Source organism: Acipenser ruthenus, chromosome 3, assembly GCF_902713425.1.
Source record: "Acipenser ruthenus chromosome 3, fAciRut3.2 maternal haplotype, whole genome shotgun sequence".
Classification (NCBI taxonomy): Eukaryota; Metazoa; Chordata; class Actinopteri; order Acipenseriformes; family Acipenseridae; genus Acipenser; species Acipenser ruthenus.
In genome coordinates, this window is record NC_081191.1 from 37601218 (window position 1) to 37673306 (window position 72089).

Genomic DNA, 72089 nt, shown 5'->3' on the forward strand with positions numbered 1-72089 from the left:
CTCTTTGGTTTCTCTGACACAATACCAGGGCTCATGTTTAAAACTGTTACTAATATTATAAAACATGTAACTCAGGAATCTAAAGATCAGGCCCATTCTAGTTTTGTTACCTACTTTTTCCAACAATGGTGACATGCTAACAATAAACTAGATGTTGTGTGTGGCCGCAGTGTTTGGTCAATCAGTTTTATCCTTTCTTAGCTTGTGTTCTTAAGGATAGTAACCTGACAGTTACATGATAGCAATAGCACTTTATCTGGTCAGTGAAGTTGCATTACCTGTGATCTGAGCTAGTCACACCTTGAGAATCACTGTTTACTGGTTTCCAAAAGTCATATATGTTTAGCATGATCCAAGGGGACAGTTGTAAAATATGTTTTTCTGTTTATATAATAGCTGATTGAGCTTTACAGAGCTAATTAAAATAGCTGTTTCTAGAACTCATAAAATAAAAATGGACATCCCCTTATCACTTTCTTATCCACTGCGAGGAAATAGGCCCTGATAAGAAATGAGTTCAGTAAAGCAAGGTGGACATGACCTTGTATTCTTGTACCCATTAGTTCCTTCACCGGTAACATTCCGATAAATGTGTTATTGAGGGAGGAGGAAGAGTGTTCATCCTCTTTCAGCACATTAGCAGAACATTCATTGATGCCAGATATAAACAGCCAAGAATAATGTTTTATCATCAACTTTAACAAACTCTTTTGACTGTCAATGTTTGCAACAACAGTAAAATTTATTTAGCAGACAAAAAATGTACTTTAATAAATGCACTACATCAAAGTGTACTCCCATTCAGAAAAGCATTCAGTATGGCCAGAGCATTTATTTTAGGCTTGTGCCAGTTCTGAATGGAACCCACAGCCTCCAATTCCATAATCCATCTCAGAACACCACTATGCCAACATGCAGTTTTTGACTTCCATTTAGCTAGTCATAGCAGTTTCATTCAGTTTCTTAACATGTGGTACCACTGAACAGTAAATGAATACTCCCCATTCTGAAAAAAAAGCTAAGAATAATATCTAGAGACTCCTCTGACCTCCCACGTTAAGCCTTGGATATTGTTCATGTTCTTGCAACTGCCAGTTGAAATGTTGTGTAATTTAAGTTAAAGCGTTTCACTGTTACCTTGACACACTCCTGCTTGTGCACTGAACTCGACCATTCTGACCCTTTCATATTTACTCAGCGATTACAAATGTGCAAGAGAGTTGATTTAACCCGTTTGTAACCTTAGGGGTCCCAGTTTTGACCACGCTTGGGTCATGTTTATCCACATGACTAATAATATTGGAAACTTGACACACTGAAGAGACTTTAAATTGAAAAAACAACTTCCAGATCCTAGCCCACACCCAAAACTGACTAATTAAATGTGACAGGTTTAGATTTGTTAGAGACAAGGAAGTGGGGGAAAAAGTTACAAGCTTGACATTTCAAATATAAAGCTCCCTATGGATGTCGTGTTTTTGTTTTTCTTTTAATGGAGGTGCATTCTTGTGAAGAGGTAGACAGTGAAGCTGTTTCAATTATATCAGCATGCTCAGATAGCTTGCATGTCATTGTTCTTGAGTGGCAGACTCAGATAAAGTATGGAAACGGATTAAGTTATTTGAACGCAGCTTTTAAAAAAAAAATCCTATTCCAACGCCTTAGTAAAGCTTGTTATCAAAGCATTTAAAATAACAATACACCTCCCAAGTGTAATAATAATAATAATATTAATCTCTGGTCCCAGTTGATGGTCTTTTTAAGAAAAACAAAAAAGCAGCACATGTAAAGGACTTTTTTTTTTTACCCAAGTTCCATGGAAAACATTCTTTAAATCTAAACTCAAAGCAATTTAAGTGTGTTCAGTGAGGTTTAGTTTAGACAAATTAATATAATTTAATTAAGCCAGTGCACCAGATTCATTTTTTAAAAAATCCAGTGCAAAGTATGCACTTGTTTTTAACAGAAAAGGCTGAAAAAATATAAGTGCTGTAAACTTTACACTGGATCCAGTGGCAGAATATGTATTGTTTTAGCAGTGGTACTGTTTTTACAGTTCTATTCAAATACATTTTTTTTTTTCTGTCATTCCAATTCATAACATTATGGCACCATACTATGCTATTTTTTTTTTTTTTTTAAAGAACTGGCGTGCAACACAGCTTTTTTAAAATAATAATTAAACAAAAGTGTGCATAGATTGGGCTATTTAGAATGAGGTTCAAAGCAGATGGATTTGTTCACAAACAGGTTTATTAGTTCTGTGCTCGTGTTCTAGTTCTTAGCAGTGTTAGCCAATACTTAATGTCTCTAATGGTATTTGTTTTTCTCCATTAATAGTCATATATGTATATAAATGCAATACAAATTGTTATTGTTTAGAGCTCTTGTTTGTTTTTTCTTTAATCTATCATTTTGTTTTTCAATGTTAATATCTTTAGCCAATCATCACTTCACTGGTGTTACAAATGCTCAGTATTTCCCAGATTCGTGGGTGTTCCTACACACCCAGTCAGCTGTGTAACAATGGTTCTTGCTACAGTCTTCTCTGTAGTCACTTGTTGCTCTGTTTAATGTACAATCTGTTTTGTGTTTATAGACATTCTGCTATGTTTTCTGTACAAGTTACAAGGGTCCTATTGAACTCTTTCAATATACCATTGTGCCACATTATTGAAAAATAAATAAATAAATAAATAAATAAATCAGCATTGTTTCAGATGTACTTGTGAGATGATTGATGCACTTGTAGGTTATCATAAACACACCCAATATACCATTTGCTTTAATGCTGTGCAGGCTTTGTTTTGGTGCACTGGGGGTTGAGTCGAATAATAATTGATAAAGCTCACAGAATGCTGGAGAACTAGGTGTCAGCCTTTTCCCTTTGGACATCTTGGTTTGAATCCAACTTAGGCCTGAATGAAATCAAAATGATGGCAGCACCATATCCATTGTATAGTATAGATAAGGTGCCCTAAATTTGATTTAATATGGGTTTGTTTTACTTTGTGTTCTATCTGGCTAAATTCCCTCCAGTCCTCAGCTGCATTCTAGAAGCCTCCAGACATTGGGGGAAGCAGTCACTGGAGTATTGGTGGTATAATTACATATGATTTTTACAAATATTCACTGGGAAGGCACGGGCATTGAAGACAAGTTTCCCCCTATACTAGTTGTTCTGTGTGAGAAACGGCTTATCGTAGGTTGCACAATTGTTCCAACAGGGGTTCCCTTTGGCACCATCTAGTGACAAATTGTCAAATTGAACTACTGAAAATAGTGTTGCAAATTACAGCTTTTTAAATGTATTTATTTACTTATTTTTGCAGTGGAGATAGTGTAATTCCACACAAGATGAAAGACTGTTACCTGTGGATGGATAAGGATGCAGTTACTTTATTGTAGCATATATATATATATATATATATATATATATATATATATATATATATATATATATATATATATATATATATATTTAAATGTAGAGGTAATAAAAACGGTGTGCTGTGTAAAAATCACAAATAATTCACTTGTTTTAAACATAGTTCTATGCGTTTTGTTTATTTGTATGAATATGACTATGGTATGCATGTCCATATGCTTCATAAAATACAATTTGTTGAAACTTGGAGTGTTCTTTTGTACCTATTTTGTTTTATATTACACCTTCATATATATATATATATATATATATATATATATATATATATATATATATGCCTACATTTAATCCCCCACTGTAGTATTAACATGTATCAACCAAATTCGTTTTATTTGGTGCCTTGTTTTTAAACTTAAATTTCAATACATTTGGGTTTCAACAGAAGTCAGGCAGAAACTTAAAAGTTCACTTTAAGGTCAAAATACCAGCATATGGTTATGAGATAAACTGTGTTAAAAAAAATCTAAACTGAAATCGTGTGCCTGGTACGCCCATTCTATTTATTTCATTCGAATATTCAGGAGAGCGACGTGGACTTCATGGCAATGAAAGAAAGCTGTAACTCTTGGTTTCGCCTGTAATTGATGTTGTCAATCTGATATATTATGTTTAAAGACTGGATACGTTGTAACCACAGTTCTGCTAAATAATATCGGATTATGTTTGGTCGCGCATATAATCACACCGACAGCCTACCTGTATCTTATTTGATATGAAAACAACCCATCGCTTCATTGTATACAGTATATTTTAATATATATGTATTTGCTCTTTCCAGTCAATACGCACCTGTCTTGGTATAATTTATTTATTCAAATGGTGTTGAAATATATATATATATATATATATATATATATATATATATATATATATATATATATATATATATATATCCACTATATTGTCATCTTAAATACTCAAAGTTTTAGTGTAAAGCCACTTGAAACTTGTGTTATGGTTTAGGTCTTGTTAGTGGTGTAATGAGATACAACAAAAATGAGTAGGTGGGTCTCCCTTGATAAGTGGTTGGAGTTTTCTCCAATGGTCTCGTTAAATATCCAAAGGAAGGTGAGGCAGCAGTTTGCAGGACGCCAAATTTATTGGGTTATTAATCTGGCGGCAGATACTTAAATAACGAGGGCTGGTCTCTATAGCTTTGTAGGTGGATCCCCGCCGTATGGTGAATGTTTAACTGTAGCCGTTTCGTTTTTTTTTTTTTTTTTTGTTGTTGTAGTTTAAAAGGAGGAGAGAGTTGCTCGGTGCGTGGTGCTACAATTCTAAAGCGAGCAGAGGGTTCACAGTGCGCGTCCAGACAGTTGCCTCAAGCTAGTCTCTCTATGCAGACACTGAGCATCATCCCTGTGATCTGGAACGGAGGAGTAAGAACAGAACAGTAGAACAGCCCGTTGAACATTTGTTGGCATCATTCTCCCGTCTGCGTAATGGCATTAGCGAATATTTTAAAACAGACATAGGCTGTAAATGGTGATTTTTAAACATTGAGCTGACGTTTTGGAAGCGCACAATATCATTTTTAGTGCATTTTATTAATTTGTTTAAAAGTGCCCCCGTTTTGAAGACTACAGTGCGCTATTTATTTTTATTTTTTTATTTTTTGCGATATATTGGATTTCTTTATCCATCACTACTCCAAAACCCCCACCCCCCATGAGCACTTTGCGGTACCATCATCTCCGTTACAATGTTTTGGATATATGTCTGGTTGAGCAACACAGCTGGGACGAGGATAGCAGGTTGCTGTTAAATTCTCTCTCTTACTTCATATGATGGTAATCTGGAAATGTCGACTGGCTGACTACAGGAAAAAGAGCCAAGAACGCTTTACACCTGATTTGGGAAATGGGATGTTACAGATAGGCTGGCAGCAGCAACGAGGTTAAGACGTGTCTGCGCGATCCAGCCACCAGTAATAATTATTTATGTATTTATTCTGATACGTTTTTCTCCAAAAAGTCAACTTTGTGCATTTATACTGGACCAAAGGAGGATGCTTTATCAGCGCGGTGTTAAAGCTATGCGGCGGAACTTCTACGGGGTCTCAGCGAGATTCACCTGGAGCTTCTTCCTATTCTTCCTGTTATCTCAGATGCGGCCGTCTACAGCGTTTCTTACAGGTAAGAATGGGCTTTGAACATTGATACCTCGCCTGTTGTGAAGCATCAACTAAGCATGTTCAATATATATATATATATATATATATATATATATATATATATATATATATATATATATATATATATATATATATATATATATATTCTAATTACTCGGGCGTAAATTGCCAACATTAAAAAATAAATACAAATAGGGCAGCAGTTTGGAGTAGTGGTTAGGGCTCTGGACTCCTGACCGGAGGGTTGTGGGTTCAATCCCCAGTGGGGGACACTGATGTTGTACCCTTGAGCAAGGTACTTTACCTAGATTGCTCCAGTAAAAACCCAGCTGTATAAATGGGTAATTGTATGTAAAATAATGTGATATCTGTATAATGTATATAAAATAATGTGAATCTGTATAATGTGAAATAATGTAAAATGTGATATCTTGTAACAATTGTAAGTCGCCCTGGATAAGGGCGTCTGCTAAGAAATAAATAATAATAATAACAAATAACTCCTATAAAAATATTTAACACAGATAACAGCGAGTCTTCTACTCAATATAATTCAGCTAGCAAAGACATGGGAGGCTAACTATTGAATTAATATATGCAAGATACAACCTTTTGATGACAAATGAACACTTAATATCAAACCTTTATTTGACATTAAACCACCACAAATATTCAATTTTACGTGTATGTATGACATTATTTTTTTGTAATGACAATGTGCGTTAATGCACTTGGTATTTTAAAAAGTTAACTATTTGGTATCCGGTTTTGTTTTTTGTAAGTGGGTTTCACATATGATAGTTTTTCGGTTTTGTTTTTTATTATTGAAAATAATAAGTTAAAAAGGAAATTTCTCTGTAATAATAATAATAATAATAATAATAATAATAATAATAATAATAATAATAATAATTAGGTCAGGCAGATGACGACCTTAGCTATTCCTAGAATATATTTTAACAACTACTGGTACATAAAACAAAACAAAAGTATTTGTGTTATCTGAAGCAGAAATATTAAGTTACAAAAAAAGGGTTTTGTGGTTCACCAGGGGCTACTTAGACTGAGTAATCAGTCTGATTGCAACTGAGTTGGATATCTATCCGATTGTATGCTTTTCGCGGGTGGTTAGGCCTATACTTTCGTATACCGTGCTATACAAGTGACAGTACTGTTAGTCCGTGCTATGAACCCCAAAGTAACATTTTGCTGTATAGTGTTTATTTCCCCGCATGATCTGTGTCATTTATTGTACAGTTAGCCTAAATCGAGGAAACAAAAACATGTGAATTGCATGAAAACGTAAAACTATAGGCTATATCAATGCTTCATTGAGCCTACATTGTTATTTACAAACACAACAGGTGCCACAGACGAACTCTGTCAATATTGTGGTGCACTTAAATATTTAGCCTATATACCGGTACATCGTGCGTGTTCTTCAATCGAATCTGGCCCAGTACATGTGTATTTTCTAATCTCGACGAGATAGTTTCAACCAATGAATATGTATATCCAATTGTCCCATCCGAATTTCTATTCGTTAAGACTTTAACCCTCTGTTAAACAGTTAGGATTTAGTTTGAACTGCAATGTATGAAAAACACGAATTTTATTAAATATAATCTACAACCGGTACATAGTCGGCAAATTATGTAAAATTAATCGCTATATATATACACACCTTCATATTAGTAAAATGATTTACTCATCGCTCAACCCGTTGTTTAAATAAATAAACTACCATGATATAGGTCAATAGTTTCAATATTTGGGTCACGGGTATTCATAACGTCGTTCATAATATTATTTGAAACAATATTAGGCCTATTTGTTTTCAGTTTTTCATAATTAATTACAACATGTCAGTCTTGGGGTTAGCTTCACCTTGTATGCAGTCCGAAATTGTATCTTGGAGGCGTTTAAATATAGTTTTGATTAACAAGTCTAGCCGTTGTTTAAAGATCTCGAATTCTGTTTTCAGCCCTTAATTATGCTGAGCTCGATGTCTGTAGATTTTAGGAACCAGTGCAGTGCTCTATTTATCTTGCAGTACCGTGGCGGGTGAGTTGTTTCTTTTAGCGCTTATGTGATGGTTGGGAAGATGTTTAAGATAACATTTATAAGAAACTAAACAATATATACAAGCGTTTCGTAGTGCGTTAATACACCCACGAAGGCGCTATAGTGGAAACATAGGCTTTGAAATGTGTTTGTGTATGTTTAAAAAAATACGTCAAGCAGCAGACGAAACGGTAGTTGAAACTGTGGGTTATAGCAAGGTGCCTCAGGGGCACGTTTGGAGAGCGACAACATAGTACAGCTTTAAATTTGCATCTTTAGGGAGCCACAGGTGTAAACGGTACCTTAAATGCTCGTTTAACATTGTAAGAGATGCCATTTACACCTGGCCCCTTAGTTTTCTTTAGACTTGCCAAACCTGTATTAACGTCACAGTGCTTCATGAATAAACGAACAATAAGTACGAACGTGGTTGAAAGTACAGTAGGCTACAATATAGCCGTATAACACTTTAAGACCAAACTTTAAAGAGCTAAATATAAAATCCTGTGCTACAGGTTTAAGCAAATGTTTAGTGGGAATTGTGTTTTGGTTGAGAAAAAATAACAACAACAACAACAACAAACAAAAAACACCAAATAAACATTACAGTTTAAAGTATATATATATTAAAATGTGTAAACTCTGTTGAATAATATTTTAGTTTCATTGTGAAACACGTTGTTTACAGTGTATATAAAAACACAATTCCATATGCTAAATTGGTTGAAGGTATTTTAATCCATGTCATAAAATAACATAGGTTCATAGATGAATTGGTGGTTCTCCGCCTGCTCTATGATACATTCATTTATCAGAGCATGCTTCCACTATGCTTCAAGAATGATTGAAAGTGATGGATGATCCAGTGCAGAATGCACAACATTGTCAAGCCCCCTGTTATTTTGAGGGTTTCCCTATAGTTTGATGAGCTTTTAGACAACTGAAACTTTTTGGTAGCAACCCCTCTACCTCTTGAAGGTGTTATTGCTTAACTTTGAATCTAATAGAATTATTATTTAGCACATAGCTCTACCTAGTGGCGGGATGTTGTAATTGTATTATTATCGTTATTTATTTCTTAGCAGACGCCCTTATCCAGGGCGACTTACAATTGTGACAAGATATCACATTATTTCACATTATTTTACATACAATTACCCATTTATACAGTTGGGTTTTTACTGGAGCAATCTAGGTAAAGTACCTTGCTCAAGGGTACAACAGCAGTGTCCCCCACTGGGGATTGAACCCACAACCCTCCGGTCAAGAGTCCAGAGCCCTAACCACTACTCCACACTGCTGCCCTAATTATAATAAAAACACACTTAATTTATTTAAAGGAAAAGGACTCACTCCAAGTTTAAAAGCTCTACACGACCAACAAATTATACCTATATCTAAACAGCTACAATTTATTTAGAAGGTTTACGATTTACTAATTTATTTAATTGTGGACCATATTGTTTAGCCGACAGCTTCAAATACAAACGCTATATACGTGTTTTAAAACTCTCCGATCGCCCAAAAGTAATGTACTTCAGCAGTGGTAGTTTGACACTGGATCACAGGTCTGTTCACTGATCACAATGACATACTCTGACGTGTTCATTTTTGCTTGTGCAGGTTCTGTGGCTAGTTGTGAAAATGAAGGCGACGTGTTGCAGATCCCAACCATCACAGACAACCCCTGCATCAGCTGTGTTTGTTTGGTAAGAAGGAAACTGACCTGGAAAGATCTGCATCCCATTGATTGTAGGGCGTCACTGTGTGGTGTAAATCACTGCCATGTCTTTAATTCTAGATGTCAATCATCTTGATGTGAGCTGCTGCTGGTACGTTAATGCCAGTGTTTATAAACGAAGCCGACTGCCAATAGAATAGAAGAGTACAAAGGCCAGCATTTGCTTTACATGTAATCCAATTTATTTTAACATTTTGTTTCTGTCAATACGTCCTGCTTGATGTTAGCTTTCTAGCTTTAAGAGATTTCATGACTAATTGGTTTGCTGGTTTTTTTTGCCTTTAGTACAAAATAATAAAAAAGCAGCACAATTAACCATTTATTGACTGTTAACAACTCACTTATTAAAGGGTACATAAGGACCTTTTTATTTTATTGTGTTACATGTTCCCATGTGTTGCTGCAACTGTTTACGTAAGGTGTGTGTATTGTTTTAAATTTCATTTTTCTTTACATTTTGACCACTTTTTTAAAACTTTTAAATTGCATTCCCTGCCTCAAGATGGCTTCCCATGTACCCGCATGGACCTCTCAGAACTACATTTCCCATCATCCTCCTGCTCACTGGTAAAGCCATCTCAGTTACATATGTGAGCAGGAGGATGATGGGGTTAAAGTTAGTTCTGAGAGGTCCATGCAGGGAATGCAATTTAAAAGTTTAAAAAAGTGGTCAAAATGTAAAAAAATAAATAAAAAAAATTAAAACAATACACACACCTTACGTAAACAGTTGTAGCAACACATGGGAACATGTAACACAATAAAATAAAAAGGTCCTTATGTACCCTTTAACATATAAACACATTGTTATATTTGTTTTAGTTAATGGTTAGTGTGTGTGTGTATATATGTATATATATATATATATATATATATATATAACTTATTTACAAACTAAGAAAAAAATATCAGCTAAAAATGCTTAGCAAATTATCAGGTCCCCATTGATGGATTAACAACTCCAAATTGATTTATATGATTGAAATGGACTAGGTGTTAATTGTTTTTTTAAAAAAAGTGACCTCCTTTACTAACATGCTAAGTAGATGCATTTGATATAGATCTGCAGCAGAGTATGTATGAGTTGGGGGCTGGGGTGGGGGTGGACCTGTATACAGAGAGAGGTGCTCCACTGTTATACTTTATGAATACATTTTCCTGGTTGTGCCATGTATCATCCAAATAGGAATTTGGTGCAGTCCCAGCTGTGAACTCCAGTTTTTATAGTCTGTAGTTGGATTAGTTATACCAGATATCAAAAAAATACTAGGAAGGAACATGTACAGGATTAGGCTGGAAGCTGAAACATTTCAAAAATAGTCTGTGGATTCCATTGGCTAATATGTTTTATTCATTTTAGCTTTACAACAACAACTGATTTACTTGTTAAGCTTTGTTTTACAAGAAAACAAATGGATTGCCACAGAGCACTCCACAGAGTCAACAAAATAAGGCAGAAGAGTTCAGCAATGTAAAATACAAATGTCTTTAAAGCATTTGTCTTATGGTTTCAATCACACTTTTTTTTGGTCATTCCTTTTTTAGCTAGCAGTGTAGAGCTTTTTATAAGGGAAGTGGACTTTGTAAAGAACCCTTGGAATCCTGTGCATGACGGATCCTCTAGAAATCAAATTGAACTGGGATGGTATCACCACATTTTCTTTTTAATACTACTACACTATTATATAATATATATGTTTTAAATATTATACATACAAATCTTTACAAGCATTCTCCTTATCAACAGGGCAGAACTGTGAAACTTGGTTTACATCGTAAGCAATTAACTACAGTAAGTGCTACTAAATACATCAAATACAGAGGTTTTTTTTTTGTTGTTGTAAAAAAAAAAATGTAAAAGCAAAATGTGTGAACGGGCATCCCAGTAATTCTGCAGTTTTGTTCTATGAATTTACTATTCTTTCACCATGGTACACCACAGTAAGCTTTTAAAGGGTTAAAAAAAAACAAAAAAAAACACAAGTGTTGAACCAGTGCTGTAATAATCCAATGCTTTGAGAATCCTAAAAGAAATTAAATAATGAGGGAATTATATACAATACCCATAAAGATTTTTATGTCGAATTCTGCTTTTGAGTTGTGATTCTATCTTGTGGAATAAAAACATCTAAAAAACAAAACTGCACACACCTAGTTGTAAATTCACCTAGTAAATTTAGAATCTGGTGGGAGTAACTGAATTTGTGTAGGTGCAAGTGCTTGGCTGTTGTGGGTTAAAATGTTTTTTAATGCCTTGGCCGGATTAAACTATTGCTTTTAGTTGCTGGAACTAGGATCTTAAGGATTCAGCTTTTGTTTAACGTGCTGACCCCAGGTCTTTACAGATTATGATGATGTCTGGTCCTTACGACCCAATAAAAATCTTTGTTTCTGTTGTAGACACTTTGCACCAGGGCATGAAGGATTTTCTTATAAAGTTACAAGCCTGATAGCACCAGGACCACTTAAGATTAGGGTTCACTGTGCTTGCAGGGATGCTGTGTTGGGACCTAGAAGGGTTAACTTAATATTTCAGAGTTAGAATGGCTAAGGATTAAGTAAGGTTTATTTTAGAGGATCGAATACATTTCTATCTTGCATCTGAAAGAAAGTCTATGACATTACCCTTACACAAGTTTACAAAACTCAAAGTCTCGCTAATTTAATAAAGCATAGTGAAAGCATGGTAAAGTATAGGAAAAGCCTGGAGCAGTACTGTAAAGCACATTATAAACTGTGCAATTTACCATGCTAACCTTTATAAGGGTACAGTTCTCTTGACCACATTATCATTTTAGACAAGCATGGAGGTTTATTAAATGCAAGCCTCCTGCATATGATAATATTAAACAATTGTGATTAAACCATTGTAAAAATGCAGTAAATTATGTACAGCAGGCTGAGGTTAAGCTGCAGTTTAATAGCACAGTGTACCGCACTTCTGCTGCAGGTGGTGATGACTATTCATTCTAAATACACAGTGCATTTACTCAAACGTCTTGTTTTCTTTTATGGTGCTCAACTGCAGTTTTTTTTTCACATGATGGAGGTGTATTGGTACCTTTTAAAAATCCTCCTCTACATATATAATATCTACAAGATAGTCTACTTTGTGACAGATTTATCAAGGACTTTGCTAGTGCAGAAAAGGAACAAGAAGCATATTTACAATTGCCTTAAGATAGTGCTACAATAAATACACTGGGAATACCAGCTGCTCCATATTTTCAGTTTGTGTGACAAATATATTTTCTAAGTTAATTTACTTTAATATGAATTTGCTGCAGTGTCAGGTGCCAGCTTTCCCTAAACAATCCAATGAGGAACAACTGCGGCCCCATCTAGTGTTACTTTAGAGTAATGTTCACAGGAAGTTGTCCTCTTGGCATTGAAGTAGTTTCAACACTGAGGAAATGAATTACCAGGATCCCACTATCAGAGCAAGAGGGAAGTGGTTACGCACAGTCCTCATTCAAACTATTAAATGTTAGGATAGGTTCTAACCTTCCCTCTAAAATGCTACAATGTATCTCATCCCAAAGCAAACATACTGCAGTTCAGTGTCTTTTTAGCTTGAGGCCATGAGTTAGATTTAGGTCATTGATGGAGGGAGCTACTGTACATCTGAAATTAGGGTTATTGCTAAAAATAAATTCATACATCTGAATTAACTTTATCATTGTCGCTGGGGGGCAACAACAGGAACAGGGGCTTTGACAAGAGCAGATTAGCTATATATGTTTCCACTTTTTCAGCATTTAATACCAGATCATTTAAAGACACTCTAAAAAGTTGAAGGGAATGAGCTGAGATTCAGTAGTTGTTATTGCTGTTTCAAGCTAAACTCCACAGTACAAACTCACAAACACACGTGAAACACAGAGAGAGACAGGTATGATGTATATGACTTTCTACAAACAACCTTTTATTCACATAACCGTAACTATATCCTAAAATTGTGTCAACATGTGCATGTATTTAGTTTGTTAAGAAAGCTAATTGATAAGGGCCACGGTATAAAATTAAATTTCTAATAGACAAAAATAGAGGTACTCAGCATGATGGTCATCTTGCCCAGCAGTGTGTTCTGGAGAGCAGGATTCTAATCCTTTCCCTGGTGTTTCTCCACTGCAGAATAAAGAAGTCACCTGCAAGCGTGAGATGTGCCCTCAGATCCCCAAAGACTGCGCTCTGCTGGTGAAACAGAGGGGAGCCTGCTGTGAAAAATGCAAAGGTATAGTCTCCTCATTAAGAACAGAAGAACATAGGAATAGGAAAAGTTAATAACTGTCTGATTCCTAGAAGCTGATTGATCTCAAACTTTTGTCAAGTCGGGTCTTAAATTATCCCCATCATTCAGCATCGACTACATCGCTATGTAACAAATTCCATACCCTCACCACACTGTGTGAAGAAGTGTCTCCAACCCTCTGTCCTAAGTCTCTACTTAATTTCCTTTGGTTCTGGTTTCTGTGCTTAAAGTAATGGTTGGGGTTTTCGACTCCTTTAAAGAGTTGTGGGCTAAATAAATCCAGTCCCTTCAACTTATATTCATAGGGATACTTTATTACTGATACCTACGTGGTGTGGCAGAAAATTGAATCTATGCTATCATTTTAAAACAGACTATTTAATCTACTGATTTGCTAACATATGTTTAAGAGGTAAACCATAAAGGACAGCTGTTCTTCAAATATCTTACAATATAGTGTTCACTCAACGAAGACCAGAAAAGACACCTACTTTAGTAAGAACTGCTACACAGCTGCCAACAGAGAATTGTTTGTTCATACTGCAATCAGTGGGCTATTATAATTCCATTCTAGACCTAATTACAGTAAGAGTGAAATAGGGGATGTGTTTGTTGTGGACAGCTACTGTAGGCTATCCCTTTTAACACACTGGAACCTAAGTTTAGGCAAGGGCAATGGACAATGAAAATAGAGGAATAAAAACAATGTAAATGGTATAAGAGTAGCAAGAAATAAGGCGCAGTTAATGTATAATTCCAAGTAGCTTCTTGCTGGTTTTATAATATGGCCCACTGACTGGTGTGATACACCAACAACAAGCTTGGACTTACATAGCACCTTTTACAGCCAAAGCCATCCCAAACCTCTTTCAAATAAAAATAAAAAGAAAAGGCCAACTTAAAAGAATGCCTTTTAAAAAAGTGTGTATTTAGTTTAGATTTAAAAAACGGTGAACCAGAGTCCCTGATAGAGAGGGACAGGGAATTCCATAGTCTAAGTTACCATGGGCCAACATAGCACTCAGCGTATTAAAACAATGTTGGTATTTCTTAAAATAAAATGGTAAACCTGACCATTCTCCCAACACTTATTAAAACCCTTCATTCAAACAACCTTAATGTGACCTTACAACATATGGCTGCTTTATTGGCCAGTTACTTTTATATCCAATAAGGCTCAGCTAAAACTAACAAAAGTGATGTTCATTGAGATGGCCATCTTTACTGCAAATCCAATAAGACATTTTTTCAAGACAGAATGTACAGGTTTTATGTAGGCTTTTGAAAGCTGGAGAAAGCAGCTCAACACTTTTCCTGTTTGGTATAGGTTGCCAGTTTGAAGGGAAGTCTTACAACAGCTCCATGAAGTGGCAGATACCGTCCAAACCGTGCATAACAAGCACATGTCAGGTAAACAGAATCTTGCCCTGCCCTGCAACTATATTTGTTTTATTTAAAAATGTCCTTTTTCTTGCATGTAAATAGCTGTTGATGAGAGCATGGGTATACCATTCGCTTCATATTATGGTTGAACTGAATCCTGAGTTGAAAGACCGTAATCATTTTTTTTTTATTATTATTATTTACTTATTGCCTGAATAGGCTGTCAAAGGTAGCTTCTCAATAATACAAGCACAAATACAAAGTGAGACCTTTAAAGCATAAACTAAAATAAATTCTTGTTCACAACTAATGTATGACAAAGGTAATGAACAATAACAAGTCAAAATACTACTACCAGAACTACTCAACGAAGACGAAGAAGAAGATGATGGCGATGTTTTTCCTGTTACAAGCATGGCTGTTGAAATGACTTGCGCATTTCCTATAATGAATGAGGAGCACATCGTTTCTGAGCGCAGATGCTTGTTTAAAGATTTGGAACAAAAGTTTACAAACGAGAGGAGGCCATTCGGCCCATCTTGCTCATTTGGTTGTTAGTAGCTTATTGATCCCAGAATCTCACTTATTGATCCCAGAATCTCATCAAGCAGCTTCTTGAAGGATCTCAGGGTGTCAGCTTCAACATTGCTGGGGAGTTGGTTCCAGACTCCCACAATTTTCTGTGTAAAAAAAGTGCCTCCTATTTTCTGTTCTGAATGCCCCTTTATCTAATCTCCATTTGTGACCCCTGGTCCTTGTTTCTTTTTTCAGGTCAAAAAAGTCCCTTAGGTCGACATTGTCAATACCTTTTAGAATTTTGAATGCTTGAATCAGATCTCCGCATAGTCTTCTTTGTTCAAGAATGAATAGATTCAATTCTTTTAGCCTGTCTGCATATGACATCTTTTTTAAACCAGGAATAATTCTGGTCACACTTCTTTGCACTCTCTAGAGCAGCAATATCCTTTTGTAGCAAGGTGACCAGAACTGAACACAGTATTCTAGATGAGTTATACTTCCCTTGATTTAAATTCAACACTTTAAATTATATATCCAAGCATTTTGTTGGCCTTTTTAATAGCTTCCCCACATTGTCTAGATGAAGACATTTCTGAGTCAACATAAACTCAGATCTTCTTCATAGATTCCTTCTTCAATTTCAGTATCTCCCATATCTTCCCATATGGTATTTATAGTGAACATTTTTTATTGCCTGCATGCAGTACCTTGCACCTTTCTATAAAATGTCATTATTTGAATGCTGTCTAGATAATTTTGAATGACCTTTGCTGCTGCAACTGTGTTTGCCACTCCTCCTATTTTTGTGTTGTCTGCAAATTTAACAAGTTTGCTTACTATACCAGAATCTAAGTTATTAATATAGATTAGGAAGAGCAGAGGACCTAATACTGATCCCTGTGGTACTCCACTGGTTACCTAGCTCCATTTTGAGGTTTCTCCTCTAATCAGTACTTTCTACATGTTAACCACTCCCTAATCCATGTGCATGTGCATGCATGGATTTCCTTGAATCCCTACTGCATTCAGTTTTAGAAGTAATCTTTTATGTGGGACTTGGTCAAAAGCTTTCTGGAAATCTAAATAAACCATGTCATTATCTATGGTTGATGTTGCATCCTCAAAATAAATCAAGCAGGTTAGTTAGACACAATCTCCCTTTCCTAAAACCATGCTGACTGTCTCCCAGGATACTGTTACCATATAGGTAATTTTCCATTTTGGATCAACCCCTGTGTCAAGAGACTGTTGCATGATCTTGGTTAGCGGTTTGTAAATAACTTCTTTCATTTCTTTGCATTCTGTTGGGAGGATCTCATCCAACCCAGGGGATTTGTTTATTTGAAGAGCTCCTAGTCCCTTTAACACTTCTGCCTCTGTTATGATAAAGTTATTTAAAACTGGATAGGAACAGGTCGACATGTCGGGCATGTTGTCCGTGTCCTCCTTTGTAAAAACCTGTGAAAAGTAATCATTTAATATATTTGCTATTTTTTTTTCTTCATTTATGATTTTGCCATTTGTATCTCTTAGACATTTTACTTCCTCCTTGAATGTTATTTTTCTGTTATCATATTGGAAACACTTTTTGGAATTGGTTTTAGCCCCCTTGGCAATGTTCATGTCTATCTCTCTCTTGGCCTTTCTAACTTTTTTGCATTTGGAGTTCCAAGTACTCTTTCTGTGTACTTTGTTCTTGGTCCCTTTTAAACACTGTTTAAAGTGCATTTTTTCTCTGTCACATTTGGCCATTTTGTTTTAGATTTTGAGAACAATAAATGTCTGCCTCGGGGTCCGTGGCTGAGAGAGAGCCAGCTGTGATTTATTATGGTCTGTTATTGGGAGGACTGCCAGGTAAACTTGGCAGCACTGTCCACCCATCTGCCTGGATTAATTCTTTCCTCCTGCTCCTTTGGTCAGAATGAAGGCACTCTCCTTTCAAGATTATATATTACAAGAGCTGTTTTCTTCTGTTCTTGGATGCATTTGGACTCACGTAGGTGGCAGATGGAAGGAGGGAACAGACGAGGTACCGCGGTTGTGTATTACGAAGCGATAACAGACATTTTACAGCCTCCATCTTGCTTCAACCTCAATACTAGGACCCACAAGTTGAGCTTTTATGCACTGCATATGGAATCACTCTGGAGGGGATATCTTATAGGGGTGGATAACTGTTTCTCTCTGAAGACCTTTGCTTTGTACAGTCAAAGCTTAGAATTAATGAAACACCCCTCTCCTGTTTGAGAGAATGGGCTTGTTCACAGAAAGTTTCAGCATTTTCAAAATTGATCTGACTAACTAGCCAGGTCAATATGCAGGGGGGAAAGCACATTTTCTTTATGATAGCACCCATGTTGTGGAAGCTGGAAGCATACAATCCTATGGAGCATCTGTGAAATGTGCTCGCTCATGGGACAGGCGGAGACTCGTATGAACATTGGTTTGAAGGTGCTCCATCTTGATTTTGGGATTATCTCCCCTTCAATTTTAAACACATTGGATTGACTATGCTTAGTCTTTTACAATATTTGTGAAATGCAGGTCTATAAATGTTTTGACACTGTAGTGTTTAAAATGAATGTGTAAAACAGTGTAAATGCATAAAACATGCATTTCTGTTCCAGGCTCCTGTGTGTTCGGGTTGGAGAGGTCATGTCCAGCCGCAGCTGGACGGGGTTGGACTGTCTGGTGTCTGTCTTGATTGCTCTCCTGAGACTGGCAGTCACACTGTCTTTCTCTGTCTGTCTTTTTTTGGCTGCTCAAGTCCATTCTGAAAGGATTCCAGGTCTGGTTGCCTGCAAACTTTGTGTGTGTCCTGGACTAGGGGGCTGCAGCTGCACCTCCCCTAATAAGACTTGGTCCTTAGAGTCTGAAGTTGAATAAAAAGGGACAGAATAGGCTGTTTTCTAATTAAATATAGAGTTCTAGTCAGCAATAATCAGGTGGTCTGATTTTAGCACTTCATACTATACTTTAGATACAGTTTGATAATGGGGTATGATTGAGCTACACATGAACTCAGATATTGTATGTCATTAAAGTGATTATTTATCACTCCCTGCTTCTTTTACGGTTCAATATCCCTTTATAAATATTCTGTCTGCTTTGGATAATCAAGCTTGTGTTATTTGGATAGTCCCTCACCACACAAATGGTTGGCTTGCTATTTGTGTGATACCGATGGGTTATCAGAGTAACAAACCATTTCCATCTTGTTAGCTTTGCATGTCATTCGCACAAATTGCGGTTGTCAGATTCACTTTAATAGGAACTGTTTTTCACAGACCCAATTTATAATGTAATATTATATAAATGCATAAACTGGTGACAATTTATGAGGTTCTTCCACCGTCTCTGATGAAATTGATCAGTTTGTGAACTTCTGACTGACTCAATTTGAGCAGCTGCACAAACAAATAATTGAAGTATGATTCTCACCGCAGAGCAAGTCAGAACTGCCATTACAGAACTGCAATTACTGAACTGAAATGCATGCAATTACAGAAGTGAAAATAAGACAGCGCCACTTTACAAGTCTCTTAAAACAAAAAGGAATAACAAAGTTTAATGTTGTTGGGCACTTTGTTTTAGTTGCGTCAGTAGCTATCTTTTAATCCCAGGGGAAAAGAAAGAAAAACTGAACGCAGGAAACAATAATTATTTGGAATGGAAATCAAAGATAAGAGGGCTGTACAATGAAGGCGTTTTATCGGCTGTATATGCTGCTCGCCGTGAGAACAGGTAGAGCATGTCTGGTAACTGGCTCATTTCCAGAGATACAATGTATCTGATTCGCCAAAACAAGTTTCTTGTGTTTTGTGCTTGTGCATTTGGCTGATTCCAGATAAAGTTAATGGCCTGTTTGCTTATCAGTTTGTGTGAGAGTATGGATTTCAATCTGTCAAGTCATCCTCCCTGTTAGTCTAACGCGAGGGCATACCACAGATTGCACGGTGAGCTCTTATTGAAAGCCCCAGTCTGTGTGGGCCATGGTGACGGAATGGGTCAAAGGCACATTTTGAATTGGGCATCGTAAAATCAGATGCTGCGGAATGTTTTTAGGTTTTCTTTGATGTGACGATGTAAAATGTTTTTTTTCCTTGTGTGCAGACACTAATATCTTTACTGTAATGCTGTAGCAATACTAAACACTGGAACATATACATGTTAGCATGTTATATGGCTTTGGAAGCCCTGACACTGGCTGCCCACTCAGTTGTTAGAAAGCTTCCAAGTTCCATCACCACGCTCTTTGGCGCCTTAATATCTCCTGATAACGGTTTCCACAGCTTAGATACTCCCTCTTATGATCTTCAGTTTCTAAAATCTCTTGATAGCATTGACATGGTTCCCAAACTAATGCTTAGCATAAATATGCTGTTTATACCCTTCATAGGCTGCAATAAGCGTGAAATAATTATTAATTTCTTAGCAGATGCCCTTATCCAGGGCGACTTACAATTATTACAAGATATCATATTATTTTTACATACAATTACCCATTTATACAGTTGGTTTTTTTTTATTGGAGCAGTCTAGGTAAAGTACCTTGCTCAAGGGTACAGCAGCAGCAGTGTCCCCCACCAGGGACTGAACCCACAACCCTCCGGTCAGAGTCCCGAGCCCTAACTACTACTCCACACTGTAGACTCATGTCAGTTTGGCTTGCAGAGATATGTACAGCTATGGACAAAAGTTTTGCATCACCTAGACGTTTAGGATTGAGATAATAATACATAAATAAATAAATAAAACCTATATGAACATAATTTAGATATTTTATTTAACATCATGTAATAAAAAAAACAACCCTAAAATGATATTGCAAAAGTCTACTGGAACCATAATAGTAGTACAATATTTCATGTTAGATTTTGTTAAATGTAATTTGACTATGAAGCAAAATTAGTTAATTCTATAGGGTGATGTAAAACTTTTGGCCATAGCTGTAGCTTGTGTTATTACAGCTAAAACTACCTTCAGGGAATGTTAACAACCTGGGCTTCCACTAACTGTCTGCCTTCTGATTTAGTAGAGATCTGTATTAAGAATGTAGTAAACGGACAGCAAGAGATTTTATTCTAGTGTACAACTTGGACACTGCAGCTTTAAGTTCTTGACTAACATGTCCATAGGAGTAATATCCCCCCAAAAAAACAATGTAAAATAAAACATTGCATCCATTATTACTGAGAAACTGCAGTCTAGTCTGTGCTGGCTGTGGTATTAGCTAATATAAACAGACGAACTGAGAGATCAAATCTTGACAGCCAGCCTTTGCTGCAGTTTTCCAGCTTCATCCAGGAGGTGTAAACTTGGCTGGAGAGTCCTGAGGGCTGGGCTGAGATCGTCGGGTTACAGACATGGTTTTAACTTTCAGTACTGGTACCTCCCTACTCAAAGCACGTACAACCCTGCTGCTAATACCAGAGACTCTGATACAGGATTTATAAATAGACTGGGCACAACTTTACTTGTAATAAGTGCTGTTGAATATTTATCTGCAATTTCTATCTTTATTTTATTTGATGAAATATATTGCATGCCCTATACATTAACTTTGTTTCACATACAGAGCGATGTCTTCATTGAAAATTACTTCTAGTTGAAACATTTGTCATTGAATTTAAGTTTCTTTTAGTATTTCTAAATACATGATACATTATTTTGTATCCCTTTTGATATATAACTGTTAACAAGAATGTAGATATAAGTAGCTGGGTAGATACATACAGACGTGCTCAAATTTGTTGGCACCCTTACAGCTCATTGAAATAATGCTTCATTCCTCCTGAAAAGTGATGAAATTAAAAGCTATTTTATTATGTATACTTGCATGCCTTTGGTATGTCATAGAATAAAGCAAAGAAGCTGTGAAAAGAGATGAATTAATGTTTATTTTACAAAGATATTCTAAAATGGCCTGGACACATTTGTTGGTACCCCTTAGAAAAGATAATAAATAATTGGATTATAGTGATATTTCAAACTAATTAGTTTCTTTAATTAGTATCACACATGTCTCCAATCTTGTAATCAGTCATTCAGCCTATTTAAATGGAGAAAAGTAGTCACTATGCTGTTTGGTATCATTGTGTGCACCACACTGAACATGGACCAGAGAAAGCAAAGGAGAGAGTTGTCTGAGGAGATCAGAATGAAAATAATAGACAAGCATGGTAAAGGTAAAGGCTACAAGACCATCTCCAAGCAGCTTGATGTTCCTGTGACAACAGTTGCAAATATTATTAAGAAGTTTAAGGTCCATGGAACTGTAGCCAACCTCCCTGGGCGCGGCCGCAAGAGGAAAATCGACCCCAGAGTGAACAGAAGGATAGTGCGAATGGTAGAAAAAGAACCAAGAATAACTGCCAAAGAGATACAAGCTGAACTCCAAGGTGAAGGTACGTCAGTTTCTGATCGCACCATCCGTCGCTTTTTGAGCGAAAGTGGGCTCCATGGAAGAAGACCCAGGAGGACTCCACTTTTGAAAGAAAAACATAAAAAAGCCAGACCGGAATTTGCTAAAATGCATATTGACAAGCCACAATCCTTCTGGGAGAATGTCCTTTGGACAGATGAGTCAAAACTGGAGCTTTTCGGCAAGTCACATCAGCTCTATGTTCACAGACGAAAAAAATGAAGCTTTCAAAGAAAAGAACACCATACCTACAGTGAAACATGGAGGAGGCTTGGTTATGTTTTGGGGCTGCTTTGCTGCGCCTGGCACAGTGTGCCTTGAATCTGTGCAGGGCACAATGAAATCTCAAGACTATCAAAGCATTCTGGAGCGAAACGTACTGCCCAGTGTCAGAAAGCTCTGTCTCAGTCGCAGGTCATGGGTCCTCCAACAGGATAATGACCCAAAACACACAGCTAAAAGCACCCAAGAATGGATAAGAACAAAACATTGGACTATTCTGAAGTGGCCTTCTATGAGTCCTGATCTGAATCCTATCGCACATCTATGGAAAGAGCTGAAACTTGCAGTCTGGAGAAGGCACCCATCAAACCTGAGACAGCTGGAGCAGTTTGCTCAGGAAGAGTGGGCCAAACTACCTAGTGCAGAAGTCTCATTGAGAACTACAGAAAATGTTTGATTGCAATGATTGCCTCTAAAGGTTGTGCAACAAAATATTAGGTTAGCGGTCCCATCATTTTTGTCCATGCCATTTTCATTTGTTTTCTTATTTACAATATTATGTTGAATAAAAAATCAAAAGCAAAGTCTGATTTCTATTAAATATGGAATAAACAATGGTGGATGCCAATTACTTTTGTCAGTTTCAAGTTATTTCAGAGAAAATTGTGCATTCTTCGTTTTTTGTGGAGGGGTACCAACAAATTTGAGCACGTCTGTATACATACAAGTAAATCAATTTAAAATAAAACCTGACACTGCTTCTGGATTGATTTTATAGTACACATACTTCAAATCATTTTGTAAAACTTTATCAAAACATGTGTTACTAGAATGCTGCAATAAAATGATCTCAAGAATTACAGTAATACTGTCAATAGCTACGAGTGTCAGAGATACTGCAATTGAAACACTGAATTTTCAATTTCAATACTTTTTGGTTTGTAACAAATGTTATGAATACTTTTTATACTTGTGAGTTTTCAAAATTATCCTGAAGGATTGTGCTTGTAGTTAAACAGTGTAGCCTTTAATGAAGGAACTACGAATGCTACATGCTACAGAGAGTGACTCAGTTGAATTGTGTGCCAAAAAATGCCTTGTTACATCACATTTAGATAATAACTGATAGTTTTGGCTTCCCGATTTCTAAACACACTTGTCTTTGATGTGTTCTTTAACAGGAGGGCGTAGTGACGGAGTCTGAGCAGAGGTGTGTGGTGCACTGTAGGAATCCTACAATACAGAGAGGAAGATGCTGCCCAACATGCCCAGGTACCACTGCATCTTCTAAACTAGACTTTACTGATAGGGCTGTATTGGAATTCATTCTGGGATTTCCTGTAACTGATTCATTTGACCTCATTTCTGTATATCATTTAATTGCAAGAACCAGTTTTACCTTCAGTCATTCCTGCCCTTTTCATTTTGAAAAATAAGGGGTAAATTCAATAAAAAAGTTAGTTAATATGCAATTAATTGAGCACTCTATGTTGTTTAAAACAAGCTTACTTGAAGCCCTATCCAGAGCTCATATCAAACAGGAATTATACAGTTTAATGTGTGATTAAGGATAGTTCTTCAAGCATTTAGGCTTGTTTTGAAGACTCCTCATATTGGAGGTGTTTTTTCTGAGAGGATCCCAGTCTGACTGAGCCTCTGTTTCTGCAGGGTGTATCTTTGCAGGCAGCGAGTATCGTGAGGGGGAGGACTTCCGTCCTGAAGGGAACAGATGTGTGAAATGCTCCTGCGCTGTAAGTAAAGCACACTCCTCATCATTGGTCACAGACTATTTTAAGGCAGTCCAATCAATAACAGTTATAATAAATCACTAGTTCCCTTACTGTCAATCAAATAGTCTGATTCCAGAAGATTCCATTGCATCTTATTTTGAACAATCCTAAAACAAAAATTCTCCTGCTCACATTGAGTTTACCAGTGATAGTCAAAGGTGAAGTAGTACCCCTACATGGTTAAAAAAAAAAAAAAACATGTCTACTTACTCTTTAATTGTTTTCCCCCAAAATCCACTGCTGAAATTAAAATAGTAGATATTTTCTGTAAAATGTTATCAAAATAACAAAAATGAACCTTGACCATTGTATTTATATCCTCTAGGCATGTTAGCTATCTTGTGACATACCGTACTGTAAGGCAGATCTGACTTCAAAGCAGCATTTGCAATTTGTTTTCTCAGAAAGGGGAAAAAAAAACACACCCTCAAAAGTTATCAAACCAGAAAAAAATAACTCAGTAGCCAAACCAGAAATAAACAACCTTGTATATAGTCTTTGTTTCATATTCAGTTATTTCATATTTGTTTTCCAAATATTAACACGTTTTTATTCCTTTCAGAAGAAAATGGGTTAATACCAATTCTGAATAATTGGTTTGAGAATCTAGCCCTCTATGTGCAGTGTACAACTGAACAGGACTGGGGGGCTCTGCAGCTTTAAAACATAACCAGTGACTCAGGAGTTCTGGGTATTAAGTAGCAGGTGGTAGCAGTCTGTGTTTTCATTTTTATTGATGATTGATATGGAACCTGTTGTTTGGGTGCTGGTATGTTAATTCCTAGCTAGTGTTGAGCAGCTAGCAGTCTGTTGATGGATCCTGCCTGTAATTGCAGGAACTGTCCTCCTGAGCAGTAATCAGTAAAGCAGAGCTCAGCTCTAACTGCCAGCTCTAACCGCCATGTCTGCTTCTTTTGTTAAATAAAATTCTCAACTTTTAAGAAGCTAATCTTCAGCCCCAAACTATTGTTTTGGGATTCTCCTTTAGGACAGGAAGTCTAGAGTGGCGTATCTACCGCTGCTGAAAGCCTTCCTGGGTTTCAGTGCTGCACTCTAGTTTAGTGTTTAATTATAAGGACTCCATTGACTTTATTTTCAAACTAAATGATTTTTCTACAGCTTTAATTCTGCTCCTGATGGGCCTCACAACTACAAGTCATTAAAGCAGTAAAACCCTGTAGATAGTTTGGCTATCCCCCCACCCCCAGTCCCAGTATATACAGTATAACAACCTAAAATAATCGGAACCTTTGGGTGATTTGGAAGATGCATCATCCAGTCAGAACTTCCCACGCTCCCTGGCATGTGATGTGGTATGCAGGGAATGCGGAGGTACAGCGGGTTGTGGAGGGTCAGGACGCCTCCTGCTGAGAGAGTGGGTGTAGTGATATTGAGCTCTGGCAGACTGTCGCGCTGCTGACGCCAACCCTCCCCCCAACCGATGTTTGAGGACAAGATCTAAGGGTTATCTCAGGAAACTGAGCTAATGCATTGCTGGAATTTTTAGGCCAGCTCTTCGTCGCTGTGCTGTCCCATCGTAGGGGGTAGCCTTCAGGTTAAGGATTTCTTTCACTCTTGACAGTTAAGTAAACCTCTTTTGGGGGGTCAATCACAATGGGCCCTATGGACTTTTAAGGATTTTATTATTTTTTTTAAGCCTATTAAGTTTAATCAAGTTTTCAGTTCACAAAACTCTCATTCATCTGCTTTAGAGGGTGTTATTCACGGTTTTCTCAGTTTTCAAAGAACTGTTAAACTCTTCAAAAAACATTCCTTTTTGTATTTAGCACTACATATTGCAGCGTCTCTTTCAGTTTTAAACTAAAATCAAATTCCCTGATGTCCTTTTACCGCTTAATCAGAAAACAGACTCCTAGACGGCCCACTCACCATGTGTGCCAAACAGGCATGCTCCAGATTCTGCCTGCAGCAGCTGGATAATAATGACCTTGTCAAGCTCTGTTAAAACTGGAAGCAAAACAGAACATTTCTAAATGCTTGTACGTGTTATTTTTACAGATTAAAACATTTTTTTTAAATGCAAGGGGCGCTACAGCTATTTCAACTTTAAAGTGTCTAATGTGTTCTGTAACAACTTACATTTGATACATATGTATTTATTTCAAGAAGGCTCCTCTCACTATTGAGCTAACAAAATACATTTCCTGTAGAAAATGTGGTTTTCCTTGGAAGTCACCCATCCAAGTAATAACCAGGCCAAGCCTTACTTAGCTTCTAGCATCTGATGAGCCCAGATGCCAAGGAGGCATGGCAACAGGCCGATGAAGTGTATGAAATAATAATTGGTTCAAGGGCTTAAAAAAAAAAATCCCAGCGTATAGTTTGGGAGGGGAAGGGGGAGGGGGGGTGTAGGGCATGCTATAACCTAATGATATGATACATTTAATTAAGATAGAGGAGCTAAAAACAAAATGTCAGTAATTCTGATCTAATTAAATTACTGTAGTGCACTCTTGTTATTTCACGGTTAGAGCATGTTGATAGCAAATTGTACTATACTGTATAAGGGCCCTTCCAATAATGAACTGTTTTCAATATTTCTGTCTATTTTTTATGTTTAAGATAGATAGCAAGATTGAGGTAGCACTGTATTAACCTTAAAAGCCGTGCTTGCTACAGATATTTTATAGTACTTCCTAAATTATGCGAGAAAGAGCACTGTGTCTCGCCATCTACTCTCAGTGTTTTTCACATCAGGTAAGAGTTAGCTATCAACCAGCCATTTCTCCCCCAGGTACCATACAGTATAAAAATGCATAAAGAAAACCACAAGCCGCAGAACTCCACTTTCATTTTAAGGCTGTTTACTCATGCTGCCTTAGAAATTGGACCAATAACCAGCATCTTGCCAAAGGGCCAGCATTATAAATGTGCTGATGTAGTGTTTATACAATAACACACCTCCACATTAAGGTGTAAATGAATTGGGAAAACAGGAACTGAGCACATCTCCAAACAAGTTTTGTCAAAAGGGGTAGTGTGGCAGGATAGCGGCAGGAAAGACACTCAGACTTATGACTGCAGTGAAAAGCGCTAGATGTGTACTTTAATAAACAAAATAACATAAATAACAAACAAAAGGGCACAAGGGCCAACATAAAGGTTTAACAAAACACCACCAAACTTGTCCAGGGTGGGCAGAGCCTTCACTGATATTTTACAATACAGCAACACACAGATAACAAAAAACACTCATCTACTCCCTCTCCACAACCACAGGCTTTCGGCCTGCTCTTATGCAGGTGGCCACTCCCCAATTAGCACCAATCTGCACTAACTGGAGAATGGCCACACATATGGTTGCTGACAGACATTAACCCTGTCTTTGCGACAGGTAGTAGTTTGCAAAGTTTGCTCGCATGAAGGGTATGAACAGTATTCTACCGTCTGTGCTCTCAAAGATACATTGTAGGAACTGTAGTGTGTAACTTGCTGTGCTTCCTTCCAGGGAGGTCGGACTCAGTGTGTGAAGGAAGTGTGTCCCGTCCTTTCCTGTCCCCAGCACCTTAGCCACACACCTCCAGGGCAGTGTTGCCCCAAATGTTTAGGTAATTATCAAGAATTTTATTTTTGTTTTGTTGAAAAACTTTTCAGCTTTCTGCCTTCTTCAGGGTCCCTGCTCTAATAATGTAATTACAGGTAACTGTGTATTTTCATGGAAATTACCTTGTGAACAATATTTTACAAGTTGTAAATACATGGTAACATGTCACAGGCTGTTTCTATGAAACTACACGTTTACTCCACCAGTAGTTACAACATACAATAAGTGCAAGAAACATTGGTAGTTACCCAGTTATTAATGTGTTATTACATGGTTATGTTTGCCCTGTAATCAAAATTGCAACCAATGTATTTTCGACAAAACTGTGAAGCTGGTTGTATATGTAACAGGGCTGAGGCTGGGCGTGAACCGGCGACCCCGTGCAGCGCAAGTGAGGGTCTTAACCAAAATGCAAAAGAGCATGGCTTGTCTGCATTCGTGGTTTCAGAGCTTTTAACCTCACCTCATCTCATCTCACTGACGGGACAGAACAGAACCCATAAGGGCAGTGCGCAACACTGCCTGTTACACACACACACACACACACACATAATTAAATTCATTTTTTTTTTTTTCTATTTTAGGTCAAAGGAGAGTGTTTGATCTGTTGCTCGGAAGCTGCTTGTTTCACAGTGAGGTGTATGAGAATGGGACCTCCTTCACATACGACAACTGCACTTTTTGTGTCTGCACGGTGAGCTGCTGCTTGGATAATCCACAGGATTTGCCTGAATCTTCTTCATCTTCGTTGCCAAATGAAGAGCTTTTTATTTCAACGAGAGGATTTGTTTCCCTTGTAAGGGGAATTGGGCTTTTTCAGGAGTAACACAAATCTTTCTTTTTAAACCACTGGAGCATAGATCAAATTACAATTTCTGGGTTCCTGCTACCACTGGTGGTGGATATTGGACACGTGGATAACAGAAGTATAGTTTAACGGAGAATACCTGTGTGTTTATTTGTTCAGCAGGGCGCTTTGACAAATAGCACACTGCGTCTTTAAGAACACAAATAAAAACACAACTAAACACTATTTCAATTCCCTAACATCCAGTCAGTGAGCTAATCCAAGACAGCTGACACAAATAATACATTGCATAAATACACATCTGCAAAACAGGTCACCAAAACCTTTACAGTATTTGTACATACAGGTCCTCTCTGTAGCACAGCCATCCAAGGTCTGTTTAACCTGTCCTTTTTATACCTGTGCTGGTCCCATCAGTTACCCACAGCTGTCTTTATTGTCAGGACAATCATTCCCTCACTCCTAGCTGAGGCATTTTGGGAAGTGTAGTTATTTAGCTCACTTTTAAATGGTAGAGCTACATTTCTTTTCCCTCCTTGTTTCAACTGATCTTTACCTACAGGATACAGACTCTGCATCCTCGATGTCCTATGTACTTTCCTTCTACCACTTTTCCCCAGACTTTGCTACACATCTCATTTGCCAACGTGGTCAAAAATATGTAGTACGGTTTTAGATGAACAGTGAATGTTACATGCATAAAACTGTTAAGATCTGAAAGGGTGAATACCAGGGCCTTCATGTGGAATCCCTAGCCTGAGGTGTACTCTACTTAATTGATCTTATTTGAAAAACAAGTACATCTTTTTTTTTTTTATTGCTTTTTTTAGTTTTGATTTGCATCATTCTTTCAGGTTTTCATTCGTGTTTTTATTGTCTGAATTCACAGTTTTTGCTCTAGGCACGAAAGTGGTGCCCACAAACAAGAGGAAAAGAGGCACTGGTTTTAGGTGACGAGCATTAACTTCTGTAACATTCTAGAACAAGTTGCTCTTATTATACTAAGACTTAGGTTTTCTCTTCAATCCCAGAATTCCACAGTGGTGTGTAAGAGGAAGTGCTCTCATTCTGGGAGTTGCCGTAGCAACAAAGAGCTCTGCTGTGAGCCTTGTGTCTCATATGTTCCCGTTGAGGAGGTCAAGTTTTGCCAGTCTGGGAATAAAATCTACAGGGTGAGTAAGTGGGAAGGAAAACTGCAAAATCATTACATTTCTGGAGCATTGCCTACACACAATGTCACCACTGTTTTGGCATTCTAGTTTGAAAGCACCTGTTCTAACCCCTAAACACACTGGGTTTTTAAAATTTGAATTTTTTATAATCAATACTAATGACACAAAGTAATACACATTTTTGTTATTTCGTTAAGGATGGAGAAATGTGGCCCTCTGTCAACTGCACACTGTGCGCTTGTGTAAAGGGGGAGGTCGAGTGCCACCACAAACAATGTGCCCTAATAAAGAGCTGCCCCTCTGTGAGTATACAGCAGATCAGTATTGCCGTGCGCTTGTCCATCTTTATGATTTTTGAAGCACACACGATGAAATGGAAGCTGACGGAAGGGGACGCTAATTCTTGTATGGTAATTTTGTTTCCCACAGGGTAAAATTCTCAACAGAAATGGTTGCTGCCCCATTTGCACTGAAAGTGAGTAAGTTATTTATTCACTATTATTATTATTATTATTATTATTATTATTATTATTATTATTATTATTATTATTATTATTATTATTATTTCAATTTGTAAAAAAAAAATGCAGATACCAAATAAAGGAATGACTGCTCTTACAGTTATGATACCACAAAGATATAAGCATAGCCACAAGTGTAATAAAGAACAGTGAAAACATGGTAAATCAAAGGTAAGCATTGCAAAGGCTTTGTAGGAATGGTAAATGTAATGGAGTGAAATGTGTCATCACTTCCTCCTTGCACTGCAACATCTTGTGCACCAGTCGCTCACAGTAAAGCATATTAAAAAAACATGGCAAACCTTGGTTAACTATGATAAATTCATAGTATAACCATGAGAAAAACAGGAAAATTGCCATGCAAATTTACAGTGGTAAACTTTTATAGGGGTAATTTGGCCAAACTGGCATATGTCTTGGAATGTTTTTGTTTTGTTTGTTGAATGATTTTTATGCTGTTTGGAGTATCATAGTATTAAGTTTGTGTATGCCAAATCCTCCCAAAACACTTAACAACTCTTAAATCAATCAAACTCTTCATAAAAAAAAAAAAAAAATAAATAAATAAATAAAAACAGGACGTTTGAAGATCAACTATTAAAAATCTCAACTCGTATCCTGTTAAACTGTATAAAAAAATGCCCTTCCAAAACAGATTTGTCTTCAAAAGTGACGTGAGGATTGAAACATATGGTGAATCTGACTGAGGATGGTTAAGCTGTGTATTAAGAGCTTTAATAGACTTGGTAAGACCTTTAGTCAGATTTTTTTTATCTTACTTCAGCAAGGAGACTGTGTGGTCCACTGGTTAAAGAAAGGAGATCCCTGGTTCAAATCCTACCTCAGCCACTGACTCATTGTGTGACCCTGAGCAAGTCACTTAACCTCCTTGTGCTCCGTCTTTCGGGTGAGACGTAGTTGTGACTCTGCAGCTGATGCATAGTTCACACACCCTAGTCTCTGTAAGTCGTCTTGGATAAAGGCGTCTGCTAAATAAACAAATAATAATAACTTCTACTTTAGAGCCTGATATTGTCAAAAATCAGAAGCTAGTCTGGGTCTGATTAGTATTTGGATGGCAGACCATCATGGCAAATCAGGTGCTGTATGGGGGTACAGTACGGCACATTCTCCCTCTCTCTACATTATTACCAAAAGGACATTGTGGCCTTGGAGAAAGTCCTACATAAAGGAACCAGGATTTAAAGGAATGACCTATGAAGATAGGTTGAGTTAAAATCTTAAAAAGAGTATACTTTAAGCGCAGCACAGAGACAGATTTTAGACAGAGGTTAAGAAACAGTTCTTCACACAGAGTGGCGAGTGTTTGGAATGGGTTACAGAGCCACGCTGTTGATGCTGAATTATTGGTATTATTTAGGACCAGATTTGACAAAGTGTTGAGATTAACTAGCTACTAGGAACCATACCAGCACTGATTTATATTATTGGGTTAGCTGTTACAAAAAATTGTAATTACCTTCAGTGGGTCACGGGCAATTGTGCAGACACAGGGATGCCCTGACAATTGTGTCTTTAAAATGTGTTGTGAAGTACTGTTGCTTTAGAAATGTATCTATTAATCACATCTCTTGCAAGGCTTCTATAGTTAGAGTAATTATTTTACAGATTTTCATAACAAAGAATTATTTTATACTCCTTTTTAAAATATATATTTTTATAAACTTTGTGTAACCGTTAATTTAAAATGTAGATTCCTAAAACTGTATCAACCAAACGTACTGAAAGACATAACTCTGATATAGTATAGACTTCATATCTATGTTTGATATGCCCATCTTTTCCATTTTTAAAACATAAGTTAGTTTGATTTGAATGGGTAAAATAATTGAGAAGCACTTGCTATACACTTAAGACAAAACGTTTTCAGGCAGAAAGTTTTTTTTTTTTTTTTTCATTTTATTCGTTTTATATTTTTTTCAGCTTGAACATTTGAGGTTCAGTGTTTGTGCAGGATTTTAATGGACAAATCCACCTTGGTAGAGCTAAGTAGGAACATACAGGAGCTAATTATTTTGAGAGTGTTTTTCAGTTACAGTTTTCCAGCTAAGAGTTACCAAATTTGGCCACAAAGCACTGTACAGCAGGATAATAATGAATACAACACCACAATTTAAAGCAGTAATGTAAAACATTACTAAAACAACGCCAGCTTAACTCCAGTTTTAACGTAAATACCAACATTACTGATTATTGCAGCTGAATCAGACGCACCTTTACCTGTAAATTGTGCCTGGAATAACTCAAATGCTCCAGCAAGATGAGTCTCATTTACGTCCTGCGGCTAAGATTATAATATTTTATTAAAGATGTTTGCTGTTTTGTGAATTCTGTACACTACACTAACTTTCCTGCTCTCTTCTTCTGATACACGCAGAACCTGGAGTTTGCACTGTGTTTGGAGACCCTCACTACAATACTTTTGATGGCAGGACATTTAACTTTCAGGGGACCTGCAAGTACGTTCTGGCCAAAGACTGCTCGGCGGCAGCTAGCTTTCAGGTGCTAGTGAAGAACGATGCCCGTAAAACACGCTCCTTCTCCTGGACCAAGTCAGTGGAGTTTATCTCAGCTGATGTGAGTATCAGCCTGCACCAGCACCTCACAGTAAAACAGAACGGGACTCGGATATCTCTGCCTCATGAGACGGCACAGATACGTGTTGACTTGGACGGGTACTTACTGAAACTGACCACGAAGACAGGTGAGCTCCTAGCCCCAGCCACGGTGGCCTTCTATACAATCAATGGCTCTACTGGATTGTGGGGTGCATGCATTGTCAACAAGTTTGCCTGATCCCTCAGTTTTGAGTTTATTGTGATCCTGATAATCCAAGAGCGACAGCCGGATTGTTTTTAGGTCATCTTTGCTTGACACCCTCTCACAAAAAATTGTGTTTGCTGGATTGACCCGTTTTCTGCACTTGGGTGACTATGCCTTTTCAGGAACTAATTTGTTGGCTTACAAAATATAAATCGTTCAATAGTACTGGTATTGGCTACTAAGTCAAATTTCTCTTTGAAATGCATTATTATTATTATTATTATTATTATTATTATTATTATTATAAAACTCTATGGGACAACTCCCTTTAATCCTGACATAATGTACATTTATAATCCAAAGCCTGTGAGCTCTTGACTTGATGACAGCACAAAGCAGTTATGGATGGTGTCACAGTGTTTGATCTAGATAGTGTATAAACACACCTACAGATCATCCAAACTAAAAATGTCAAACCAGATTGCTACATTACACGAGACAGATGACCTTATATATTCTTTAAAAGTAACATTGAATGGGTGTTTTATATGATATTTAACATCCTAAAAGGTAGAGGGTCCTATTTTAATGATTTGAAAATGGTGGTGGTGTGTTGATCCTTGCTGTAAATATAGGTAAATATAAATACAATAAAACAGAAACATGTAAAATAAATCTGATGGGGAACAATTGATGTTGTTGAATATTATCATGTGCACGTTTTTAAAAGTGAATATTCACAACTTCCAACAATTAATCATGAAAGTATGTGGTAAAGGTATAAAGAAATTAATTCAAGCAGACAAATGTTTTGGCTAGAGCCTTCATCGGTGTCACTGGATGTGTCACATTTCTCTTCTTGACTATAGTTTTACCTCTAATATTAAACAAAAACACGTAGATGGACTTGGATAAAAATTGCATGTTTAGCCGGTTTCTTGATTTACGGTGAAATCTGAAAGGAGGTGCGGTTGGGTGGTGTTTCAGGTCTGGTGATCTCGTGGGATGGGGACAGTTTCGTGGAGGTCATGGCTGCCCCCCACCTGAAGGGTAAGATGTGCGGCCTGTGCGGGAACTATAACGGGCACAAGCGAGATGACCTCATCGGTGGTGACAGCAACTTTAAGTTTGACGTGAACGAGTTTGCAGAGACATGGCGCGTGGAGTCCAATGAGGTGTGCAACCTGCCGCGGAAGAAGCCCCCGCTTTACCTCTGTCCCGGCACCGCCAAGGTCAAGTTCCGAGCCCACCGCGAATGCCAGAAACTCAAGTCCTGGGAGTTTCAGAAGTGCCACTCCACAGTCGACTTTACCTCATTTTATAGGTGAGTGGGAATCTTTGTCACATTTTGTAGCAGCGCCATTAAAAAAAAAAAAAAAATCTGAACAAGCAGTACTTGAAATATTCAGAAGCCAAAACAACCATGTTCATGTTCGTTCCTAAAACATAATTAATAAACGTCAAAGAACGACCTCTCTGGACACCCATGTAAGTGAGATGAATCATCATTATGAGTCTTTTCCAGGTTAAATATTTTATATAAATAAATAAATTCCATGAAGCAATACACAAATTATGTCTTTAATACATAACACACATTCTACACCACAAAGCATGTTTCTCTCCCTTGTTTAGAAGGTAATTTGATGGGGGTATTTGCTTTATTTTACTTCTGAGATTTTTTTTACGGTAGTATGGTTAATATAATTTTTTAATTAAGTTTAAAATGAAAGAATATGATATTTATTTGTATTTTGAAAGGATATTTAAACATGAAAAACCCATGTTTGACCAAGCCCCACCATACTTTGTAGTACTGTGACTTATTGGCAGGGTTACATTGAGCAGAAATACTGTTGTCTGCACTGTGGTATTCGGCTGAATATTTTTGTACTGTTTCTTGGGAGTGCTGCATCCTGTAAAAGTAAAACTCCACGCGTCCTTTGTTGTACTGCTCTATGTTCCTGCTGGGTCAACAGGCTGGATAGACGTTTCCTATGAATTTTCAGATTGCAGTCTGTTAGCAATTATATTTGTCAGACGAGGCCAGCAGTGTTATGTGCAGTACTACTACAGATGTTAAAAACACCTTGTGTTTCGTCCAGGGGATTTGGCGCATTTCTTCCTACGTTGGCTGTTTGCTTAAAAACTTAGGAGATGAATATGGCTTTGAACAGATACAGATCACCAGGGAACAGCAGGGACTGTGATCCAGGCAGACAAGCAGGCTTCACATCTGACCTACTTTGTAACTTCTCACATGGAAAAGTAATACAACGCAAGTAGATTTTGAAGGTTTTATATGACAAAATAAATTGTTGTTTTCTTTGAATGGCATACAGTCCATTATAATTACTGGAAATAGAAAAGCCTTTTTTTCACTTTGTAGCCAATACCTTTCATGTCACTTTATTTCAAAACTTGCAACCACCTTGTTTTGTTTTGACCCTCCACTAATACCTGAGTAGACTAAAAAAAGCATATCAATAAGTCTTGTGTTTCTGCTTAGTATTGCTATGGGACCTAAATGCAAACACACAGACCACAGAAGGATAGTCAGTTATAAGTATGTAAAAACTCTAACAGTAGTTAGGACAATGTTTTTAATCCACTAGTCTTTTACCTCTAGGTCACAACTGATTTTGGTCACCTATGAATGCATGGCGCAATTGGATGTCTTTGCCAGCAGTCTCTCATTCACCTTATTTACCCTTAAGGGGTTGGTGGTCTCTTCAGATCGGGGTAGTTGAGGCACAAATTCTTCAATATTCACATATTCATGAGCTGAATTATGCAGTCACATTATTCCATCTCTACTGAGGTGGAGCTATGGAAATGTATCCAAGCGGATTCTCAGATACACTGTCCTGAGTGTGGAATAGATCTTGACTCTCTCTTCAGTTTTTGTACATTGGCTGTCCAAGGTTTACTGCTGTTAGTTTAACCTCTAAAACTACAGTGGGTGGTACAGTAAGCAAATTCCCTAGCTCTTCTTGTCTTGATGCCTGATTCTGGAGTGAGTTTGGTAGACTTGACCAAACCAACCAACAAGAGACACACCGAAAAAAAATAACTCCATGAAGCAACTGTAATTATTATCTTGTGTAGTTCCTTCACACTTGGAAATCCTTCTGGCTTATCTCGTCATCTCCGAGCTGTTTCCTAATAGCAGTCTCCAGGGTTAAAACTGGCCTTTCTTTGTGTTTTTAAAGGAAATGTTATGAAAGAGCAGGAAAGGAGATGCAAGTAAAGAGAAACAGTAGAACAGGTGTAATAATAAATAGGGTGCCCAGTATGAAATAATGATCTGGGCCAGAGGTGAAGGAGCAGCTTTAGAAGCTAGATCCAGCTGTGCGGTGATTATAGACAATCAAAGTCGGAGAATAAAAGGTCGGACAGCGGGAAATGTGATCTTTTTGTCATGCTATTATATCAGCCAGGAAAATAAATGGGATGGTTAAAAGCTTTAGGGAGGTAATTAACGAGGCACCTGTGGGATTTTGGTGCAAAGGGAAGCAGAGTTTTGGAAAAGCAAACTGAGTAGGGCCCAGGATAATTTGTTCCTTTTCAAGTATGAAATGTAAAAATTGCCGTATGGGTGTTTACTTCTTAAAGACCCGAAACCTGATAGATATATCAAAGCTGCTTGCAGAGCCTGTGACGCAGTCATGGCCCGCCCCCGAGGGCATAACTCACACATCTCAGCGCCATTTTTCCTTTCAAGACTGACCTGACAGTAGAGCCTGGTTCACATAAGTACTTGTTGCTTATCTAATTTTTTCTCGCAATTATTGTGCTTACACAAATATTAAGCAATATTATTACACTGTGTTATTATTACTAATTTTGTGTATATTGTGCACTGCAGCCTGTTGCTTGGGCTCAGCAGTGCTGAGTACTGTACCGAACCTGTGCTAAAGTCATCAAACTGACCCAGTTTCGACCCGATCCTACATGGCTTGCTACTGATCGGTTCTCACGTCCCCGGTCCGGTACCAAACCGGTCTAGTTCGGGTCTTATATATAAGCAGATTGAGGCAGCACCTGTACATCTGTATACTGTACACTGCATTGCTTGCTTCTTGTATCATGCCTGGGTTTTATCCCTGTGAGACATACAGGGCCAGTCTGCCTATTGAGGACAAGCACGGCAGATGCTCTTCCTGCCTGGGGCCAGAGCACGCCAAGGAGGCACTGACTAACGGCAGGTTCTGCAAGTTTTGTGCACCTTTCTCTAAGCGCATGCAGCTCTAAAGAGCGCCCTGCGTCCCTTACTCCTGCACAGCGATCTTCCCCATCACCCTCTGGTAGAGAGATGGCTGCATCCTCAACCCAGGGCTCTGTGCCAAGAGAGACCAGACGACGCACCCGGGAAAGTAGCCCATGGAGGAAACCGTATTCACGGTCTTCCTCATCTCCCTCTGCTTCTCCTTCTCCTCCCCCAAGGACAAGGAGTCACCGTTCCAAGAGATCAGTGGAATTGGAGCAGATGGAAAAGCTCTGCGCAGCTGTTTCCCACAAAGGAATGGTTCTTGCGGAATTACTGCGTGAACGTTTGGCGCCTGCAGAATCAATATGGGTCAGAATAATGGACATAAATTCAAAGGGGACCGCCAAATTCAGACGCTGAGCAAAATAATCTGTTATACAATGACATTCGAAATGCGTGTAGAAAAGGAGAAGCCATACTAATGGGGGATTTCAACTTCCCCCATATAAAATGGGAAAACCTGATGGGGGGCACGACAGACGAAATTGAAATGGTGGAAATGACAAATGACTACTTCCTACGAAATTGAAATGGTGGAAATGACAAATGACTGCTTCCTAACGCAATTTGTCAAGGCACCAACTAGAGGGGAGGCATGCCTTGATTTAGTCTTTTCAAATAATGAAGACAGAATAACTAAAACAGAGGTCAGAGAGCAATTGGCAAACTCAGACCACAATATGGTCTCATTTGAAGTATTTTTTAAAACCCCAAAAGTAATGACTAAAGCTAAGGTTTACAATTTTAGAAAAGCAAACTATGAAGGTATGAAACAGAGACTAACAGAAGTAGACTGGAGTAAAATAGAGAAAACATCCACAGAAAAAGGATGGCTGTTTTTTAAAAATGTAGTACTAGAGGCGCAAAACAATTACATCCCAAAAGTAGACAAATCTAAATCTAAAACAAAATGGCCAAAATGGTTTAATAGATCAATTAAAAAAAAAAATCAGCGAAAAAAGGCACTTTACAGAGCGTTTAAAAGGGACCAAAAACAAAGTACACAGAAAGAGTACTTGGAACTGCAAACACAAATCAAAAAGGAAGTTAGAAAGGCCAAGAGAGAGATAGAAATCAATATTGCTAAGGGGGCTAAAACCAATTCCAAAATGTTTTTCCAATATTATAACAGCAAGAGAACATTCAAAGAGGAGGTTAAATGTCTAAGAGACACAAATGGCAAAATCATAGATGAAGAAAAAAAAATAGCAAATATATTAAATGATTACTTTTCACAGGTTTTTACAAAGGAGGACACGGACAACATGCCCGACATTTCGACCTGTTCCTATCCAATTTTAAATAACTTTAGCATAACAGAGGCAGAAGTGTTAAAGGGACTAGGAGCTCTTAAAATAAACAAATCCCCTGGGCCGGATGAGATCCTCCCAATAGTACTCAAAGAAATGAAAGAAGTTATTTACAAACCGCTAACCATGATCATGCAACAGTCTCTTGACACAGGGGTTGTACTGACAGACTGGAAAATAGCAAACGTAATACCGATCCACAAAAAGGGAGACAAAACCGAACCAGGTAACTACAGACCAATAAACCTGACTTCTATTATATGTAAACTTATGGAAACTATAATAAGATCCCAAATGGAAAATTACCTATATGGTAACAATATCCTGGGAGACAGCCAGCATGGTTTTAGGAAAGGGAGATCGTGTCTAACTAACCTACTTGACTTTTTTGAGGATGCAACATTGAAAATGGATAATTGCAAAGCATACGACATGGTTTATTTAGATTTCCAGAAAGCTTCCCATATAAAAGATTAATTCTCAAACTGAACGCAGTAGGGATTCAAGGAAATGCATGCACATGGATTAGGGAGTGGTTAACAGGTAGAAAACAGAAAGTACTGATTAGAGGAGAAACCTCAAAATGGAGCGAGGTAACCAGTGGTGTACCACAGGGATCAGTATTAGGTCCTCTGCTATTCCTAATCTACATTAATGATTTCGATTCGGGTATAGTAAGCAAACTCGTTAAATTTGCAGACAACACAAAAATAGGAGGAGTGGCAAACACTGTTGCAGCAGCAAAGGTCATTCAAAATGATCTAGTCAGCATTCAGAACTGGGCAGACACATGGCAAATGAAATTTAATAGAGAAAAGTGTAAAGTATTACATGCAGGCAATAAAAATGTGCATTATAAATATCATATGGGTGATTCTGAAATTGAAGAAGGGAACTATGAAAAAGACCTAGGAGTTTATGTTGACTCAGAAATGTCTTCATCTAGACAATGTGGGGAAGCTATAAAAAAGGCCAACAAGATGCTCGGATATATTGTGAGAAGTGCTGAATTTAAATCAAAGGAAGTAATGTTAAAACTTTACAATGCATTAGTAAGACCTCACCTAGGATCAAGACTGAACAGGCAGGCTGTAGCCAGTGCATTCGCTGCACGGCCAGGCAATTATAATAGTATTCTGGTTGCCTACCAGTCCCATTTGCTGAGGTCACATTCTGAGAGTCACAGTCCCGCTCCACAACAGCTGGATGAGCTGCGTCTGGTTAATAAGAACCTGCTCCGTGTGTCAAAGCTAAAAAAGCAGGCTGTAGGGAGGAACCTGGCTGCGTTGATAGCTGCATGTAGGCAGCTTTGGCTTTCACAGGCATGCATGCCTGACTGGGACAAAGCACCACTGTTGGATGCCCCAATTACACCAGGGCATACGTTTGGTCCCGTGGTGAACGATATGCTGCAGTGCTCTCCCCACACACAGGAATCCACTAAGCAGCCGGTTCGCCTGCTGCCTAAGTGGCCACCTCCAGTGTGCAAGCCAGCGGCAAACTGGCGCCCTAGGCCCCAGCAGTCTCAAAGACTGGCACAGCCGGCTGCTAGATGTGATGATCAGAACTGGTTTGCAGCTGCTTGCCGCGGAGGCTTTGATAGATTCCTCCACCCTGTGTAGAGTCAAAAGCCTCAGGCCAAGCCACAAGCCTAGCAGCAGCCCTAGGAGTTTGCTGCCACAGGCCCAGGGCCCCTTTTCAGGGGGCCATCTGGGATATTGGCATTAGTGCACCATGGACATCTGGGTGCTTACTACCGTTCAGACCAGCTACTCACTGCAATAAGCACAGTCCCCTCCCTTTTGGGGCGTGACTACAACATGTCACAGACCCGCAAGACACCGCTGTGGTGACTTCAGAGATAGCAGCTCTGCTGAAAAACTGGCTACTCGCATAATCCTTACGGTGAATCATGCTAAGAGCCAGCTCATGCCTTCTCAGACAGCCTCCTATCTAGGAGTGTGCTTGGACTCCAGGTCCGTGCTGTCCACTCTGTCTGACCAGAGTGCAGAGAATAGCCGCCAGTTTAGAGCTCTTTCAGCTCAACAGAGCACTCACGGCAGTGATGTTCCAGAGACTTCTGGGCTTGATGGCAGCAGCTTCCCAGACCCTTCCATTGGGTCTCCTGTGCATGCACTCTGTCCAAGCCTGGTTCAACAACAGAGTTTTTCAGCCCGCATTGAACAGCGACCGCCTATTGACAGTGTATTGTCACTGGCTATAGGTGCTTTCCTGGTGGAAACAGTCTGACCATCTATGCCTTGGCGTAGTGCTGGGCAGTGTCACCAGAAGGGAGGTCGTCACCACGGACACGTCCAGCCTGGGCTGGGGGGCTGTGTGGAATGGCAGTGGGGGCGCAAGGTGTGTAGAACCCCCCTTGGCAGGGTCTCCACATCAATGTTTTGGATCTGCAGACAGTTTACCTGGCATTGCAGAATTTTTTGCACGAGGTTCGAGGGAGACATGTGCTTGTCTGTACAGACAACACAGCAGTGGTAGCATACATCAACCACCAAGGTGGCCTCAGGTCGCCCAGTCTCCATCGTGTGACCTCCTTTCACTGCAGGCAGTACATCTGCCCGGGGTGACAAACTGAGCAGCGGACCTACTCTCAAGGGGAGTCCCCAGCAGCTCATCCCAAGGTGGTTATATGCCTTGTTATATGCCTTCCCATTGCCTCATGGGTTTAACCCCACTACTTGTCCCATGGCAGTTATACTGCAGTTTTTGCAGGACCTTTTTTGACGAGGGGAAATCCTCCTCCACGTTAAAGGTCTATCTGGCAGCTATTTCAGCTTGCCCTGTCAAAATTGGCAATTTTTGAAAGGGGCTCAGCGGCTTTGGCTGTCTATGAAGGACATTGTTCCTCGCTGGAGGTTAAATGTGGTGCTTAATGCACTCATGAAGCCTCCACTTGAGCCCATGCATTTAGCTGAGCTGAAATATTTATCGCTCAAGGCGTCTTTCTTGCTTGCTATCACCTCCGCAAAGCGGGTGAGTGAGATGCAGGCATTCTCCATTGCAAAAGCCGGCTTCATTTTTACAGAGGCCAGGACAAAGGTTACGCTCCGTACCAATCCTGTCTTTTTGCCTAAGACGATCTCGGCATTCCATGTCAACCAGTCTGTGAAATTGGAGGCTTTCCATCCACCTCCTTTCCAGTCTGACAGGGAGCGACAGCTCGATACACTTTGCCCATTGTGGGCCCTGGAATACTACATTTACACAATGTGAACAATGGTGTGGACTTGATAGAGTAACATTCATTGTTTAAGTGCCCTGATTTCACACACCTGTTGGCGTTTATATTTTTACAGTTAGTTGGTGGTGGTCACAGTTTTCGAACAAGCACGTGATTTTTAAAGTAGCTTCTCCACTAAGCAATTTGCACCATTTTTCTCAAAAGTGAAATATAACTCTTACAAAACTAGTAAAATAAAACTGTGATGATGAATTTAAAGACTGTGCCATAGTTCATACTGTTCTTTTACAAAAAGGCACTCTGAAGCTACCGATGAAACTATCCACAACAGTAGGGTTACCATATGGCTCCAGATTAACCGGACGCTGTGAGACAGAACGGGATTTCAAACTTGCCCCTAAATTGAAATAAATGAAGGTGTAAATGAACCATCCTTAGCTACAATTAAGAATGGTGCTTAAATACCCGCATGCGCGTCAAATAATTGTATTATACTAAGAATGAATTGCAGCCAGTCGCTATTTTTTTCTGTTTGTTAAAATTCAATCGCCCATATTATTCTGCAAATACAATAAAAGCATCGTCATCTCGTTGCTCTATCGATAAATTAGCTATTCGTTCATTAAGATCTGATCAGAAGCAGCTGATCAGTGTGAATTGTTTGCTGCACCCAAGCAATTCCACCACAGCAGGATTAATCTCAGCAAAGGTGGAGCTCATTTAAATGTGAATTACTTTCAATTTAGGGGGAATTTTGAAATCCCGGTCTGTCTCAAAGCGTCCGGTTAATCTGGAGCCATATGGTAACCCTACACAACAGTTTCAGCCCAGTGTGTCAGGGTTTATACAATGATTGATTACCATAGTAAATTTGCACAGTAATTTTACCAGGGTTATACTAGATATGCACTGTACCATAGTTCACCAAAATTTGCCATTTCTTTTTTTTATATTATTAATATGGTTTACCATACCTTTATGGAATTCACAATGCATATATTTGCTTTAACATGCTTTCACAATGCTTTATTACACTTTGTTATGCTTTTACTATGGTAAACTTTTATAAGGGATACCCACCTACTGCACTAAGGTACGGCTCTAGAGTTTCATCCAGGCATTACAAAGTTCCTCTGCTTCTGTGAAAATCTGATCTCCTCTGTTAGAACAGTGGTTCCACAAACAATGGTGTTGGTAGGTGGAGCATGTCCAGGCTTGTTCCCTTAATGGGATTCAGGTCCATGAACTCCAGGGCACCGAGATGAGATTGCTACTGTCTCAGCTTTAAAGTCACTCAACCAGCGAACGCATTTGTTTTTTGGAAATAAGCAATAATCCTTAACAGGGAAACTTACCAGAGGAAGAGAGAACACGATTTTAGTTTTATAGTTATCTCATACTAGGGAAACAATGTGTCTCTATGTGTCAGTAAAGGTTGGTATTCTTATAATCATGTGTATCATCATCCGAGGACTGTGTCCGTTTGTCCACAGCAACATGCCATATCAGCTGATCATTTTGTAAATGTTGTAGCTGGAAATGAAAGAAATAAGAAAGAAAATTACAATTTTTAAATAGGTGAAGCATACTTGCCAACATTTGGAAACTGTTCAGCGGGAGTCTCCGGGGGTTGGGTGGTTTGGGGTGGGGGTCATACACATCATACGCATGGGAGGAGTCATAAGCAAAAAAAACTCCTTATCATATAATAGATGTACCCCCCCCCCCCAACTCAACACGACATGCCCATCATGACAGTAAGAATAGACATAGTGAAGCAGTCTTAACTTTGTATAATTTGGTGATCAGCAGATGTGTCTGTCGCACAAAGAGCACAGCGTGTGGTTTTCACTAACTCTACTGTATGGAATAATTTTTTTTTCTATGGGTAAATATCGGGACTTTCTTCCTATGCATCGGGACGCAGGACATTTGCTAGGAAATCGGGACTGTCCCGACCATATAGGGACTGTTGGTATATATGGTGAAGTAACTCGACAGCTCTTGTAAGGCGAGCCATCTTATCTGAAGCAGTACTTGTCATTCATTAATTTAGTCTCTGGTCTCATAAACATGCAAGGCCTCTTCCCATATCCAAGGTTTATTTATAGAGTAGTGGAGGTTAAGGAACAAGGGCCATTCTGGCTCCTACTTCATAGTATACTAAACTTGAGCCACAGGAAGCCTTTCCCCAGCTCTCTTTCCATCTGAAATAAAGGTACTGTACTACAACAACAAAAACCTCCTTGCCCATTTAATTTCCATAATTCATTGTGGGAATTGGGAGGATCATTTCTGGCTCTGTGTCAGGAAATGGAATAAAAGCAAGGGCCGTTTGCCTGAGAGGCTGCAGCTTTGGGAATTGTGTAAATCATTAACCTCGACCCAAAACTGCCACACTGTTTATTTTTTATACATATGGGCCTGAATGGTATTCACGATGACATACCATGCACAGCATTACCATCTTCTCTATAATTGGCAGCTCTGTATGGGTATAACAGGTTCTCTGCTTGACAGGCAGCCAAAATATTATTGGTATGCATCATTAAGAATACTCCTGCATACCTCACCTAAATATCCATATTATAGAACTCATGGGTTATGTATGTATGTATTTATTTATGTGTATATATTATATTATACAATGTACAATATTTTATTGTTCACTATAAAGTTCAGATTTCTGAATTCTTCAGTCCGGCATTTGAGAATTCTATTGCTGGATAAAAAAAAAAAAAAAAAAAGCACATGCACAATATTTTTTGTTTACCACTAGGTAGCAGACTTTTGTTATTAGTGCAGTTCTAGTTTTATTTAATCAGTAAAAGTACTACTGGAGGTGTGTGCTTCTGGGATTTGGACACTAGGGGGAGAAATGTCCTGACATCAGGTACACACAGTACTGTGAGCAGGAGGGTTAGAACGTGCAAACCTATTTGTTTCAGATTAAAAGAGGCTTTTGGGGGTAATTAATAATATTGGTTATTTATGATAAACATATTAAAATCCCAGACAAGGTTTACAGCATATAGATTAAATGTTAGCTTGCGAGGTTCGGGGGGTGTGAAGCTGGGGGGGCTGCTAATCTCTAATCTTTCAATTTTCTAATCTCCAGTTAATTAGTTCTATTTACTATTTAAGACCTGATCACCTGCACCTTTTCTGTCTAGTGTTTCGTTTTTCCTCCTCCTCCCCTCCTCCACCTTCTACATGCCTTCGCATCGGTCATCTCTGGGGGGCAAGTGAGGCTCACTTCCCCGACCTCAGGGCTAGGCAGCCGCCTCCCTTACCTTCAGGGGTTCTCACCGCGTGAGTCAGAGCGGACCCCCGGCCAAACTCTGTCCTGTCGCAGCTCCTGCGCTCATCTCACTCGAGGCTCTCTTCTATTCTGCCTCTCTTCAGGACGTGGTCACTCGTGCCGAGTCCTATACTAACCTCAATGCTCTGTCCTTATTTTCAGGTCCCAGGCAGCGTGATGTCTCGGCCAATCAGGGGTTTTACGAGCGCCCCTTACATAAGCCTCAAATGCTGGGTACCTCTCTCATCTCCTCCCGAGGGGTGGCTTTCAAGTCTAACCCTCATATGTGTTTTCAGGTTGCCGGGTCCTCCGCCCCTGGGATGTCGACAGCGTCGGCCCCAGTCGACGACCTCTTTTCTATCCCGTTTCCGGTTGCCGGGTCCTCCGCCCCTGGGATGTCGACAGCGTCGGCCCCAGTCGGTGACCTCTTTTCTATCCTTTCCGGTTGCCGGGTCCTCCGCCCCTGGGATGTCGACAGCGTCGGCCCCAGTCGGTGACCACATTCTGTCCTACTAACTGCTCCTTGCTGCTTCTTCTGCCTTATCTTTCCCCCCCAGCTCACGCCCAGTGAATGTAGGATTGTAGACAACAAACAGTATACTAGACTCCATCCCCTGAATCAGCACTACCTGTTGAAAACTTGCAAACCATCAGCTCTGACCAGGGTATCACATACAGTTTAGCATCTCCCTTACTGCAGTTTACTGGGTTGTATTTGTAGTCTATCGTGGTTTTCCCCATGCTTGCACTATGCATTTACCATGTTTTTATACTGCATGTGTTTTCTCTGCAGGTCGTGTGTGACTGACATGTGCGAATGCCCTGTACACAAGAACTGCTACTGCGAGTCCTTCATTGCCTACTACCGAGCCTGCGAGAGGGAAGGCAACAAAGTCCACTGGAAGCCCGAGCAGAGCTGCATGGGTAAGGTAACTTAGGAATAAAAACACTCATTGGAGTTAAATGCTGCAGCCCAGGAGCTGGTTTAAAAAAAAAAAAAAATTCAGGTATTTATTAAATATGGATTGATATTGCGCAGTTGTCTCAGTTAGTTGACATTGTTCAGAGCAGAAAGAATACAGTATTTTGAGGAAGGTTCTTTCATTTGGAAACCTTTCATTTGTCCCATTAAAATCAAATACCTTTCCAATCAGGCCATAAGCAATCTCCATTGAAGAAAGACAATCACAATGTAAAAAATATTACAATTGAATCATAAACCCTCCAGAATCCGGGGTGAGGATTGATCGCAATGGACTTGGTCATTTGAAACCCCTTACCTCATGATCTATTACAAATATTGGTTTGCTCAGTCTGAATACAAGGTGTGAGTTTTGTTTTGTCTCCCTGATTGGAGCACATTTTTTATATAAGAAGAGAAGTAACAAGCTATTGAGCTACAACAGTGTCCCGTACCTGCTCTACAACCATAGGTGTAAAACAGTTGGTTTTCCACTGGCTATTTTGTTGAGCTGAGCGAGAATGAAACTGTGAAACTCTGGCCTCACAACAAATCTGAATGTGACTCGGAGCCGTTGCGTCAGTACACTCGAGGAAGACGAACAACATGCCATGCAGCGTGGGAGAGAAAAGTACAACCTTGGGACGCTGAGGAAGAACAAGCTGTAGTTTCTCTGTTGTATTCAGTAATATATGAAGAACGAAATCGAAGAAAAACACAATAATCTCTGGATCCGCCCTTCTCAACAAATACAGCTCCTCTTAATACTGCATCGTTTAAATGCGTCTCGTCACGTTAATTGCACGTGACGTCAGCTGCACAGCTCGGGCTCTGCAGTGGAAAAACTGCCATGCTCCTAAGCTGAGCTGGATCGGTTATTGTACAGTGGAGAAGAGGTATAATTCTCTAGTTATAAAACAGAATGTTTTCTCATGTGTGAACTATAACTACACTTCAGTCCTGTTTTTCAAGCTCTGTCGTTTAACGAATCGTGTGAAAACCAAGCAGATTTTATGCAGACTAGAAACAGACGCAACAGACCGATGCTGGCAATGCAATGATAGGATGTTATTTCCTGAGGAGGCATGCACTGTTCAAGTGTTCAGATGTTAAGTGTTAAAACCCCCACCAAACCGTTTGGACCATCCTCATTTGTGGAATACCTAAAGTATGTGTTCATGTAGTATCCTCTACATATTTAACAAAAATAAATAAATAAACATAAAAAAATAAACACAACATTATAATGTCTTATTTTATTATGTATCTATGTTTGTGTGTTGTGTCTACCTTTTTGTATTGTGTTTTTAGCTACCCAGTGCAAGCATGGAGCTGTCTACGACACCTGTGGCCCAGGATGCACAAAGACGTGCGATAACTGGAACGAGATCGTCCCGTGCAACAAACCCTGCGTGGCTGGGTGCCACTGCCCAGCAGACCTTGTGCTTTCGAAAGGAAGATGTATTAAGTCCACTCTCTGCGCACGCCGATGACACAAGCTGCATTGGGGAAGGACATATAGGCAGGTGACTGCTGTTCCAGTGCAGCAAATCCTGGAACACAGCCCACGACTGTAAAAACTCCCAACCACCAACATCCAACCATCAACAACTCCACAGAGACGGTCATCAACCTTCAAAGCTGTCTGCATGTACAACACATCACGTTTGGTTCAAATCCATGACAATATGCACTCTTTAACTTTTAAAATACAATTCCGCGGTATTGGCAACAGAGGATTTTTTGATATGCTGGAGTTTTTGAAAATATACAGTTGCAGAAGGGAAGTGGTTTTGACCTACAATACAGGAATATAAGCAGCAAACTTGCATTTTAGTTTCTATTTTTTTCTATGCGGTAAATGTATTATCTTCTGGAGATACTGTAAAGAGAATTGTGTAAAGTAAAAACAGATTTTTTTTTATTATTGTTTTTTAAATTAAGGTAAATAATAACTAAAAAGATATGTCTAAAACCTTCAATTGTAATGTGTTGCAGATCGTTTTTAAAGGGAAAAAAATATTTACGTTTTTTAGAAGAACTTAATTCAGTTGGAAACAAGGAGCTCAAACTCCAGTTTTTTTATTTTAGCATTTTTTTTATGAACTACAGCCTTTTTCCGTACAAATTAAAATAAAGTACTGTATTTTTTTTATTTGTTTTTTGGTTTTATTTAGCAGACGCCAAGGTGACTTACAGAGACTAGGGTGTGTGAACTATGCATCAGCTTCAGAGTCAGTTACAACAACCTCTCACCTGAAAGATGGAGCACAAAGAGGTTAAGTGACTTGCTCAGGGTCACACAGTGAGTCAGTGGCTGAACTGGGATTTGAACAGGGGACCTCCTGGTTACAAGTCCTTTTCTTTAACCACCAGACCACACAGCCTCCTTGTTGTACCCAGATTGCCATGAGATAGAAGTTTATGCTTTTGTATATATTTCACTTCTATAATAATTTAAAAACAAAAATATTGTATTCTTTTATTGAAGTCTTATTGGTTGCCTGCTGTTCCGTTTTTATGGTTTCCAAAGTGTTTTGACCAGATGTCATACCCTTAACCCTGCCTAACTTGATTGTTGTGGAGTAAAGGCCATTGCACACTGGATCCGATAACGCATCCAAATTTTAACGTGCGTCTAAACGGAAAAAAACAATCCTGTGCATTCCCTACTGCACACTGAGGCTGGAATTGTCGTACGGCGGTGATGCGTGAATTTTGGAATCAAAAGAAGTTCGATTTGATCTGATTTGTCTTGTGTTAAAAATGACATTGACCAATGAAAAACGACTGGGAAGACACGAGGATTCTTGCAGTACCCTGAACAAAATGGAAAATCTAATTGTGTGTGTCACCAAACAAAAATTACTTTATGATCAATCCAACAAAGATTACAAAGACTTTGTAAAAAAAAGAACACATATGGAAAGACATTGCCGTGGACTTGGCCATGAATGATATGTATTATAAAACATGAAATTATGAACTGATAGCATACATAAACACATGGATTTTGTGCAGTATAGGTTTATTACAAGTGTATACTTTTTATTTCAATTGTAGTCGAGGAAATAAAGAAACAATGGCCTAACCTGGAGAGACATATCAGAAAAAGAAGTGTGACAGGGCAAGAGCGGTCAGGGCTTAACAGTCAGAAAAGCGGGGCAGTACATGGAAGTGATGGGATTTCTGGCGCCATACACAGAGAGTAGTAGAAGGTGATTGTTGTAAAGTATATTTGGCAGCTCATTGCTAGCTTCCCAACTTTTAGATATATTTATTATAGGAGTGAGTGTTTGAAAAATTAAATATTGGTCATATGGTTTCTGATGCTTTGACAACTGTGTTGTGTAATATCATGTTTTTTATTATGTATTGCGTAACAACATTATTATATACTGAGCATCAAAATAAACATCACTATTATAACACATTTATTTTCGAAAAAGAAGGTATATAAATGATGGACATTGACTAAATGTTTTTGGTTTCTTTTTAATCACTTGATCATTCATCCTTGACCATGACACGCTTGAGTGACTATGACTGAAGCATATGCACTTAATCACCTAATTAGTGAGACAGTTGATTGGACACTGGATATGGAGTGATTTCAGCTGTTGAATTGCAAGCTTGAATAAAAGCAATAAAGAAAATCACAGAAAAATAGCATGTTGGAGGCTGGACTAGGGCAGCGTACTGTGGCTCGGCGTCTTGGGTGCTCACAGCCAGCAATTTTAAACCTGGCGAGACGGTATAACCAGACACACTCTGTCACTCTGAACTGGAAGACCAAGTCACAACACCTGCCCAAGATTGACAGATCATTTTGCAGCACCTTCGTGATGTCAATTGTTAATCAGCACAATAAAAAGTCATTTTAGAGTTTGTCATTTTTCGATCACATCTAGTAAATGTTATCCAAATATAAGTGATAAGTTTCTTTTGATGCTCAAATATAAGTGATAAGTTTATTTTGATGCTCAGTATAGATCTAATAGAAACGTAATAATTAGCAAATGTTTTAACTTCCATCAGCATTTGTTTATCATTAAGTTTATACTAATTTAACATTGTTTGTGTTCAAAGTTATGTACAACAGAATTGTATTTATTTTTTATTAAAATACTGAAACTAGGTATATTTACTACAAAGCCTCCACTGCACACCAGCTCTCTGAAGTATGATATTAACGCATCTAGTGTGCAATGGACTGACTTCTTCGGATGACGGATGCTAAATGACGGAACGGATCCAGTATGCAATGGCCTTAAGCCTGTATGAGTAGCTTGCCACGCCCCAAACCACTCGGTATCAACACCAGGCAGCTGTCAGCTCTACATTGAGGCATGTATTATGTATTAAGGCAATAAAAGTAAACCCTTTATTTGGGAACCAAGTAGTGTCTGTTCCACTTGGTTTTTAAGCCCTCTGGTGTGCAGTTCTCCAGGTTTTAAATGATTTGTCCCACTTTGTGGCCTCAACGGTAAGTCTTAAAAATGTTATTTACTTCAAAATAATCGCAATGAGTACTAAAGGTAAGTAATATAACTAAATGGAAACTAAATAGAAAACAAAATCATAATAATTACTTGAAGTTACAATGATTTTAAAGTCACAACAATTGCTAAATGTTACAATTACTTTAAAATCACTATGATTACTAAGTGACTGTAATTGCTAAAATATATGTAGATTACAGGACATGAATATCAGTGTAAGTGTTTTTCAATAACTACCAATGGTTCCTGATCTAACATGGTGACTTTTTTCGTGTAACTACATGAAAATGTCTTGATGTATTTACATGGTAATACCATGACACAGGCCGTTTCCATGTAATTGCCACATGCCACCTGTTATAAGAGCTGGATTTATTGGTAGTTATCCAGTTGTTACCATGGTTATGCATGGACTGTATTCTGAAGTGTTACCAAAAAAATTTTATAAAAATTACAATAATTACTAAAAAATACTTCACTGTGATTACTAAAACAGTTACATGTACTACATAAACTAGAACATACAAGAATAATTACATTTCACGACCATTAATAAAAATGAAAAATATGAATGATTAGTAAAAATGTCAGATTACTATATTACTAGAAATTTGTTAAAAATACAACAATAGATAAAAGTTCCTACAGTTACTACAAGTGACAATGATTAGTGGTGTACACTATTAACAATTCAAAAGAAACAAACTACCGTAAACCTTCAAATAATTGCAGAGTCTCAAGTAATCGGCAGTCTCCAATACGCGCCGGGTCTGCTGGCAAATATTGTAAATAAAGGCCGGGTCTCTGTCATTGCCATTGAAGCTGAGGAAGATGAGGAGGAGCTTGAGCGTAATGAACTGCTAGTAAGTGTTAACTTTAGAGATGTTCACGGTGCGTGAGCCAGGGCTTTGCCCCTTCCTAATTTCACCTGCCTATCATTATTGACTAATTTCACCTGTCTATCATTGACTCCCTATTTAAACTCAGTAACACTCAGCTCAGCTCTTTCTCTTGCATTTTGCTTTTTTGCATATGCTGCGACCCTCCCTCCCCCCCTCCCTCCCTCCCCGCTCTGCACCGCCCGGCAGTCAGACACACACATACGCTCTGCACCGCCCGGCAGTCACAGACACACATCGTGTACGTACCTAAATTCAACGGTACTGTTGATTGTTGACTCAACAAAAACGTCACTATTGTCACAACACTTCCAGGTATTTAGGAACGCTTCGTTGCATTCCTAAACTAAACGGTAAAATTTAAAATGAACGATTCTGCATATCGGCCTGCCGCTTCTAAAAAGAATCTTACAAAATCTTAAATACAAGTTTGTATTAAATATGCTGCATTACTTCGTTATATATAAATATATATATATACATACAGTACTGTGCAAAAGTTTTAGGCAGGTGTGAAAAAATGCTGTAAAGTAAGAATGCTTTCAAAAATAGACATGTTAATAGATTTATCAATTAACTAAATGCAAAGTGAGTCAACAGAAGAAAAATCTAAATCAAATCCATATTTGGTGTGACCACCCTTTGCCTTCAAAACAGCATCAATTCTTCTAGGTACACTTGCAAAGTCAGGGATTTTGTAGGCATATAGTCAGGTGTATGATTAAACAATTATACCAAACAGGTGCTAATTACATGAAGAGAGAGAAGCAACTGAGGCTGCCTAAATCCAGAGAAGAACTGTGGTTAGTTCTCCAAGATGTTTGGGCCAACCTACCTGCCGAGTTCCTTCAAAAACTGTGTGCAAGTGTACCTAGAAGAATTGATGCTGTTTTGAAGGCAAAGGGTGGTCACACCAAATATTGATTTGATGTAGATTTTTCTTCTGTTCACTCACTTTGCATTTTGTTAATTGATAAATATAAACTATTAACATGTCTATTTTTGAAAGCATTCTTACTTTACAGCATTTTTTCACACCTGCCTAAAACTTTTGCACAGTACTGTATATATATATATATATATATATATAGATATATATATATAGATATAGATATATATAATATGTATTAACAATTACCGTTTTGACGGCGGATTGCGGTATATCTACATTTAAATCCCATTCATAATTTTTGTGGGTGTCGCCATCTTTCTGTTGAGAGTCGGTGAGTTCGTTGAGTCAGCGTTGAGCCAACGCTGCGCGTTACTCGCTCTCAACGGTGAGTTTAGGGACAATTTTGAGAGTTGTTGCAGCGTTTAATTTAGGAGTGCAGCCTGCATACGCTCTGCATCACCCAAAGGTCACAGACTCGCCCCACTTTAAAAGCCTTGGTTGGCCCCCTTCGTAATCTCCCTCTGTCCCATTCATATGCAAAAATCTTCGTTCTGCTTCCTCCGAACCCAGAATGACTGAGTCTCTAATTGGGGTCGAGATGGACAAAGAATTAATGGCCGGCCCCTTCGTCTTCATGATTAGCCCCATCGGAATAGCGACCCGCAAAAAATCGTTAAAGGCATCTAATTATCGATCTTTCCGAAAAGTCAGAGGACTCTGTCTTTTCAGGTGCCCGTAGACCATTAGGGCTATCCTCAACTCCATAAGGAAGGCTCTCTTGGTTGGAGTCCGGCCTGTCCTTTCCTCTCCCTTGTTTAGAGAACAAGCCTACAATCCTAAATTGCAAAAAACACTACCTTCCTCTCACAGCCCTGGCTCCCACCGCGTGAAGTGACATCGATGAAAGTGATTCGCATGCAGTTATTACATTATTAAAAGTTTTGATAATTTTAAGCGTGTTGAAGTGTTGAAAGTAGACCAGATACAAACTTCTTGGTGTATTTTAACACGTTTTGTTGTATTAACAATGTACAAGTTTGAGCTTAAACAAATTACTTTTGATGATGCTTTTATTGTTCATTTTATTATTATTATTATTATTATTATTATTATTATTATTATTATTATTATTATTATTATTATTGTGCTGTAAGCATAGCTTACATGCCTGTGTTCTGATAGCTACAGGGCTGTCATTTAGTGGATTTAACTCATTAACAATGGTAGTTCTAATTCAGTTTTTGAATACAAATTCATACTTCTGCTTGTTCATTTTCCAACGTTTTGCACACCGTATCATTGTTAACCAGTACATATACAAATATCGTAATAATACTTTCGCTTTATGCTTGAGGGTGTGCAATACAGTGTAATTTTGTTATAAAACAAAACTGTTACTTAGTTCCCACTGACACACAACCTTTTAACAAAGTTGCTGGAATGTTTAAATTGAGTTATGATGAGGCGTTTATTTGAAGTTTTACGGTATTCAGAAACTCAATCCTGTTTGAATTTACCTCTGTACACCTTTAATATAACACCACTTACACATAAACCAGACTTGAAATCAATCATTTTTGGTGCAGAAAATATACTGTACCTACAAGCTTGTAAGTGCACATTGAACAGTGATAGCAAGGGAAGGCCCGGTTTCTCCACAGCCACCCTTTACACCAATGGTCGGCAACTGGCGGCCCGCGGGCCAAATCCAAATCCAAATCCAAATCTGTCCGGCCCGCAAAAGCTTCCTTGGCCGGGATATTAAAAAATAATATATAAAAAAATCGCTTGGAATTTTTTTAAATCTTAATTCTTTTGTTGCTTGCGTTTCATGTTTGCTACAATTGCGACCCCTACACTCAACATTGCAGAATGAAAAAAAATCCATTGCAAAAGCTAACTGCGTCATGGCAAATTCAATGAGCAAAATTACATGTTCCTTCGGCGGTCAGCTCTAGAACATTCAGAACTTGATCCCACTTTTGAAAAATTGAGGAACTAAACGCAATTCGATTTATTCGAAACCGCCAGACACGTATAGATCGGGGTTTTAAAGATAGGTAGAACCATCTTGAGGTTTTCTGTGAGGAAGAAGTAAGAATATGGCCCAACTATCAGATCAAGCATGTTTGTTAATTTATTTTAGACCAAGATCAGAATTGGATCAAGCTTGATCGAACGTTTTTAAAATGGCCCATGCATCATCAAAATGCACAACTGAAACATGTTTTTAAAATTGTTAAAATAATATTTAAATAAGCACTATACTGAATTTGGATAATTGTAACGATAACTTAATAAACTTTAAAACCTGCTTGCAGGGATATCCAAAAATATTTCCTTCAGATTGAAACGGAGATGATTTAACATTTTAGAAAACATTAAGCAACAATGCATTTAAAAGTAGCTGTAATAGTACTGTATTAAGATAATATCAATTAGAAAAAAAAAAAAAACTTTGTACAATATTAGTTTGCGTTTAACTATATCTGACATTTCTGTTTTCGCCGTATAGCTACAGAAAAAAATAGACCTGACTGCGTAATGAGGTTTCATAAATAATATTTCTACGTTTTCTGTGTTGACAAAGTCATACTGGTGTTCTCATGTTATCGATTACAATTAAATCATTGATTTTAATTATATGTAACGTTGTATTTTTTTAATGCACATCATCCCCCCCATTCCTTTTTTTCTCAATAATTTAAGCTTACCTTTTAACAGCCTCAATCTCCCCTGTCCGCAACATTTTCTAGTTGCAGCTGTCTGTCAGCACTTGATAATTTGCCCTGAACCGACGCTGCAGCTAGATGTTTGTGTGTATGTAAAAATATCTGTGTGTCCGTCAGAAAATACACACGACCTTGATTACGCTAACATTTATTAAAACATTTTTAGAAGTTAAAAAAACAAAACGAAACCAGATACCGGTATTAATATACTCGATCTGTTTTTTATAGGATCGCTGAAGTTTTAAATTATACATGTACAGTAGTTGCTTCTGATTTATGTCGTTTAAATTAATTTTCATTTTCTGACATTCAGAGTCTTCAAGCTCTGTGCCACGCATATTCGCTTCTCATTGGTCAGTTTCCCAAGTTACGGCAGCGCAGCTCCAGGATCAGATCAGTGGAGCTTGATCCTGACCCGCTAGTACAATGCCTTTTCATGATCCGGCTCCAGTGAGTCCGGACCCGATCCTGTTTTTTGATCTCGTTACAACCGGCCCCAGGTGTGACAGATGTGATGGCGATACATAGCCAGTACTTCAAAGATTCTTGGGTCAGCCTGTTTCGTGCATCGGTTTTGCTGGCGCGTCCACCAGTGCATGCTGGGATGGCAGGTTAGACATAGAAGGTAATTTTCAGTTTCAATAGTTTAAGTTAGGCCGTTAAAATTTTAAATCACGTATGAACATATGTATATATCTCAATGATTAAAATTTAAAAAACAAATCCCGGGGAGGTGGGGGTGGTGGAGTGTTATTGGGGAACGGCGATTGGCCCGCTCAGCGGCTGCAAAGGGATCAATTTGCCCGCTATTTAAATTAATTGCCGACCACTGCTTTACACCTTCAGCAGTCTGAGCTTTATTTGATGTAGGAAATTGCTGTTTTTAAGTAAATAAAACACAGAATACTAGGTAAAAATAAATCCATCATGATTTTTTATTACGAGTAGCTGTTATTTACTTTGTGTTAACATTAGACTCGGCTTTCGCACAGATTAAATGAGTAGTGGTGGGGACCAACCAAGACATCGCTTGGCTGTAATATATGTTGCCTTCGGCGCTGGCTCCAGGGATCAGCTTACTTGCAGCCTCCCTGGCACAACGGTGGCAATGCTGCCCCCCTAGTGCCTCAGCATGGCAACCATCTAGAATGGACTGGGTGGGGCACTTCTCAGGGGTCATCAGGTTGGCATCTCTCATCTACGGTGTTTCATCGATTAGGCCACACCTCAGCATCCCAGAACCACTCCCCTCTATCTCCCAGCCAACCCAGCCTAGTTTACTTACCTTAGTCAACCATTCCTTTTCATTAATGTTAATTTCCTCCATCAACTCCTTTTTGAGGTCCCCAATCGACCTATTTCCTCCCCACCCAGAGCCAGCTGAAGTCAGACAGAACCAGTGCTTCAGTTTTAAGTCCCCTCACCTTTGAACTTCTGTTCTTCATGTTATTAGGAATGCAAATCATGTGAATGTTTGATCTAGGCTGAATAAACATAGGCCTTTTTTTGTTTTCCTGGTATTTATTTACTTAGAATTGTTCTGTGATTCTAGATGAAGGGTTCAAGTAAGTTTTTTAAGTTCATATTGCATTGAAATTATGGAACCTTAAAATAAATAACCCTCATGGCTGTCTCTGGCAATCACGTTCCGAGTAAAGGCATTGTGTTATTCCATAGGGAAATGCCCTCTAGAAGCTAACAGGACCTTCCTCTAAGTGGCGACATACATTCAAGCAGCCTAAGCAATCCAGTCCAAAATATAACTTGAAAACACACTTAAATGTCTACATAACCAAAACCATTTGTTGGGTTTATAACAATATTGTAGCACTGGATGAAATTGCTATTGGAAAAAGAAGGCAGTCTTGACAACAGATCCGGCAGGCTCTTTATTTGCAGCAGCAGGTTCACAGCAAGTAACACAGCTCACAGCACACGATTCTCCATTCTCTGAATCCACACACACTCACACACCTGTTGCACCCTATTTTATTTCCCCTCAGACACAGTTACAATTATGTGAGGCTCAACAAGTCAGCGCTCACTGACCTTTAACTAACAACAATGTAACAGATTTTAACATTCCTCACCCAATCAGAGCTCTGTACAGCTGCCTGGGGTTCACATGAAAACACTCGTAACTAAATCAATTATTGGGGTGCCAGGAAGGGTCAGAATACACTGCACTACCAACTACTAACTTGTCTGACACACGTTACTAGGACACACACAAACACTAAGTTATGTTTAAATTATTAATAAAAATCACAAGTCCAACTAAGCATATTAATCTCTTTAATGTATTTCTGTTTGTGAAATGGATGCAGTACTTGGATCCACTATTGTTTATTTCAATTGAATAAACCCCACAATCTTCGACTGGGAGGATAACTCAAGTTTTGTACATTAACGTGCACATAAAGCTGAAGGATAATTGATAGCTACTTCATTTTCTTTACTGTGTTGCCTGCTTCCTTAAAAGGCATTATAGGTATAATTCCATAATTATCATCTGTAGTGCACTTCCATTTGCTATGCAGGTCTTGCATTTGCAGAAAGAAATATAAGGAATCTCTACACTGTTTTATTTGCTGCAATTCAGAAACACATGAATTCAATATTTTTTTTAAATGATGAAATTAGATATTAGAAAAGTGTTCACTTTGCTTGAAAAACAACACGGTTGGAAAACTCCATGGGTGCACTCATAAAGTGAGATTTGTTTGCAAACCACTGGAGCACTGGCAGATAAAGTAATAAATCTATTCTTGTTATAGAATTAATCTACCAGCGTTCTGGGGTTTTCTCATGAAAAAGTTATAAAAAATACAAACTCAAAAGAATTCATATCTACTAAATAAAAATGAGTTATTTCCTACTCAATGTTAGTGTATGGTTACATTTCAACCAAATCACATGACTAGTACCCCTGTGGCAGTTTGCATATCTCCAATATGAAATTACTTGTTTTCTGTAGCCATGCTTAATCTCAGAAGCATTGTCAGATTTATTCAAATTAAATAATTTAATTAAATGTAGACAGAGTGACCATCAGAGTTATGATCGCATACATATGTAGGTCAATTGAAAGATAACAATATGCCTTTTAGAAAATAATCATGTGTCGCTTGTCTGCACCTCTTCATTCAGACACTTCTATACAGGATAAGCTAAAAAAAAAACCCAAAACAAAACAAAATCTGTGTTATGCATGGAGGACAGAACACAAATCTAAGCACATGTCGTACAATGCTACATAAACCAGCTTTGATCAAGCATCAAATAATGATTTATTATGAAGGGCATATTGTTAGCTATCAATTTTGACATTGAGATTTCAGTTTTTCAAGCCAGCCATGGGCCTAAAAAAAAAAAAAAAAAAGCCCTCTTAATCACTTAGCCTTTGTTTACCTGCCACTGAGACCGAGTTTTTCTGTTTGTTTGTTTGTTTTCCCCAGGAAAAGCAAATAGGTAGGTGCCCAAAGGAATCACCAGAGAAGCAGCAGCAAGCAGAACATATAAATGTTCTAACATAAGATATTTTGTGATCTTGCTGCAAAAAAACAGACACTAGTAAATGGAGGATACCATAGTACTGTAGTTACATTTTATATAACAGGACAAACATATTGAAAATAAAGCTAAATTAAAACAAATTCGTATTATTAGTTGTTTCCTTATATCAAGCTCCAAATTTGATTTGCAATACAAATTATGCAGCAGTAAAATAACTGCAATAACAAATTATGCAGCAGTCAGCAAGCCAGACGGAGAGTTGTACGTTAAAGACTTTGCCAACTATGCGGTATGAACTTCAAAAACATTCTGTTATTTATTTACTTCTGCTGTATCAGCTATATTTAAACAAAAAATATAAAGTCATATTTAGTATCCAGCCTTGCCTCATTTTCTTGACTGATGCATCTTTAAATATGCACTGCAGACTCAGCTCAGAGTGGAAAATTAAATGCCCCTCGGGAAGACTATTGTTGCCTCCAGGGTGCAATGCCCTCGGCCTGTGGCTTCGGTCATTATAGCCCTGTCTGTAACAATAGTCTTCTCTCAGGGCAATAATTTTCCACTATAGCCCTCCTCTCCAATTCAGATTTAATATTTTGTATTTAAAGTACTGTATGCTTCATTATTAAAAAGCTGCATATTTTCTGTTTCTTCACAACCCAGTCCAAGTCTTTACAATTTGCATAAACCTGTTTCAAAATACACAAAAAAAAAATGTAGATACAGGTACCCAGAGAAGCTACTTTAATTTACAAACAATAAAACTACATAAAACATAGAAAGTAAATCCCTTTTACAATAAAAAGCAAATATATTTCGGTTTTAATTTCATAATGCATTCAGAACACAAGGGATACAACTGTGTTTGTAGCAGGATGACAAGGTACTGTATCTATACAAGCTTAAAAGGACTAATTTATTCCCAATATTAAATGGACGATCTGCAAGTTTGTCCTGAAACATTGGCTATTGTTCAGTAAAGTACGTGCTAGCAGATAAAGGATTTGTTACATTGGAGGAAAAAACTCAGGTGGCTTAACAGGCTCAGAACAAAACTGTTTTAGTAAGTATGTTCACCACAGACATACCACAATTAACAGTGACATTAGAATAATCTAATAAATGAACAAGGACTTCTAGGTCTAAAAATAACTGCAGCAGGCTCAAGATAAACTCATGTTTCAATCTTTAAAAAAACAGAATATATTGCTCAATCTTCAATAGCAATTTCTTGGGGTAAAAAAAAAACTATTTGTGTGTCAAAGGAGATCATGTGCAATTATTGGTCAGGATTAGCTAATCCTCAGTAGCCAAGCATATGTGCTGCATTTAGGTTCTCCTACTTTTGGTGTACCAGTTTATTGCCTCATGAATATACAGACATTAGTTTTACTTCTACCATTCACCATATCTACCCAATAATCAAATAATTGTGTAACACAACTTCAAAAGACATCTTTTTTTTTTTTTTTTTCAAAGGATATATAAAAAGTACACTTTATTGTCAAGACCCTATATTTGTAGAACTCTTTTGCACATGGGTTTAAGTACAAGCAGCACAAATGGTAATACAATAGCAATATTTTTTGCATATGACTTGTTATGTGCTCACTTTGCCCTAAATGAAGAGATTAAACATTTTGGCATCCTGCACTTTACTATAGTGCAAGATTAATTGCACTATAATATTGTAACAACTTGAGGTAAACAAAAAAATAAAAAGAACAAAAAAAGTTAGAAATCTGAGATGTAACTGAAGGAAATCACATATCCCTTATTTTTACTCAGCAAAATACCAAAGCATCAATTTACTAGTTAATGTTTCATTTCTGGGGCATCATAAGTACATCTGGATTTTAAAAAGGAAGGCGTTAAAAAAAGAACAAATTCAAAAACATGATAAACAGTTGCCTTCTGTTTGACATTTCAAAGGTTGTCTCTATCAATTGGCTGCCTTCCCAAGTTATTTGGAAATAGAAATGACCCCAAAAAACTAAACACAAAAACACATTCAATAATTTACACTGTGCTTTCTCTGTCAGCACTTCAAAGTGGTTCTTAAGTCAATCATATGGAATGGTTTAAACACTGTTAAAAAACAAACATGCAAAGATTAGTGTTAAAACAAAATTAAAAAACAGGCATTAGGGCAGTAAGTCATTCATGTGTACAGGTTTGTTTTCTATTTTCTCATACATTTGCACCAAGCTTTTTTTTCCACCGTAATCTGACATTATGAAATTTGACTGTTCTCTGGAAGAATTACTATACATGTCACAAAGGAATAACTCTGAACCATAAGGGAGTCAGTCATGGTGACCACACTGACCAGATCGTTTTATTTATTACATATATATATATATATATATATATATATACATATATATATATATATATATATATATATATATATATATATAAAAAATACATAAGAAAGAGAGACATATTAATATTTTTAAATGAACTCAACTGTATTTCCCTGATTAAAACACCTAACTTAACATACTAAAAATTCCTACACAGTTCTGATATTTTAAAACATGGACTTGTGACCCTGGTCCCAAATGATCACAACAGAGGTGTCTGCCTGTAAAATAACAAACATTAGGCTACAACATGAAGGTGTTAATCTGAAGATCTTATTAGCCGTCACAAAGTACACTTGTTTACGTATCTTTGGTAAGCTTTAAGACACTGTAAACATTGTTTTCAAACACTTTTACAAAATGAGGTTGGGGATTAATAGCCAACAATGTACATATGGGGGTCTTGCCAACATTGTGAGGGTCCTCGATATCCCATATCTCTGGCATGCTACAACCAGGCCTGCAAAGTAAAAGAACACTTTCAGAAAGGTTGCATCAAGTTTTACAAGCGGTTTCTGTTTATTTATGTAAATATAATGCTACTTAATGTATACACACATCCCCGCAACAACTGTAATTAAGTTAATATACTGTACAGGGTGTCTTTATTATAACATCATGAGCAGTTCGGGTGGCTCAAACTGTGCCAAATTTATTCCGTTGTAACAAGTATGTCAGGAACATACATCCCCCACTGTGGCTGTAAATTCAAAATTCAACCTCTGTATAATGACAAAGAGGATGGCTATGACATATATCAACAGTACTCTCAATAATCTGTGCTAAACAATGTTAATCCCAAGCTTCATGCCAACTGAATAAGTGCTTCTTCAGATATATGGAAAAATACATATGTACGTACTGCTAAGAAGATCATTAAAAGATAAATAAATAAATAAAAATAACAAGCAAACAGGAATGTATTTGCAAGGTAGCTGTAGGTTACCTGGTCCGTCTTGTGCACCAAGAATCTTCTAAAACAAAATAATCCACTTCAAGTTTCATTAAATTCCATTTGACCTCCTCTGCTGTTTTGCGGCTGTACATAGAATACACCAGTTTTGTTCTTGCTCTGAAGAAATGAAGAAAATCAAAAAACGCAACCAGTTACACATCTACTTACTTACACAGCAATAAATACACTCTCATGTCAGACTACAGTAATATAAAAAAAAACAGTTTTTCAGATGATACCGGAATGAAATAAGAGAAGTCTGTACGAGTCTATGAAAGTTATTGAGTTTACCATTTAGATTGACAGACAGACAGAAAGGATCAGTCCATATTTTGAATGAACTAACCTCAGCCCAGCATCTTCATAATGTGGATGGTTCACAACAGGTCTCTCTGCTGACAGCTTAACACTTGCCATTGTTGGCATGGCACCTGCAAAAACATCATCTGCAAAAAATAAAAATAAATGTAAACTGAAGGTTTTGGTAGGTTTACATACCTTTGTCAAGGGAAAGTGTTTTTGATAACGAACAGTGGAGGTTATTATATGCTTTTGATGCCACGGTAACCACACTCACTTATTTCTATCTAAATCTAACGTTTGTGATGTAATTTACTACATAGTTAATGATGTAACAATCTACTATTCCTTTCTATTTAAACCTTCTGATACCATGGTATTGTCTATGTATCCATTTATTTTCCTTTATTTATATGTATTGCACATTGTCATTTCACTTCTTCTAAAACTACAAATTGTAGGTCATTCATGTTATGTTCATTTTATGTTTGAATTTACATACAAGAAGAGTTGTCAGACTGACGTGTAAATGTATACAACACCACCAGTTACTTTAAATGTCCGATATGCAAGTTTTCAATGCGTCACTCCATTTCTGATTGCAAAATTAAATCTTAATTAGCACGGAACGACCACCTTGAAGTAAAAACACACAAGTGACACAATGACAGGCTTGTTGTTGATTTAAACAGTTCAGCCTCCGTTTTGGGGAGGGTAAATGTCTTCACGCAAGGGGTGGTCAATATGACTTCATCAGGCACGCACTACAGTTCAAGGGCATGCACATACTGGGCCAAAGCCAACTCAGGTCAGGGCTCAAGTCTAATCTGATCCACTCGAAGCCAGTTGAGGTCCAAGTTGTAAGGGCAAATGCAGTATTACAGCCATGTGTAGCAGTGCTTGGTTGATGGCCATTCCATTCTAAGCACTCACCTGGTTTGGTGTTGGCTTTGATCCACTCTAAAAGCTCCTCCTGTGGGATGTTACTGAACTCTCCCATGATGCTCCACTGATTCCTCAGGTTAGCAAGCCCTTGAACAGACATGACCACTATGATCACCAACACCATCCCATGGTGATTGTATTGCCATTTTATCCACCCAAACAGCTGTAACAAAACAAGTAACAAGCTAAGTCAGACCATATGGGCAGAAAAGATGAAGTTTAGGATCATGAGGATTAAGATGATTTTATTTAACACAAATAACTTTTTTTTTTTTGTTTCATAGAACTACCGTATTGAAATGGATGAGGTTTCAATCATCCCAACTGTCCGACTGGTTTATTTTATTTCTAGAAAATGGATAACATTTAGGGTACCGCTGCACTTGTGTGATCAAGCACATAAAACTTGCCTATTCTGCGTATTATATAGTTCTATTTTTAACAACATTTTGGCACTATTTACGAGGAAGGATATCTTTTGGAAGAGTAAGGTTTGGTTATTGTGCTATGGCACCGATAGGTCTGACTGTTGGTAGAAATAACATAATGAATATAAATACAGTCTGCGCCATGTAATAGGGATTTCTGCTTAAATGGGATACAACTCCGGATGACGGTTCTTCCCAGTGCTATTTATGTCGTTTAATTGGGACGTCACTTCATTTAATTGGGATACAGTATTTTCAAATGATGAACGGAGATCGCTTTTCAGAGCAAGACAGGCTGTGTAGCACAGTGCAGTCAGTGCAGGGATTACGTGATTACACTGACTTGCGTAAACCACGTTGAACTCTTGAGAAGGAGGAGCCGCCTGTGGTTTCTCAGGCTGCTGCTGGAAAGAAAGTTTGGAGTGTCAACATCGCAGGTGCGATTAATTTTGTTTAGGAATCAAAAATAAAAAAATAAAAACTTGTACTTTAAATGATGTATTTAACTTTTAATCATAATGTGATTTGATTTAATTACTTTTCTTTTCATTAAGAATAAAAGAAGTGCGACTAAGGTCGTCTCAACTGCCTCTCGTTTAATGGGGACAGCTGCTTATTGGGGATATTTTTTCTTCTCCCGTAAACAAATTCCCTGTCTGTGGACAGTGAAGCAGGCAACACAGTGAGCTGTAAGATGTTGTTCAGTGCTAAGAAAGTTGCATCATACTGTATTCAGCTTTTTATGCTTCGTGGTATTTCTCCTGAATTTGAAGGGGGGGAATCAATAAAATAAGAACTTGACATTAATTTCAGAATTTCTTACCTGCCTCGAACATATCAATGATGCCATAATGCACATATGAGGAGTAAGAAAAAGCTTTAATCTCATGATTAGGACTGCAAGCACTGTAAAAGCTATTAACTGCAAAACATGGTAAACCATCTGGAAAAAGAAAACACAAGATTGCTATTAATTAAAATGGCCGTGCTTAGGATCCTCATTATAAATTATACAATAATGCTGTAGTCAAAGCAAAACCATCTCACTTTTAAGTCATTGGGTCCAAAGATATAATTTAATACCGGTACATTGAATATTAGCCTGCTACTAATCAGTCTCAAGTTACCAATTTTAACTGCATCAAAAGGCTACATGTCTGGGCTATTTTATTTAGTAAAACAGACATGCCAACATTATGTCAAAGCAGTATATTAAAATAAATGTAATCCTTACCTCTCCATTTGCAAAATATGCTGTCCTGAAATGGAAGGAATCATTACAATCTATTAATAAACAATGCACAAACACATAAAAGCACCACCAGCTAAAGTCACACATCACCTGTATAATTAAACTGCTTTATGGGATGACTGCTTCACTGCTTCACAAAAACAACACACACACACACGCAACACAACCTCGGCTACTATCTTCACAACACACTTAATTACCCCAACCTACATACAGTGCTTTCTGTTCTTGACATTTTATATCAGACCAGAGCATTTCACAACATGAAATGTCCAGCTGAACTAGACACATTCATATGGGTGGACTTTTTGTAACTTGACCACTAAGGTAAACATCGCATACAGTAAAACTTTATCCGAACTAACTGGGATGAGGGGTTGTTTGGATTATTATTATTTATTTCTTAGCAGACGCCCTTATCCAGGGCGACTTACAATCGTAAGCAAAAACATTTCAAGCGTTACAATACAAGTAATACAATAAGGGGATAAAGGGGGATAAATCGGGAAATATCCTAAAAGGATATCATTCAAACCCTTTCTGCTGTAATTATTGTTTTGAGGTGACTCTTGCCAATTTCATAACTTTACTTAAATTTGCAAGTGGCTTTCTAACACTGAACAAGCTGTCACAACATTTTCACAATAGCATCAAATAGTAAAGCACAATCAATTCTTGCAATACAGACAATCTTACTTTTGGGAAACTGTGTGTTCACTGCCCTCTCCTTTATTTTCACTCATTCTTAACACCCCCCAGACTTCTGTTATAGTCTGTAAAAAAAAAAAAAATGTGTCAGTAATTGTGTAGCTAAGAAAGTGAACAGAAAATTGCATAATAATTCATTTAAAAAAACGTAATGGTAAATGTCTACCGTTTACTGTACCAACAGTCGTTAATAGATAAAATGGTAGCCGTATCAGTCCAGAGATGATAGACAAAGAGAAGATGCGATACCTATTATTGGATTAACTAAACAATAAAATTAATCACAAGCTTCCAAGACATCAAGTTTGGGATTAATTATTGTTTAGTTAGTCCAATAAAAGGTATAGCATCTCCTTCTCTTTGTCTAACATACCAATACAAACCTTACAACAAATCTATTTTCTAATCTCCACAACTTAATCTACAGAGTAAAATCCTTTAGTTCTGCTTCTCAAAAGTAAAACAGAGCCTCACCTTTTCTATAATTACCACAGACACGCAGAGAATAATAGGCAGAAGCAGCGTTTTTAAATATTTCACAGGAGTCTGAAATCAAACAGAAGAATGTTTTACTGTAAAACTTGAGAAAGAAATTACCTTCCAAAATGACCAACATTTAGGGCATTGCAAATTATAGATTATAATACATTTCTCAAAAAATATTTACCTCTTTTTCAATGAAGTCAAATTCAGCAGCACAGGTGTACATCAGTGTATCAAAATCTTTATAACTTGTAAACTTCGATTTTATTAAATTGCTTATGTGGGCCTGGGTTTAAAAAAAAAAAAAAGTAAATATTAAAACAAATCTGTCATTCTCCCAGTGAGACCCGAGTGGGAGTACAGTTCAGGAATAATAAACAATAAATCTATAAGCACATTTTTCACATGCTATGCAACTTACATCATCACTAACTCCGAGAATGACAGAAGTCAAGAATTTTAAGAAAACTGTAGATATTAACCAGCCAACACCTTGAGCAACCTGTGAACAAAGATACAAATAATTAGAATATAGCACATGAAAGGATTTTTTTTAAATTATAAATAGATGACACAAAATAGCTTTGTTTAAGGTTTGTGTGCCATCACTTACACATGTCAAAACAGCTGTTTTGCAGAACTGTGAAATTTGTGTTCTATTTTCAATGATTCCCTGAAAAGAGAAAGAAAGAAAAAAGGTAACTTTGTTATTATAAACAAACACATTGATTGGGAGGTGGTTTCTACTAAATGTTAAACATGGATCATTCTTTGTTATTCAAGTATATAGGTCAATTAATATTATAACTATTGTTTCTCAAGTTGTTTTTCTTTACAGTACGCAACAAGGACAATCATTTTTATTTTTTCTCCATATTCTATTAGGAGTTAGGCAACCAGCTACTAAACGATTGAGTCCCGATCATCTCTCTTGTACATCTTTTCTCGCCATCCTTCCACCTTTGCAGCAATTAACCTTCTCTCTTTTACACACGGTAATGCCGCCCCCCCACTGTAAAAATAAATTATTATATATATGTCCCCAACTTACCCAAATTGTTACAAGCGACGATGCATAAAAGGATGTTAACAGCATGGCATTTCCAAACATCAAAACAAAGCAAACTAACAGGGAAATCTGAAAGAGAAACATTAAGATAAGAATGTAGTTATTGCATTGCAGCAAACAAAAACAATGCCTTTATTAAAGGTTGACAAGATTTCCTGAAAGATAGCCTGACGAAACACGGCCGTACAAAAGATCACGTTGCTGCTACAGAAGTACGAGCAATGCAGCGATGTACAGATGGTGTGCCTCAGTAATATGTTTTGCAAAGAAAAGGATGCTATGTTATTAGCTATGTGGACTGCCTTTTATCTTGCAAAGAAGAACAGACTGAATTCAGCCTTTGGGTTTCTACCAGTAATTATGTTCTAGCAACCAATACAACATGTTAGTTACTAACGGTACCTCACGACCACCACCAGCATACAGTATGAAGTCCCAATTATCATTTTAAACTAAACTTAAATTGCCAATTAACAAACCGAGTCTACCTATTTCCAAACATGTAATCACAATATGATCAAAGCCCTGTCAACATTTTTTTCTTAACAAATAAAACAGCACACATTACAATACATCTTAATATAGTACTATATAGAACCAATTAGTAGCTCACCAAATTATTTGCCACCGATTATCATTAAAAATAAAAGTTAATACTTATGTTGCTGTCCACCGTTACTGTGCTGCAGCAAATTCTCTTTTAAACCTCTTGTACAGCATGGTTATAAATAACATTTCTTCTCTATATGCACTTATTAGAACTCCTCCTTATGGAACTGTACCTGGACTGATGTTTACAATAGTGTGCGTTTTTTTCCTGTTCCTTAACTGTTTTCTGTAGATTTAAAAAAATATATCTATCTTTATTGATGTAAATGTGAGATGATTAAATGACAACTGAATTTCTCCAGTGATTAAGTTTATAGAAGGGATTAGTGACTACATAAATATAAAACCCAGAGAAAATCCTGATTTGGAGTCATATACATTAGCCTGATACATTTCCTCCCTTTACACACACACACCATAATGAAAAAAAAAATACTACCATGTGGACATATAAGAGTGACCGTAGCTTTACATAGCCCAGATAACCCACAATATGCGCAGCAAATAAGGATGCAATCTGAAAATACAAACAACATGATTAATTGAAGCAGAGGCCAAGAAATACACAATTAAAAAGCTTGACTACTTTTACAATTGTTAAAAAGAGCACATCAAATATCAAATTTTAAAAAAAGTAGACGAATAATCAGTTATTTTTTCTACAAGATAATTGTATTAATTGTTGTGTTTTAAAGCAGTCACAGTCATAGTACATGTTCTGTGACGTCTCTTACCTGAGTAAGTAAAACAAACTGGGCAAACTGCCAAGGAAGCATGAAAAAGACATTAGAAACACCAAGGGCAACAAAGGCAAATTTTCCTGGTCTTGGACTCCTGAAAATGGAAGAAAAAAAAAAAAAAATAAGTTCAGAGTTTAAATCTAAAGAAAATATTGTTAGGATAACCCCCAGAAAACCCATACATCTGTAACAGAACTTCACCTATGGGTACCGTACCTGAGGATGTATGTTAAAAGCAGCATCTGAAGCACAAGGAATGGGTAAGAGAAACTCTCTCGCAAGGGAGGAGTCCACATGACTCGTGTACTCTAAGTAAAGAGAAAAATAAATGATATACGAGGGTGAATGCCAAGTATATCAATATTTTGGAGACACAGCATGGTTCAATTTGCAATAACAACTTTTCTCATACAAATAAGCATAGCCCTAATAACACGTCAATTCTGTGGTCAGGTTTTCCTTAACTGTGCAGTAAAAGTTATTACTACACATATGCTGATTATAATATCACAACATTAACATGTTATCACATATTGTGATGAAAAAGTCATGACAAACAGGAAACATCCTGACTTTTAGAAGAACTCCAGCTCCCAGAAGCCATTACAACTGCTTTGATTCTCATTCTCAGTAACTCAGAGAAAACATCACCAATCCAGAAAACGTAATAAAATGCACCAGTTTATTAATTTTATTTTTTTAATATTTTTTTCACTTCCAAGGAATGTGCCTGTGTGTTTGAAGTCAATGCAATTGGTTACATTTGTCCCGTCTAGATTATTGCATCTATTTTTCTTGCTCTTCCTTGCAAGACTATCAATAGGCTGTAATTAGTCTAGAATACATCTGCCAGGATCTGGCCTGGTACTAGTTTTTTTGACCATATTTCAACAAGCTGTTCTTTATGCTGTGTGGCACCACCACTGGAATTTGCTGCCTACAGATAAGAGCCAGTTGTTCTATTTCTGTGTTTAAGCCCAAACTAAAAACATAATTGTACACTGTGGCTAATGGCATTTAAGCCTGATGGTACTGATGATGGGGGATGTGGTTTAAATGCTACTCTACTATTGTGAAGTCGCTGGGAATATATTGTATAAGCATAAAGTTTAGTATTATAAAACAATAACTATTTTTTTTTTTATTTATTTTTTTACACAACATAGATCTTGAGCATTAGTTGCAGCATATTCAACACTCATTCCAAGCACAGAACAAAAAAAAAAAACACTTAAAATATGTGATTTGGAAAAGGAGAGACTTAAACTCATGAGTTTAGGTTCTTACACACTGTAACATCTGCTTTATGTCATCACATTTTCTTCCTCTTTATAAAAACTTTTGCTAAAATTCCCTGTTACAAGTCTGATACTTACACTACTTCAGTTTGATTTGTAGAACATGATGTCTTTGTTTATTGTCTGCTCCATGTGCTGAACTGAGCAGACTGACAAATTCTGGTGCTTTGTTTTGAAATGAAGCACATGCTAAACAGCAACATTGTGTTCTGTTCATTTTGAATGCTAAGCCAGAACGAATAAACCTACCAAGCTCAGTGCTGAGTTTGATTCAGACCGGCTAGAGTTGATCGCCAGACAGTGACTGTATAGACTAGAAATCGTCCACAGTGACAGTTGCATGACTGAAATATTAAGCAGCCTTAAAGTGTACCTTGCAGGTCAATCACACCAATACATTTCTGTGTAGATTTCATCAATAGAAATAAAATTGTTTATGCGATTAAAAAATATTAATAAACACAAAGATATGATGGATTTTGTGTGGTGTATGGCCACACCCACTCAAAAATCACGCTGGCCGGAATAAAACCAGACGTTACGTACGTAAAGGTCAACACAAATGGCGACTGCCGCTGAAAACATAGAAGATGACACTGAAGACCCAATTAATTTTAGGGAACAGGGGCCACAACCCTACATTTTTGAACCGCCGGTGAGGCAGTGGGTTCCCACTGATCAACAGAGGCAGCGACTAAATGGGGATCGACAAGAAATAGAGTTGTGAACCCTTCAAAATCTGTTGCGGATCGGAAACACTGCATGGCGAGTGCAATTTCCAAAACTGTAATGTGTTTGATTACCAATAATATACGTTTCAGTATCATTAGTTTATATTAATTTAACAATTGTCTGTTATGGCCTATAATACCCATTTTTGTCATTTTGTCTGTGATCACAGGCCACAGACTGTCACAGAACAGCAGGCCACTGACAGTGACACTGTGAAATCTTTTCAAAGACGATAAATTACAAACATTACAATAATGTACAGTAGACATAAGGATTGATAAGATGGCATTATATAAAGGCGATAAGACAACTTCAGCAATGAATATGGAAAAATAAACATTTCTTTACTCACCATTACATCAGTGGTACAAATGTTCTGATGCAGTAAAGTTCGGATAGTTGTTTGTAATCCAGAAATACAGGTTTATATTCCAATATGGTAATGCCATAACTATTTACAGGAGTTGTATTTTTCAAATCTTATTTTCATTACAAAAACCCCCCAAAAAAACCTTGCCTTATATTTGGGCTAATACGGAGATATACCGTGCCTATAGAAAGTCTACACCCCCTTTCAAAATGTTCACCTTTTGTTGCCTTATAGCCTGGAATTAAAATGCATTATATATTATATATATATATATATATATATATATATATATATATATATATATATATATATATATATATATATATATATATATATATATATATTTTTTTTTTATCTACACATCCTACCCCACAACTTCCAAGTAAAAAAAATATTCTAGAAATTTGTAGAAAATTAATTAAAAATAAAAACTGAAATAGCTTGGTTGGATAAGTGTCCACCACCTTGTAATAGCAATCCTAAATTAGCTCAGGTGTAACCAATCGCTGTCAAAATCACACACCAAGTTAAGTGGCCTCTACTTGTGTTAAATTGTAGTGATTCACATGATTTCAGGATAAATTCAGCAGTTCCTGTAGGTGCATTTCAAAGCAGACTCAACCATGAGCACCAAGTCGCTTTCACAAGAACTCCGGGACAAAGTTATTGAAAGGCACAGATCAGGGGATGGGTGTAAAAAAATATCAAAAGGCCTTGAATATCCCTTGGAGCACGGTCAAGACGATCATTAAGAAGTGGAAGGTGTATGGCACCACCAAGACCCTGCCTAGATCAGGCCGTCCCTCCAAACTGGATGACCGAGCAAGAAGGAGACTGATCAGAGAGGCTACCAAGAGGCCAATGGCAACTTTGCAAGAGCTACAGGCTTTTATGGCCAAGACTGGTCAAAGTGTGCATGTCACAACAATATCCCAAGCACTCCACAAATCTGGCCTGTATGGTAGGGTGGCAAGAAGGAAGCCATTACTTAAGAAAGCCCACCTTGAATCCCATTTGAAGTATGCAAAAAAACTCTCAGGAGATTCTGTAGCCATGTGGCAAAAAGTTTTGTGGTCTGACGAAACTAAAATGGAACTTTTTGGCCTAAATGCAAAGCGTTATGTTTGGCGCAAACCCAACACAGCGCATCACCCAAAGAACACCATCCCTACTGTGAAGCATGGTGGTGGCATGTTATGGGGATGTTTCTCATCGGCAGGCTAGAAGGGAAAATGAATGGAGCAACAAGTACAGAGGTCCTTGTGGAAAACCTGCTGCCCTCTGCAAGAAAGCTGAAACTGGGACGGAAGTTCACCTTTCAGCATGACAACGACCCAAAGCACACAGCCAAAGCTACACAGGAGTGGCTAAGGAACAAAAAGGTAAATGTCCTTGAGTCGCCCAGTCAGAGCACCGACC

General features: G+C 37.8%; 2 protein-coding genes across 4 annotated transcripts in view; one reads left to right on the plus strand and one right to left on the minus strand.

Moving 5' to 3' along the window:
* The first annotated feature begins 4528 nt into the window (after positions 1 to 4528).
* Positions 4529 to 50010, plus strand: LOC117394721 (BMP-binding endothelial regulator protein-like). 3 transcript variants are annotated; one of them, XM_034920785.2, is made up of 17 exons: positions 4531 to 5583; positions 9270 to 9355; positions 9448 to 9558; positions 11135 to 11179; positions 13522 to 13621; positions 14967 to 15049; positions 23369 to 23459; positions 23856 to 23938; positions 27447 to 27546; positions 28127 to 28236; positions 29382 to 29522; positions 29720 to 29824; positions 29952 to 29997; positions 32442 to 32768; positions 33815 to 34151; positions 45704 to 45834; positions 47183 to 50010. In XM_034920785.2, the coding sequence occupies exons 5-17, from the start codon at positions 13549 to 13551 to the stop codon at positions 47362 to 47364; spliced, it is 1809 nt and encodes a 602-aa protein (XP_034776676.1). In that variant the 5' UTR covers positions 4531 to 5583; positions 9270 to 9355; positions 9448 to 9558; positions 11135 to 11179; positions 13522 to 13548; the 3' UTR covers positions 47365 to 50010. The 3 variants fall into 3 exon arrangements, with proteins under 3 accessions (XP_033849101.1, XP_033849102.1, XP_034776676.1); XM_033993210.3 differs by lacking the exon at positions 9448 to 9558 and having other exon boundaries at positions 4529 to 5583; XM_033993211.3 differs by lacking the exons at positions 9448 to 9558; positions 11135 to 11179 and having other exon boundaries at positions 4530 to 5583.
* A 9132-nt stretch (positions 50011 to 59142) lies between these two features.
* The window catches only part of LOC117435329 (probable C-mannosyltransferase DPY19L1), a 25517-nt gene continuing 12570 nt past the window's right edge, over positions 59143 to 72089 (minus strand). Inside the window, exons 8-22 of the mRNA XM_034058400.3 lie at positions 68487 to 68578; positions 68265 to 68364; positions 67970 to 68047; positions 66904 to 66990; positions 66466 to 66525; positions 66274 to 66354; positions 66037 to 66138; positions 65844 to 65915; positions 65358 to 65434; positions 64644 to 64668; positions 64233 to 64352; positions 62970 to 63144; positions 62083 to 62182; positions 61728 to 61853; positions 59143 to 61241 (exon numbers count right to left, since the gene is read on the minus strand). Of these exons, the coding sequence (XP_033914291.2) occupies positions 61082 to 61241; positions 61728 to 61853; positions 62083 to 62182; positions 62970 to 63144; positions 64233 to 64352; positions 64644 to 64668; positions 65358 to 65434; positions 65844 to 65915; positions 66037 to 66138; positions 66274 to 66354; positions 66466 to 66525; positions 66904 to 66990; positions 67970 to 68047; positions 68265 to 68364; positions 68487 to 68578 (1455 nt within the window). The 3' untranslated portion in view covers positions 59143 to 61081. The remainder of the gene's footprint in view (positions 61242 to 61727; positions 61854 to 62082; positions 62183 to 62969; positions 63145 to 64232; positions 64353 to 64643; positions 64669 to 65357; positions 65435 to 65843; positions 65916 to 66036; positions 66139 to 66273; positions 66355 to 66465; positions 66526 to 66903; positions 66991 to 67969; positions 68048 to 68264; positions 68365 to 68486; positions 68579 to 72089) is intronic.

What these genes read in the sequence shown, in the direction of transcription:
- LOC117394721 (XM_033993210.3), top strand. Translation starts at nt 5,457, where the DNA reads ATGCTTTATCAGCGCGGTGTTAAAGCTATGCGGCGGAACTTCTACGGG. An exon ending in GCATCAGCTGTGTTTGTTTG is followed by an intron (nt 9,356 to 11,134) that starts GTAAGAAGGAAA and finishes CCTTATCAACAG; the next exon opens with GGCAGAACTGTGAAACTTGG. An exon ending in GAAACTGACCACGAAGACAG is followed by an intron (nt 32,769 to 33,814) that starts GTGAGCTCCTAG and finishes GTGGTGTTTCAG; the next exon opens with GTCTGGTGATCTCGTGGGAT.